Genomic DNA, 70,291 nt, shown 5'->3' on the forward strand with positions numbered 1-70,291 from the left:
CTTTAAATTTAAAGTGAAGTAATTTATATAAAGTCAAAATCATAGGGATTACTTGCGCAATCTCCCGAGCCAGAGGTGCATGATAAAGTGCTTCACTATAACTATTAGAGGGGAAAATCGGAGTACTCGGAGAGAAATCTCTCCAAGCAAGGACGAGAATCAACCATTAACTAAGCCCTCTTATGACACTGAGAACTAGAATCGAGCTCGGGCCATATTCAAACCAAATTTCCGGAATAACTACCTACATGATAATGACGACGAGGTGTGCTCCTTTTTCATCTTTTTTCATGTTCAGCTAAGCCTGGTCACGTTTCGGCTCGTTCGATGGATACCCAACGGCTATGCCATGCTGATGAGCCCGAAACAGTTGTCTACACAGGACTACACACTCAGAGCAAGAGGGGAAGTCGTAATCTTCCAAGGGACCAACCGTTTTCTCTTCTTACCATTTTCTGTTTGGTTGTTTGTTTGTTTGTTTTTCGCGGAGGGTAAGGGCCGGGATGCTGATGCTTCTGAGCAACTGAATTCTTTTTTCAACTTTAACTTAGTTTTCGGAATAAGTTTTATTTTTTAAGTCCTGAAAGAACCATTTGCATTTAAACACAGGAACCAAAGAAAACAAGGCCTTAGCAGGAGCATTGTTGAAATTTTTCCTTTGACTCAATGTGCGTGAGTTTTTCCACCTTCTAGTTCCAATGCCCACCCGTACCCCCCCTCCCCCCCCCCCCCACAACTCCCAACGGGCGCCTCCACTTATTTGAGCCCTAAAAACCGTGACAATGTGTAATCTGAACCTTGCAATTATTTGACATCTTACCTGCTCGGGAAAGCAGCAATTTTGATTCACTGTCCTCTCCACAATCGTCGCTAACTATCCTTTCTTAACAAAACGCGAGATACCCTTGGAAGTCCTTTAAACACCGCGCGATAGACTGTCACGCATTCCACAGTTGCTGGAGCCGCACAGGCACCAAGTCGAATATTTACACACCGTTCCCGACAAGGCCATTAACAGTGCCCGTTTGCAAGCTTCCCAGAGGACAAACGTTATTAGGACAGGCCAACAAAACTACTTCAAAATCCGGCCACGAACGACGTTCTGGAACGTTTTGTAGAGGGAGAAATCTTGGTCAACTATAAAAGTAACTTTTGTACTTGACGGAAGGTAATTGCAAGACTCCAGTATAAACTTACAGCCTTTGGAGGAAACAAGTCTACCGGTTTGCTAACTTTACATATAGGAGCAAGTTTGTCATACATAGTAATAGAAGCAAGGGATTCACTGATTTTCTTAAGGATTGCCAAAAGACCGGTGAGGTTGACATTGTTTTGTTTCTAACTACAAATTAATTAAAGCTTGTTAACCGTGACAGTTGCTTTCCCACGGTACTTTGACATTGCTGAAAGTTTGTCTTTACTTTGTTTACGAAATCATTTGATGTACATTATGCCTCATCACTGGAATATAAAATAAATGTGCGTTAATCAACTGAATACTAAATCGGGCCTGGATTTGTAGCTATTTGCATTTGTCTTGGAATTTGATCGTCCTGTTTGTTTGTTTTGTTTTGTTTTTTTGGCGTGTGGAGTGTTCCCTTCAGAGCTTAAAAAATCTGAGATAAGAATGAACGAAGGAGGACGACAACATGCATGATATTGAGGATCTTCTTTTTAGTTTTAATGGTAAAATAATAGCGGAACGAAATAGCAATCTTGCGTCGTGTACACGTGCGTGGTACTGTAGATATCTGCCTGGCGCGGCGTTGAATTACATATTTCACAGCATGAACTTCACGTCTCCTGTTTTCCACAAGTGTTAACATAATAATATTTTCAATCAAAAGGGATTGTAGCTTTGAGTACAAGACTGTTTTGATGCATCCAGGATTACGAAACAGATTTCCATCGGTAGATTTTACAATGTGCGGTTCTGTTCGGAATCGGGATGCTTCTTGTTCGCTTCGTGAAAGGTCGAAATTCTAGAAAAGTACACTTCACGTTTCCGTCTCTCGACAGGACACTTTTGTCGGGCCGCCTTAGCAATTTTTGTACAGCAAACTATAAAGAATGGGCTTTAAGACCATGCTAGTTTCAACTTCAAATTACATGTACCAGTGGGCTTTCGTTGCTATTAAAGTTTACTAAAATTACCTTATGCGCTAGAGCGCTGTAACTAAGGTAATTGTAACAGCCGAAAACATGCAGTTTTCAACCGCTTACTCAAAATAATTTAGTGATTCAGGGAGATCAAGAGTTCTTTTATGAGTTAACCAAAGGACATCGATAGATGTTATTGCGTTGATCTGAACGAGCGAAAAGAAAATGCATAATTTTATTGTAGTTTCGACGCCACCGGAAGGCCAAAATGGCGTTTTTCGAACTTTCTTAGATTTTGAGAAAGCTAAAGCGCTTCAGGTCCTTTGAATAGTATTTTCGAAAATAACTCACTATAGAGGTTATTTGGGCAAAATATGAAGAAATTGAAAATTTCACGACTGACGCCGGATTCTCGATATTTACAGACAGTGGCTCTTAAAGCCCTTTTACACTCAAAGGTGCCCGATTCGGCGATGTTAGAAGACTTGCTCGACAAAATGAAGAGAGAGATTAAAGCTATTCAACAAAGTCTTGTTCAAAAATAAATTATTGTCGAAGAAAGAGCTACAAATAGTCGTTCTGAACTGCTATAAAAAGTCTTCTTAATGGATAAAAGACTGCGATAAATAAAAGCAAAGGACACTTCATTGTGGACGTTTCACCTCTTTCAACATGTCAAACTGAAACAACAAACAACAAGTTCAAACAGTTTGGCAATTCGATTTCTTTCACTACTTTCAGCCTTTTTCTTCAAATCGTTCTGCAGGTAAATGCACTAACGCTTAATAATTCACAAACAGAACTAGTTATTGAAATGTTAATATGATTTCTTCCAAGGGAATTAGTTCTACGAAGACTACAATGCATCATGGATTGTTGCTTGTTGTTGATTGTTGCGAGTCCGTGTACAATGGAGATCTCACGGTCACTTGGCGGAAAAGAGTTGCAGAAACATTAATAGCATAAGCCAGATACTCGACCAGTGCACAATCCGAGGTGAAAACTGGCCGTAATATTGATCAGAACGAAAGAGCAACCAGCGCTCGCCTCGCATGCAGACCCCACAGAGACTGCACGTACCGCCCTGGCGTCGTGTAATGACGGCCCACAATGACTGCTAGTAAAGCTCGGGAGCCAACTAGTTACATCGGCGGCAGTATCCCGCAAGACGAGATTCCTTAACAGATACAACTTGATGACGTCCAAGCGGAATCCAGAAACGAAAGTGTTGAAGAAAATATTAAGGTGGCGAGAACCATGCTAAGATGACTTGAAGAAGGCAAGTTCACAATAGAGGAAGTTTGTTCTACAGAAGTTGTCCAAAGAATTCCAGAAAAGCTTAAACACGTGCAAAGTTCAATGAAGAATCAACGGAATCAAAGATTTAAGAATCAAATTGGACCCTGCACTTCCAATCGGTTTATGACATGCTTCCTTATTTTGCGGCTGCAAGTCACGGACTTTATGCTAAATCGGCCTATATCTACCTACAAACTTGGATGAATGAGCTTCAAAACGCTCACCCTAAAATTTACATGAACTTTCAGAATGGACTTCATTGCGCACGGAGAAGTGATTGCTTTTGGGCGGGGCTTTCAACCGATTTGTTGATTGAACAGGTTCTAATGCGCAGCGTTAAGACGAGCAGTGGTCAGGTTTAACTCAAGGTAAGGATTGTCAGAGACGCAGCGGCTTGTTTGGTTAATGTCAATGTCTTTTTGTGCAGAAGTCAACGACGCCATGCAGACCCTTAGTGGTGTTAGGTATTTACCTTGTTTATAGTATTATATTTGTATTTATGTTACCACATTCAGTGCAAATCAGACTGATTTTCTCACTTTTCTAACTACAGGCATCAAACTAGCGAACCACATAGGGACGCCACAGAAGCAAGAAAGCAGCGCGATTATAATGACACCCTTGATCTAGTTGATTACCTTTCCCAGAAAAATACACTTTCCCAGGATCATGCGCTGCGCTGCATCACGCAGGTGTCCTTGCTGATGAGGAAGTCAATGCCAATAAGTGAAAGGAAGTGGGAGACAAGGTGGTAAGTTCTATGGTTGGCAAAAATGCGCATGACTACTCATTTAGTAAGAAAGACCAAGCAGTTACCCTTGCGTGCAACCTTAAAAGTGAAGGCAACATCCAGGTGGATCCACAGTTGCTGTTTCAGAGGTTGAGTTTTGTAGCAACTGGAGGACAGAATGACAATCCCCAATCGTTCTTCAAGTTTGGGATGTACAGTTATCCACCAGCATTATTTGATTCCTCGCACCTTCCACGTAAGGCTAATAAGCCCGATTCCAACAAAGAATGAGAAAACAACCAGGCCTACAGGGAAGGTTCACTAAGTTCTTGATGGCGGCGTTCTCCTCCATCGCATTCCCTGGCCACGGGGCCTTACCTACACAGAAATTCTCTTGCTCTATGTACATGTGATCCAAAGGTACAACCAGGCTACGGTATTTTTTGATAAATAGGACTGTGGCATCAAAGAAGATCCGGTGTCTCTGGTCCATCAGTGAACTTTGATAGCGACATAGTTTTGAAGCTGAAGAAGGACGTGTTTCTAAGTAATACCGCCAAAAAGCAACAGCTTATAAAACTACTTGGCGAGAAACTGCAACTTTCGGGATGTAATATTATCCACGCCAAAGGAGACGCAGACCTGATGATAGTCCAAATGGCCGTTCAGTCCGCCAAGTCAATCACAACAGTCCTTGTCGGAGATGACGCCGTCCTTCTAGTTTTGCTCTGTCGTCATTTTGATACAAGCGATTGTGATCTGTTTTTCATTCCTCAGCCAAAGGTCAACGACGCGAAAGATTTGGGACATCAAGAAAACCCAGACTGCACTGGGACCAGAAACTTGTGCTAATATTTTTTTTGTTCACGCAGTTCTAGGATGTGATACAACGTCAGGAATACATGGGATTGGGAAAGATTTAGCTCTTAAGAAGGTTATGAAGGATGTAAAACTTAAGGTGCAGGCTAAGGTTTTTAATAATTAAGATGCCTCAAAGAGTGATATTATTGCATCTGAAGAAAAAAACCCTTGTTTGTCTCTACAACGGCCGGTCTGAAGAAAGTCTATATTCGTTACGATATTCGAGATTCTGCCAGAATATCACAACAGGGACTTCGTTTGTACAGCTCGAATGTCTCCCTTCGACTTCTGCAGCCGCTGTCTACCCCAAACTCAGGGTTTACTACCAGGTACAGCGGTGGAGAGGTTTTGCGCTCCGGCCACAAGAATTGGATTTGATAGTAGTAGATCGAAGTCTCCTACCCATAAGAACTGACCTACCCGCAGCTCAGGTGTCTTTGTTAGAGATTATTAAGTGCAACTGTAAATCTGACTGTGGCTCCCAGAGATGTTCATGCAGAAAACATGGACTGGATTACTCGACTGCATGCGGTACTTATAGAGGACAGAGTTGCACGAATTCCGCCTCACCAGACTTCAGCGAAAACGATGAATGAAAATCACATCAATACCCTCCTGAATATGCGACAAACGGGTAGATTACCCCCCCCCCCCCCATTCCCATTCCAATCGGAATCCCCCAAAACATACAGTTTGATCAGTTAAACTAAATAATTACGTAGAGGTTACCAGATAAGCCAAGAAAATGATAAACATTAGGGGATTTTTTTTTTGACCTGTTGAATTATGGACCGAACCCTGTGCTTGTTATGCCGAACATCACTGGATGCTCGAAATGTTACACCCTCTTTATCAAATTCACCAAACGTGCTATGCAAGTAATACAAAAAACACATTTGTGTTAGCTAGTAACAGTATTTTAGCCTTTCTTGCAATTAAAGTTAAATTATTAATAAAGAATGTCTTTCCGAGACGTGGGTACCCTGTGGTACATGCTCGAAATATTATAATGCTTAATCTAAGCATGTTCCACCACACGAATTTTGGGGGACTTTTAGTATGTTAGTAAGTTGACCACTATCTATCATTTGGAAGTGAGAAAAATTCTGTTGCAATTAGTTTGACTTCAAACCACAAGATGACTGGACTAAAAGGCGGAAAGGGTCAATTAAACGATTCAAACTAAACCTTCGATAGGTGAAATGGCCTAAGTAGTATAAGAACCAAAGACGCAAAACAAACAGAGGTACGAATGATTGAATGGCGCTCCTCCATCAGGTATACCCCATTGTCGTATAAACCGAGGGAGCGGGAAGGAAGTACTGTGATACTTGTTTCAAAGATGAGCGAGTGTACATAATTTGTTTTACTACTTATAACTATTAAGCAATAAAAGGCTACCATTTTACGCTTGAAAACCGTGATTGATCTCCCACAACCGACAAACAAAGTGGAGCCGCAAGGCCATGACAAAACACAGCCACAACCTAAACAGACTTCAACCGGTCTTCTTTTATTTGTTGCATAGCTCTACAACAGGCTAAGAAGTTAAAGAAAACGTAAAGAAAGGCGGAAAAGATCAAAGACACATAGAGGCACAACAAATTACAACGCGAACTAATGTCCTGGCACGGCATTGCAAAAATTACAAGATAAAGCTTACTTGTACACCGCCCAAACAATGATTGATAAGCCTATCATTAAATAAGTCTCAACAAGAAAGGCTGTACGAAATATCACGCATTTAAACGATTCAAACTAAACCTTCAATAGATGAAATGGCCTAAGTGGTATAAGAATCAAAGACGCAAAACAAACAGAACGAAAGGTAAGAAGGCGGTCCGTGGCGATATTGAGACGTTTTCAGTGTACAAGAATGACAGGCCTGCACGATTCCCTGTGTGTGTTTTAGCCTTTTTTTATAATTTGGCTCTCACGAGTATATCTTTGATTGATCACCCTTTTTTGTAAGATATTGGGCGAGTCTTTGTTGATTTCTTTGAGCAATGGTTGTTGCTCTATTAAGTGCCAGTCTTTCAAGAGGATTTGTTTTAAATTTGGCACTGCTGGGTGGTATTGTGTAAGGAAAGGCAAGATTCGTTTCGTTTGTTCTGAGAAGTCTCAGAGCCTGGCCTTTAAAGTGCCTAAGAAGCGAAAATTGTTTTTGTGTAGTTATAAAATTTGCACTTTGAAATACTTTGAAATATGATTCCGAAGTTTTAGAGCGCTGGGGAAAAAATTGCGGATCTTACGAACGCTAAAAGTTGGGCTATTTTGCTCTCAAAAATAGTCAGAGGACTGCGTCGAGTTCCAAGTTGTGACGTCACGTTGGTGCCAAAAGTTTGTTTACTCTCATTCTGTTCTTGCCGCCAGAAAGGATTGTAGAAAGAGTAAAACATGGCTAGCGATTCTGTGAACGATCGATTCTGGCAACTCTCTTTGTTAAGGACGCCAGCAACGCAATATCCGCCTCGCTATCGCTTACCTTTCTTCTCTTCCGCCATGATGAATTGCAATTCTTGGCACCAAAGTGACGTCAGCGGTTATTGTCACCTGGTATTTTGGCCGCGCGATTCGAATACCATTTTTGAGGGCAAAATAGCCTAACCTTGAGCGCTCACAATATCGGCAATTTTTACCTCAGCAATCTCAAACTTTGAAATCGCATGTTTGAAAGGGTAAATTTTATAACTACCTAAAGACAATTTTCGCTTCATAGGCACTTTAATGAAGCCTTTTTTGACCCCTGGTGGATGGCACGAAGAGAAGTGCGTATATTGAAATGTTTCAATGGGTTTGAAGTGCGTACGCACATCAAGAACTGAAGTGCTTCTGAATCTTTCACCTTTATAAATGTTTGAATCCAGAAATGTCGTTTCTGTTTCTGAAATTTCAGCCGTAAATTTAATTGTCGGGTGGTGTTTGTTTGCTTGCTCAATGAACTGCAGCATCTCCTCTCTGTTTGGTGAGTGCGTACGATTTTTATTCACTCGTCGTGAAGAATCGCAAACTCACTCGTACCATGAGGTAATTTGTTTATTATATATGTACTGGGATATTACAAAATAATGTCAACAACTATCAATTGCGCGGTGAAATCAACACAAAGACCACAACGAGTTGCGAATGATTTTAGTCGAGCAAACTGAACGTACAAAAATTCCTATCAACATTAAAGTTATTCAATGACTCTGAAGAAAGGGGGCACAAAGTCTACTTTTAAACGATTCTTTAACTTTAAATGACAATGAAAATTTTCAGCTTTAAATATCGCCGTTCAAAACCGTAACTATATAAAATTTGAAAAAGTTGACTGTTTTGTAAATCTAATTACCGTAATGCATTCTAATCAGAGTCAGAATCCAGTACTTTAAGCCTTTTGTACCTCTTTGGAGAAGACTTCATCTCAACTTCTTAGATTGCCAACTTCGGGGATTGATTGAGGCTGTTAATAGAAATACTGAATTGACCTCCATGAATAACAGCGCCCGTGAAAAGCGACATCGCTTGTTGGTGATGATCTGCCGCCAAGCTAGCTGAAGGAATTTCAGTCGAGCATTCTCCAACTTGAGATGAATTAGTTTTCTCTAAGCTTTGCACATTCCCGAACATCAGTTCACTTAAAGTACGAGACATTTTCTACTTGCTGTTTTTCAGAAACTACAGAATAATTTGTCACACTTTGAAGATTTATATGTCCCGACAGTTGAATAATATCTGTCGCTGGGATGTCGCTGTTTGTTAAAGTTTGGATCATTGTTTTGCGACCGCTATGGTTCTTTACATTTGGCCCCAGCCCGGCTTTTTCTGCCATTTTTTTTCATTAACGAATTCAGCTTGTTCACGCCAACGGCTGACTTTTTAAACCATGGTTTGGAAGAGTCTTGTTTTTTACAGTTACTTACTGCTAGATAAAATGGCGCGTTGTTGTCGTTCATTTCCGACGGCCTTTTCTCCGCGTAGAATTTGTAAACAGTGACGGGATCTCTTTCACTTCCCTGAACCGAAAACATTTTCGGTTTTATTTGCCTGACATCTCTGGGATTTTTTCCGGTTCGAGTCTTAGTTTGTCTCTCAGTATACTCTAAAAATTCCTCGTCATTTGTAGTGTGGTGCAGTTGCACATCGCCCCAACACATGTCTCTGTGTTCCTTACAACCACGGAGACCGAAAATGTGCTGTTGAACAAAACTGTATTCAGTAGAGCCTCAGGAGTTGACTTTCCTAACAATCCTTTGTCATACAGCAGTTTTATGTCGTCTTCTGTGAGGGGAACTGAAGCGTTTGGTTTATCGCCTTTGCCTCTCTTCTTGAGATCTCTTTGTTTTCTCATAATACTGTAGCCGTAATTCTTCTTCTTTAAATACCGTTCAAAACTGGCCATCATAGCACGCAAGGAAGTGGGTTCGTAATCTTCGTTGTTTTCTTTCTTTCTTACTGCTATGATAAATTCGCTGATGAATGAGCTCAGTTCGTGTGGGGGAATTTCTTCTACAGGCCTTTACTCGTCTTTTAGCCTCAAAAATTCCTTAAGCAAAGTAACATTCTGTTCACTTTTCTTCCTGGTGTTTTCGTTTTCTTGTCCTTCAATAAATTCCTCTACCAAAGTTATATCTGCAAACCTTGAATAGCTCCAAGAAGGCGCCATGGTTTTCCTTTACCCTAGTGACGCCGTCAGTGAAAGGCGGGAAAACCAATACGATTTTTGTCACTAGTGAAAACTTTCGTCTGCGGCTTGTGATTGGTCATACGGTATTTTTTACTTGTGAGAAAAATCGTACAATTGATCAGATTGCGTGTACTCTACAACGCATCACTTTTATTTAACAATTCACTTTGCAGTAAATCTCAGTACATATATAATAAATATTGTTTCCAAATGAGCGGTTTTAATGCGCTTTGGTTTAAAATCTCCGTTTCAACCTTAACCACGAAGATATTGGCAAAGGAGGTTCGTTGTCGTACGGTGAGTATGCAGAGCATAGGGCGAGTAAAGGCTCGTTACGTCCATTGAAACAAGTATGGCGTATTTGGCCTTCTTTTATTTTATCTTGCGTGTTGATGACTACAACTGTAGTTCCTTTGTCTGCCTTTTTTAAATTTTTTTGCGGTGGCAGATTCGGCTTTTAGGCTTTACTAATTTGTTTCTCAGTAACCTTAAAACAGGCGTAAATTCAAAACATCAATAGAAAGGGCCAATCTACATCCGATCTTAAATTTATTAGCTTTTGCGGAAATGATTTTTTAATGTATATTTCGGGAAAGAATACACGGGATTCGGGATAGCGGTGAAAAAAGTGCGTGATTCGGGATTCTCGTTAAAAAGGAGCGGGAATGTAGGATCAGGACCCCCCTTCCAGACCCTGTAGGTAGGAGTGAGCTGTTTAGTGTTGCAAGCTGTTTTAATTCTGAAATGTGAACCCCAGTCCATTTAGAAACTTTAAGAGCCATTCAATTAAACTCCAGAAAAAAAGACCTCGCCAAAAATAAGCCCCCCAAAAGCATCTTTCGACGAAAATAAGTGGCGAAAAACTAGCTCTAACTTCAGGTTAAAACAAGGTCACCCCAAACTTGAACGCCGAAAATTTAATGCTGTTTGTTTTCGGATGGGCAAGTACGTCGTTCAAGGTTACAGTAATATCTGGTTCAGTTTTGTTGGATTATGCCTTTACAATATTGTGAGGAATTCCTAAGGATTTGAGACTTTTAATGGGAGAGCTTTGTGAAGAATATTGCTTGGACAAGCGTCGCCAAAAATGCATTTGTTTCACTATAGAGTTTTACTTTGCGCTATGGCACTGTGAAGAATTCTTGGGGTATTTGGAGACGGACGCGCTGAGCGCTACACCACCGCGCAAAAAGATCCTTTTTACGCCCGAAACTTGATACTTTATTTAAACCCTGCTTAAAACCACAATTACATTATTCCAGTGAAATGTTACTGTCGGTAACTATTACAAAAGAAATACAATTATTCTGTTAATACCGAAAAATTAAAGCCGTTATTCCATTTTTCCGCTGTAGAAAGTTCCGTTAACCTTCGTTTTCCCTTCCGGTTCCCGAATTAAATTTTTTAAACAGTTTTAAAACTATGTGCTTTTCTAATTAATTTCTTGTTCCAGACTTCTTGATCTGGTAGCAGCGGTTTCCAGTGATGGAATACAGCTCAGATGAAGCGTTTCTCTGACTCACATGCGTAGTCAACCTGTTGGTGAGAGAAGGCAACCTTTGAACAAAATGGCTGTTTCACTTTTGTTGATGAAGAGGGAAAAGAGGAGTAAAAGAGGGGGGTACTACAGTTACTCGTAGAGGGCTCCTGAGTAAGTTGGTTGGAGGGGAGGGTGAAATTCTAAACTGTGATCATTGAAATGAAAGCTAGTGAGCATGCGCGAGAAACTGGCCAGTGGTACTGTTGATAGTTCTGTGCAGAGTCGGTTTTGCGTTCGAATCAGTGGCAGAGATCACTTCGTGTGGGCATTCAGACAGTTGCAAACTGTTAGTTTTTTTTCTTTTTTCCCTTGAGGGCTGCTTTGAGTCTGTAGACAAAGCAGTGAATTGTGACCATCACAAAATAAAGATATTGCCGGAGCAATAACGCTTGAGTTAGTCCATGGACTTTCCTCGATACGTTTATGTCATGTTCCAAGGGGGAGGGGGGAGTCTCTTACCTCCAAATACTTGTATGTACCAAAACAAGGATCACCAAATTTGGCGTTGTTAGCAACCAAAGTGCAACTTGATTTTCCTTGACAATCCGCCTCCACTTTAGCAAGCGATCCTTGAGCACGGCAGCCTGTGACATCATGTTTACTTCCCGGACAGACCTGCCCTCTAGTCAAGCGACCGTAGTTGGCAAACAGAATATTGAGCATCTTTTTGGATGGACAAGAGATGACTTGTGATTTTCCCTCGCAAACACAAACCAAGGTTACAGGAACGCAGCTGTATGTGACCTTTTGAAGGCGGAAAAAAAAACAAGATATTAGCTACGTACTGCCTTTAATTCTATTTAAACTTTGTATCAAAATAAATTTTAACATAACACTTGAGCGTTTCTTTGGTCAAGAACGAGGTGGTCACCCGGTCAGAGCTTGTTGAAGTTGAAATTCGTGGTTTGTTACCACCGGCTAATAGAGTTATCACAGAAGAGAGATATCACAGGAATTACTTGTCAATGTTGTTACCTTTAAGGACTCATGGTTTTCGTTTGAGGCTAAGCTAGTCTAGGGTTTACGTGAAGTTTGATTCGAGCTTAAATAACCAATCAGTAAAGACTCTTCAAAAAGATTTTTGTTCCTAGTCCTGACTTAGACTTTTCTTCACCGCTAGCTTAAAATAAGCTTTCAGAACATTCTTAATAAGCGAGATGAAAACCTCGGTTAATTAACGTCGATCGGCTTTCTTGCAACCGGGCCCAGGCTAGAAAACTGCTTCCTCGGTATCAGGAACGCTGAAAACAGCGTTTCGGTGGGTACAATTTTAAACATGATATGGGGGACCATACCCCCAGCTCGTTCCCTCGACAATCGCTTCACGCCTCAAGGTGAACACTCCTCGACAGGCGATTTTCAGGATAGGCCAGTACTCTCCAACAATGCCAAAAACACTGAGGACTCAAACTGAATTTGTATTTGTATTGGTATTTTTTATTTATTCCACATGATCATATTACATCAGGTTACAGTACGTAAGAAAGCAGTGAAGAAGGGCATAATATAGTTAACTAATTGTATGCCCTTTAAAAATACGTTACTATATTTGTTAAGATAGAAGAAAAAAAGAGAAGAAAAAGGAAAACTAATTATAAATAGAGGAGAAGAAAGACAGAAAACGTTTTACAAGGTCGTGTGGCAGTGATTAATACTGAGCAAAATAATACTGGAAGAGCTCGTTTAAATAGTTGTTTTGTTGGCTTTTGACGAATAGATATAGGAATATCATTCCAGTAATAGCATCCAATAATTGCTGGGCAAAAATTCCTAATATTATTCTGAAAGGATTTGGATTCAGATGTTGTAGGGAAGCAATTCGAGATGCGTAATTACTGAAACTGAATTTAGGTCACGTTTACAAAACAAGGGGCGTTTCAATGGAATGAAATCACCCTAAAAAGAAGTGAGACTAGATCATGCTAAACTCACCTCCAAGTACTTGAATGTACCAACACACGGGTCTCCAAACTTTGAGTTTGAGGCCTGAACTGTGCAAGATTGCTTTCCTTGGCATGCGTCCCCCACTACGGTCATTGAAGAATCAGCATAACACGACAGGTCGGCTGAAGGATTAGTGCGCCCACACTCTTCACTTTCATGGCGCCCGTATAAAGCAGAGTAGATTCTGATCTCTTTTCCAGCTTTGCAGTTGATGGTCAGAGCCTCGTGTTCACAAACTCGACGGAAAAAACCCTCTATAGACAAAAATCAGTTTGGTTAATTTGTTAACTACAAAGGGTGGTTTGTTTTTAATAAGGAAGAAAAATTCTGTGTTGGAACTTCAGGGCATTCAAATTTCAGTGCTAAAGAGCAGAAAACTTTCTCCTAACGGCCTTGTAGACAATAGATTCCTTTATCATACCATAATGGTCATATAATCTATACATAATTACTTTACGTTACAATGGTCAAAATCAGTGTACATTTCACATTTGAAGTGCCAAAAAATGCCACAACTATAATGGAAAGCGGTGATTCAAGGCGGCGCCTATTTTCCCTCGGTGCGCGCGGCTCAGTAGCAAACTTAACCCCGTGGAAACTGAACTCGGTTAATGAATGGCGCCTGCACCTCTTGCCATTATCTGTGAGTAAGTGGGTGACTGTTCAGTAGACTGGGAATGGCACCGAGACGGGCAAGGAATAATAACGTAAACATGATAACAAAAACACTTTACCTGCACTGCCAAACAACCCGGGAATGAGAAACACAACCAACAAACGCAACATCTTCCTTGGAGGCTTGACTGTTTTTAACGACGTAAAATCGCTGTAAGATTTTTATGGCAAAGGAATCATCAGCTATAGGCAATGTCTAGTCTTCGTTTGATCTTAAAAAATATACTTTTGTTTTCTCGGGAAAAAACATTATCCGAGTAAAATGCAACTAAAACGCTCGAACAATTAATGCCGAAAACTTTACCATTCACACTAAAATGAACTGAAAATGCTAGTATACTTATGTGTGAAAGTCTGTTCCCTCTGGAGCCAGTGCGATTTCGAAACGCGCTAGAATATAAAATTGGACAATAAGCGAGTGGGTGTAGAAATAAATCAAATATTTTCATGGTCAGAAACATGTGATAACCAATTAAATTAATAAAAGCTGTATTTTTTATTAAAACATTATGAAGAAGGTTTTCCACCTTTAAATACTTCTGGCTACAATGTTATAGCAAGAGACTTCTCCTTTCTCCATTGACCGATGAAAATATAAAATACGTATAGAAGCTAACCCTTTTTTTACGCTTTTCTTCTTCTTTGTGGAAGGTTTTGTTCGCTTTTAACGTTGTCTTGGAAAGGAATTGACTGCTACGCACGCTAGCTCTAACCAAACAGACAAATAACCAAAAGTAATCAAAGCTTATAGGAGTGAGTTTAACGTCTTTTAAAAATTGCGCAAATTCAGCTGATGATAATCTGAAATTAGAAAACGAATAGGCAATATACGGCCCTCACTGGGTCGCACTAGTAATAAGTTAGTTTTCGTGGCCATCATCAGACAGACCAAAGCTGGCAAGATTCCTATCTTCTCGGGAATTGAAAGAAACTGGTAGGAACAGCGAGAAAACCCGAACAGTTTAGGAAAGTAAACATCTCTGCTGGTAAACCCCATGCACAGAAGATAACGGAAAACTAGCTGAAAACATAAACTGTTTTGAAAGGGCAATTGGTAAGATAACTGGCAATAATGAGAAAACAAGCTTTGACGATTAGTTTTTTTAAAACCATCCAAAGAACGTGTACTTTATAGAGCCCCGAAAGTAAGCAACTCGGTCAACAAAATTGTATTAAAACCTAAATAGCTAAGCTAAAACCTTAACACCTCAAAATTTAGAAAAAAACTCACTATGACGAAGGACAAAGTCTTGATCTGTAGTAACTGCTCCTTGATCTCGGGTTTTTAATCTCCGTATCCTCTGCAGTCCTCTTCTATAAGATAGCTCAAAGCAAAGAAGTTATCCACTTTATGTCTCTCAGTATCCATGGCATCAACCTTTACTTCGTTCTTTGGTATTTCTGTTTTAATTTTTTGTTTTCCCTTGACACTGAACATTGCTTGAGGCCAGCCGTGCTAAGCCACACAGGAAGTTTCTGATACACAATCCAAACAATATCGAACACCATCCAAGAGGTATTCCTTGCAGGAGATATCAACGAAAACGTTTTCTTTTTGACACAAAATTTACCTAACCAACCTACAAACGCCGTGAAATTGTTTGTTTTCGTTTCCTAAAAAAACGCTGCAATATTCCTCACACATTTGTCTCTTTCGGTTTTCTTATTTTGAATTTGTTAATACATATATTTTTTATTGAATCGCTTATATTTATGCTGTTGCCCCGTACTTACCAAATGAATCAGGACTTTTAAGTAGGAAAACAAAACCTGTCGGCTTCCAAAGTGGGAAATATATGTCTGCACTATCCAGGAGGTATTGCGGGAGGTATTAACGATCTGAAAACTGTCCTTTTTGACAGAAAATTTAATAAGCCACCTTACAGCACGCCGTTGTTGCTTGTTTCCTTTCCAAAACCACCTTTGTCTCGCTCGGTTTTCTTACCAGAAATCAGGTTCATTTTCGAGCACGTTTTAGTCATTCCGGTTACACATCCGAGAATTTCTCCGCCAATGGGTCAGGTGATGTATCGATGGGACTTTAATTTGTTATATAGCATCTTGTTAATTGTTTTATCTTTGAAGTTGTATTTATTTAGGGTTTTAACTAAGCAGCACATCTTGTAAAGTCGACTTGTTTTCTTCCCCTAACCACCTGTGCCATACAAGCCTTTGGCTTCGGCATCTCTTTGTAGTCTCTAGTCTGTGCTATGTTAAAGAGTTATTATTAAAAATTTGAAGAGCTGCATGATGGAAAATTAATTTTTCTCTTGTGAATTTATCAAGACTGTATCGTATCTAGGTGGGTTTCAACATGCGCTAATAGATTAACAAAGTGTACATAGTATTTATATTATGTTTTAAAATGGAAACAAGTGGTACTGAAGGCGTACAAAGTTTTTTTCATGTTCAAATATAAAAAGTTACGGTGTTAGAAGTCTCTACTCAAGAACCTTACTCAGTAGAGAATTTCGACTAATATTGTATATATACGCGTGTGTTGGGGAGCAGGGATAGCGCAGTGGTAAGAGCACTCGCCTCCCACCAATGTGGCCCGGATTCGATTCCCGTACTCGGCGTCATATATGGGTTGAGTTTGTTGTTGGTTCTCGTCTTTGCTCCGAGAGGTTTTTCTCCGGGTACTCCGGTTTTCCCCTCTCTTTAAAAGCCAACACTTCCAAATTCCAATTCAATCTGGAAAGTGTCCCCAATTAGTGGTCCGCGCTAAATACATTGACACTTAAATAAGGTGATTTATTTTATTCATTTATTTTATACGTATACATTAATTTGGCTATTGGCTGGCTGGTTATCAGGTAAATTGTTTGTTAGTTTGTTTTCGGGGTTTTGACAAATTTTCGCTATGCCAGGAAACAGTGGATGAAAAGCTGTTATACTCTGATATTAAACGCCCATTTTTTGTCGTTAATTATTTTATTGTTATTATCGTTGAGCATCATCATCACCGATCATCATGCCGAAAAATCTTCAGTGGACTCCTCCGCGCGGCCGGGCGCCAGTTTCAGATTCTTGGTCATAAATAAACACTTTGCCAAGATGTTCTTTGTTTCCAATGTAGCCAGATCTTTTCACCCATGAAGTTTGAGGTAAAGGGGTCTCCTCATGATTACGCGTCTTTCTCAAAGCCGTTTAATTGAATCCACCTCTCGCAACCTCGTCACTCATCCAGCCGACTTGGGGGAAGTTTACGCGTTTATTTCATTTTCCTGCGTGCAAAGCGCGCGGCATATGTGTCAACAGCCTCAACCACCTCAAACTCTATATACCTCGTTTATCTGCGTTTCCATATATGCCTTACAGACCGCCAAAAAATTGGAATTTTTCTCATAAAAACAGCAGGACTCACTACTGCAGGTAGGAACAAAAGTAGAAAGGTTAAATGTTCAAGTAGAGTGATACACGAAGTATTAAAAAAATCTGCGTCGCTAAATTTTAAAATCTTAACCACACAATAGAACACCAGAGGTGTGACTATAGAAATGGCAAACGTTGTAGTCTGGAGTAAATTTCTGTAGATTTGCGATTCTCTTCTCGCTTTATCTTTCCTGTTATTGGTCGGGCAAGATAGGTGTTCGTCTCTTTTAGCTGCGTCCACTTTTCGAGCCTGGCGTTTTAAAGCGTGAAATCCAGCCATAGGTAAAGCCAGTAATCCCAGGCTGAGCAAAGAAAGAAATATAAAGTAGAATTTGTTGTGGGGGACGCCGGTGAGGAGAATACACGAGCACAAAAAGCACGTTCCTGTAATAACAGCGAAAGTTTGTTTTGCTCGCGTCATCGTTACATGTTTGCGATTCGACACCGGGAAAATGAACGCTGTAGAGCGCTCGATAGACAACGCAAAGGCAAGCATGATTCCGTTGCTTGCAAGGAAGCAATTGAAGAAATCTTCGAAGAGCTTAACCACAACCGAAGATTCTTTTAAAACATGTTAGCTCTTTAAAATTCGGTGGATCCCTATGAGCGGTAGGCTGATTAGCGCTCCCAGAAGATTGTTTATTCCAATGGCGGTGTTGAAGATGTTGGTAGGCTTGTTGAACTGCCTGAATGGGTCTCTTTTCACAACATAAAAAATAAAACCCTGTTCGACTGAAGCGATAACGGCGAGAAACAAGTATATGCTTCCAAATGCAATGTTAAGATGATCTTTGTTCGAGCAAGCTCCTGTCGCCATTCTTTGATTCGACTCAGTAATTGAAATGTACGATCGTCTCTCTCTCTCTCTCTCTCTCTCTCTCTCTCTCTCTCTCTCTCTCTCTCTCTCTCTCTCTCTCTCTCTCTCTCTCTCTCTCTCTCTCTCTCTCTCTCTCTCTCTCTCTCTCTCTCTCTCTCAAAAATGGTCAGAGGACTGCGTCGAGTTTTATGCTGAATTTCAAGTTGTGAAGTCACGTTGGTGCCAAAAGTTTGTTTACTCTCATTCTGTTCTTGCCGCCAGAAAGGATTGTAGAAAGAGTAAAACATGGCTAGCGATTCTGTGAACGATCGATTCTGGCAACTCTCTTTGTTACGGACGCCAGCAACGCAATATCCGCCTCGCTGTCGCTTATCTTTCTTCTCTTCCGCCATGATGAATTGCAATTCTTGGCACCAAAGTGACGTCATGTTATTGTCACCTGGCATTTTGGCGGCGCGATTCGAATACTATTTTTGAGGACAAAATAGCCTAACTTTGAGCGCTCACAATATCGGCAATTTTTACCCCAGCAATCTCAAACTTTGAAATCGTATGTTTGAAAGGGTAAATTTTATAACTACCTAAAGACAATTTTCGCTTCATAGGCACTTTAATGAAGCCTTTTTTGACCCCTTGTGGGTGGAACGAAGAGAAGTGCGTATATTGAAATGTTTCAGTAGGTTTGAAGTGCGTACGCACATCAAGAACTGAATTGATTCGGAATCTTTCACCTTTATAAATGTTTGTATCCAGAAATGTCGTTTCTGTTTCTGAAATTTCAGCCGTAAATTTAATTGTCGGGTGGTGTTTGTTTGCTTGTTCAATGAACTGCAGCATCTCCTCTCTGTTTAGAGTCCAGAGGGAAAATATGTCGTCTATATAGAGATTACTTCATGGTTGGTGAGTGCGTACGATTTTTATTCACTCGTTATGAAGAATCGCAAACTCACTCGTACCATGAGGTAATTTGTTTATTATATATGTACTGGGATATTACAAAATAATGTTAACAACTGTCAATTGCGCGGTAAAATCAACACAATTACAAAGACCACAACGAGTTGCGAATGATTTTATTCGAGCAAACTGAACGTACAAAAATTCCTATCAACATTAAAGTTATTCAATGACTCTGAAAAAAAGATGGAACAAAGTCTACTTTTAAACGATTCTTTAACTTTAAATGACAATGAAAATTTTCAGCTTTAAATATCGCCGTTCAAAACCGTAACTATATAAAATTTGAAACAGTTGACTGTTTTGTAAATCTAATTACCGTAATGCATTCTAATCAGAGTCAGAATCCAGTACTTTAAGCCTTTTGTACCTCTTTGGAGAAGACTTCATCTCAACTTCTTAGATTGCCAACTTCGGGGATTGATTGAGGCTGTTAATAGAAATACTGAATTGACCTCCATGAATAACAGCGCCCGTGAAAAGCGACATCGCTTGTTGGTGATGATCTGCCGCTAAGCTATAGCTGAAGGAATTTCAGTCGAGCATTCTCCAACTTGAGCTGAATTAGTTTTCTCTAAGCTTTGCACATTCCCGGACATCAGTTCACTTAAAGTACGAGACATTTTTACTTGCTGTTTTTCAGAAACTACAGAATAATTTGTCACACTTTGAAGATTTTTATGTCCCGACAGTTGAATAATATCTGTCGCTGGGATGTCGTTGTTTGTTAAAGTTTGGACATTTGTTTTGCGACCGCTATGGTTCTTTACATTTGGCCCCAGCCCGGCTTTTTCTGCCATTTTTTTCATTAACGAATTCAGCTTGTTCACGCCAACGGCTGACTTTTTAAACCATGGTTTGGAAGAATCTAGTCTTTTACAGTTATTTACTGCTAGATAAAATGGCGCGTTGTTGTCGTTCATTTCCGGTGGCTTTTTCTCCGCGTAGAATTTGTAATCAGTGACGGGATCTCTTTCGAAAACATTTTCTGTTTTATTTGCCTGACATCTCTGGGATTTTCTCCGGTTGGAGTCTTATAGTTTGTCTCTCAGTATACTCTAAAAATTCCTCGCCATTTGTAGTTTGGCGCATTTACACATCGCCCCAACACATGTCTCTGGGTTCCTTACAACCACGGAGACCGAAAAAGACTGTGTTGTTGAACCAAACTGTATTCAGTAGAGCCTCAGGAGTTGACTTTCCTAACAATCCTTTGTCATACAGCAGTTTTTTTGTCGCCTTTTGTGAGGGGAACTGAAGCGTTTGGTTTATCGCCTTTGCCTTTCTTCTTGAGATCTCTTTGTTTTGATTTTAATGCCGTTCGTGCTTTTTCAAACTCGACGTCTCTCATAGCGCTGTGGCCGTAATTCTTCTTCTCTAAATACCGTTCAAAACTGGCCATCATAGCACGCAAGGAAGTGGGTTCGTCATCTTCGTTGTTTTCTTTCTTACTGTTATGATAAATTCGCTGATGAATGAACTCAGTTCGTGTGGAGGAATTTCTTCTACAGGCCTTGACTCGTCTTTAAGCCTCAAAAATTCCTCAAGCAAAGCAACATTCTGTTCAGTTTTCTTCTTGGTGTTTTCGTTTTCTTGTCCTTCAATAAATTCCTCTACTGAAGTGATATCTACAAACCTTGAATAGCTCGAAGAACACGCCATGGTTTTCCTTTTGCCAAGTGACGCCGTCAGTGAAAGGCGAGAAAACCGATACGATTTTTGTCACTAGTGAAAACTTTCGTCTGCGGCTTGTGATTGGTCATACGGTATTTTTCACTTGTGAGAAAAATCATACAACCAATCAGATTGCGTGTACTCTGCAACGCATCATTTTTATTTAACAATTCATTTTGCAGTAAATCTCAGTACATATATAACAAATATCGTTTCCAAATGAGGGGTTTTAATGCGCTTTGGTTTAAAATCTCTGTTTCAACCTTAACCACGAAGATATTGGCAAAGGAGGTTCGTTGTCGTACGGTGACTATGTAGAGCATACGGCGAGTAAAGGCTCGTTACGTCCATTGAAACAAGTATAGCGTATTTGACCTTCTTTTATTTTATCTTGCGTGTTGATGACTACAACTGTAGTTCCTTTGTCTGCCTTTTTAAAATTTTTTGCGGTGGCAGATTCGGTTTTTAGGCTTTGCTAATTTATTTCTCAGTAACCTTAAAACAGGCGTAAATTCAAAATATCAATAGAAAGGGCCAATCTACATCCGATCTTAAATTTATTAGCTTTTGCAGAAATGATTTTTTAATGTATTTTTTGGGAAAGAATAAACGGGATTCGGGATAGCGGTGAAAAAAAGTGCGTGATTCGGGATTCTCGTTAAAAAGGAGCGGGAATGCGGGATCAGGACCCCCCTTCCAGACCCTGTAGGTAGGAGTGAGCTGTTTAGTGTTACAAGCTGTTTTAATTCTGAAATGTGAACGCCAGTCCATTTAGAAACTTTAAGAGCCATTCAATTAAACTCCAGAAAAAAAAGACCTCGGCCAAAAATAAGCCCCCCAAAAGCATCTTTCGACGAAAATACGTGACGAAAAACTAGCTTTAACTTCAGGTTAAAAAAAAAGGTCACCCCAAACTTGAACTCCGAAAATTTAATCCTGTTTGTTTTCGGATGGGCAAGTACGTCGTTTAAAGTTACAGTAATATCTGGTTCAGTTTTGTTGGATTATGCCTTTACAATATTGTGAGGAATTCCTAAGGATTTGAGACTTTTAATGGGAGAGCTTTGTGAAGAATGTTGCTTGGACAAGCGTCGCCAAAAATGCATTTGTGTCACTATAGAGTTTTACTTTGCGCTATGGCACGGTGAAGGGTTCTTGTGGTATTTGGAGACGGACACGCTAAGCGCTACACTACCGCGCTTCTACAATAGGCCTTATCACGGTTTTCGACGCCATTTTGACGGGTAGGCAAACAGGCTTGAAATAACAGTGTTTGTATGGAAATCCGATGTCAAATAATTTTCTTAAAAAATCGCTTCTGAAAAATTCATGAATTAGAAACTTTTGGCACTAGGAAAAGGATTTTAAGGACAAAATTGGAGGGATCACGGTAGCTGTGACAGAAAGCGTCCAGTCGTGTTTTGAACTTTCCATACATTTGTCTGTGTAGCGAAGCAGCCGTGAGCTGCTACTAAAAATAGTTCGCGGGAAAAAAATACAGGGAAATGTATGGAAAGTTCAAAACACGACTGGACGCTTTCTGTCACAGCTACATCCCTCCAATTTTGTCCTTAAAATCCTTTTCCTAGTGCCAAAAGTTTCCAATTCATGAATTTTTCAGAAGCGATGTTTTATGAAAATTATTTGACATCGGATTTTCATAGAAACACTACTGTTATTTCAAGCCTCAGTGTTTGCCTACCCGTCAAAATGGCGTCGAAAACCGTGATAAGGCCTATTTAATGGTTATGCAGCAAATAGATCCTTTTTATGCCTAAAACTTGATACTTTATTTAAACCCTGCTTAAAACCACAATTACATTATTCCAGTGAAATGTTACTGTCGGTAACTTTTACAAAGGAAATATGATTATTCTGTTATTCCCGAAAAACTACAGCCGTTATTTTATTCTTCCGCTGCAGAAACTTCAGTTAACCTTCGTTTTCCCTTCTGGTCCCCGAATTAACATTTGTAACAGTTTTAAAACTATGTGCTTTTCTAATTAATTTCTTGTTCCACACTTCTTGATCTGGTAGCAGCAGTTTCCAGTGATGGAATACAGCTCAGATGAAGCGTTTCTCTGACTCACATGCGTAGTCAACCTGTTGGTGAGAGAAGGCAACCTCTGAACAAAATGGCTGTTTCACTTTTGTTGATGAAGAGGGAAAAGAGGAGTAAGGGAGGGGGAGTACTACAGTTACTTGTAGAGGGTTCCTGAGTAAGTTGGGGCGAGGGGAGGGTGAAATTCTAAACTGTGATCATTGAAATGAAAGCTAGTGAGCATGCGCGAGAAAATAGCCAGTGGTACTGTTGATAGTTCTGTGCAGAGTCGGTTTTGCGTTCGAATCAGTGGTAGAGATCACTTCGTGTGGGCATTCAGACAGTTGCAAACTGTTAGTTTTTTTCTTTTTTCCCTTGAGGGCTGCTTTGAGTCTGTAGACAAAGCAGTGAATTGTGACCATCACAAAATAAAGATATTGCCGGAGCAATAACGCTTCGAGTTAGTCCATGGACTTTGCTCGATACGTTTATGTCATGTTCCAAGGGGGAGGGGGGAGTCTCTTACCTGCAAATACTTGTATGTACCAAAACAAGGATCACCAAATTTGGCGTTGTTAGCAACCAAAGTGCAACTTGATTTTCCTTGACAATCCGCCTCCACTTTAGCAAGCGATCCTTGAGCACGGCAGCCTGTGACATCATCTTTACTTCCCGGACAGACCTGGCCTCCAGTCAAGCGACCGTAGTTGGCAAACAGAATATTGAGCATCTTTTTGGATGGACAAGAGATGTGTTGTGATTTTCCCTCGCAAACACAAACCAAGGTTACAGGAACGCAGCTGTATGTGACCTTTTGAAGGCGGAAAAAAAACAAGATATTAGCTACGTACTGCCTTTAATTCTATTTAAACTTTGCATCAAAATAAATTTTAACATTTCTTTGGTCAAGAACGAGGTGGTCACCCGGTCAGAGCTTGTTGAAGTTGAAATTCGTGGTTTGTTACCACCGGCTAATAGAGTTATCACAGAAGAGAGATATCGCAGGAATTACTTGTCAATGTTGTTACCTTTAAGGACCCATGGTTTTCGTTTGAGGCTAAGCTAGTCTAGGGTTTACGCGAAGTTTGATTCGAGCTTAAATAACCAATCAGTAAAGACTCTTCAAAAAGATTTTTGTTCCTAGTCCTGACTTAGACTTTTCTTCACCGCTAGCTTAAAATAAGCTTTCAGAACATTCTTAATAAGCGAGATGAAAACCTCGGTTAATTAACGTCGATCGGCTTTCTTGCAACCGGGCCCAGGCTAGAAAACTGCTTCCTCGGTATCAGGAACGCTGAAAACAGCGTTTCGGTGGGTACAATTTTAAACATGATATGGGGGACCATACCCCCAGCTCGTTCCCTCGACAATCGCTTCACGCCTCAAGGTGAACACTCCTCGACAGGTGATTTTCAGGATAGGCCAGTACTCTCCAACAATGCCAAAAAACACTGAGGACTCAAACTGAATTTGTATTTGTATTTGTATTTTTTATTTATTCCACATGATCATATTACATCAGGTTACAGTACGTAAGAAAGCAGTGAAGAAGGGCATAATATAGTTAACTAATTGTATGCCCTTTAAAAATACGTCACTATATTTGTTAAGATAGAAGAAAAAAAGAGAAGAAAAAGGAAAACTAATTATAAATAGAGGAGAAGAAAGACAGAAAACGTTTTACAAGGTCGTGTGACAGTGATTAATACTGAGCAAAATAATACTGGAAGAGAGCTCGTTTAAATAGTTGTTTTGTTGGCTTTTGACGAATAGATATAGGAATATCATTCCAGTAATAGCATCCAATAATTGCTGGGCAAAAATTCCTAATATTATTCTGAAAGGATTAGGATTCAGATGTTGTAGGGAAGCAATTCGAGATGCGTAATTACTGAAACTGAATTTAGGTCACGTTTACAAAACAAGGGGCGTTTCAATGGAATGAAATCACCCTGAAAAGAAGTGAGACTAGATCATGCTAAACTCACCTCCAAGTACTTGAATGTACCAACACACGGGTCTCCAAACTTTGAGTTTGAGGCCTGAACTGTGCAGGATTGCTTTCCTTGGCATGCGTCCCCCACTACGGTCAATGAAGAATCAGCATAACACGACAGGTCGGCTGAAGGATTAGTGCGCCCACACTCTTGACTTTCATGGCGCCCGTATAAAGCAGAGTAGATTCTGATCTCTTTTCCAGCTTTGCAGTTGATGGTCAGAGCCTCGTGTTCACAAACTCGACGGAAAAAACCCTCTATAGACAAAAATCAGTTTGGTTAATTTGTTAACTACTAAGGGTGGTTTGTTTTTAATAAGGAAGAAAAATTCTGTGTTGGAACTTCAGGGCATTCAAATTTCAGTCCTGAAGAGCAGAAAACTTTCTCCTAACGGCGTTGTAGACAATAGATTCCTTTATCATACCATAATGGTCATATAATCTATACATAATTATACAATGTACTGAATGCTACGCGCGCTGTGATTGGTCGTTGCCCATGATCTATTAGAGTACAGACACACGGATGACGTGATGGAAAAATTGTTCTCTTCGTTTTGTCCAAAATGGCGCGCGGTTTTGAAAATGTTTGCGAGATTATTTCGAATTGAGCAATGAAGGCCTCGAGAAAAGTTTAGTAGGAGCTGTTTACAAACAAGAAAAAAAAGAAACCAAGGCGATTTCAAGTGTTCTTGTATATTTGATAATGCCTAAACTGGAACAAATCTTCAAAACAGCTGTTAGCGCTACGAAAAGGCTCAAAGTTTTGAAAATATTTACTCGATTATTCTGCTTTGAGCAAGTGAAGGCCTCGGTAAAAGTTTAGGGGAAGCTGTTTACAAGTACGACAAAGAAGAAAAGAAGAAGCCGACACGGAAAGTAGCGTTGGTGACTTTGAAAATTCCTCAACTGGCACAAATGGAACAGTCAAGCGCTACGAGGCAAGTTTGTCGTGTTTCCTTTCTGTTCATTGTATAAAACAAATAGATTCCAAGTTGCCGTGCGTCTGTTCAGTAATAGATCACAGAAGACGTCAAAATGTGGTAAGAACATAGTGACACACTCGCCTTCGGCTCGTGTGCCACTTTTTTGTTCTTACCACATTTTGACGTCATCTGTGATCTATTACTGAACAGACGCACGGCAACTTGGAATCTATTTGTTAATTACTTTACGTTACAATGGTCAAAATCAGTGTACATTTCACATTTGAAGTGCCAAAAAATGCCACAACTATAATGGAAAGCGGTGATTCAAGGCGGCGCCTATTTTCCCTCGGTGCGCGCGGCTCAGTAGCAAACTTAACCCCGTGGAAACTGAACTCGGTTAATGAATGGCGCCTGCACCTCTTGCCATTATCTGTGAGTAAGTGGGTGACTGTTCAGTAGACTGGGAATGGCGCCGAAACGGGCAAGGAATAATAACGTAAACATGATAACAAAAACACTTTACCTGCACTGCCAAACAACCCGGGAATGAGAAACACAACCAACAAACGCAACATCTTCCTTGGAGGCTTGACTGTTTTTAACGACGTAAAATCGCTGTAAGATTTTTATGGCAAAGAAATCATCAGTTTTAGACAATGTCTAGTCTTCGTTTGATCTTAAAAAATATACTTTTGTTTTCTCGGGAAAAAACATTATCCGAGTAAAATGCAACTAAAACGCTCGAACAATTAATGCCGAAAACTTTACCATTCACACTAAAATGAACTGAAAATGCTAGTATACTTATGTGTGAAAGTATGTTCCCTCTGGAGCCAGTGCGATTTCGAAACGCGCTAGAATATAAAATTGGACAATAAGCGTGTGGGTGTAGAAATAAATCAAATATTTTCATGGTCAGAAACATGTGATAACCAATTAAATTAATAAAAGCTGTATTTTTTATTAAAACATTATGAAGAAGGTTTTCCACCTTTAAATACTTCTGGCTACAATGTTATAGCGAGAGACTTCTCCTTTCTCCATTGACCGATGAAAATATAAAATACGTATAGAGGCTAACCCTTTTTTTACGCTTTTCTTCTTCTTTGTGGAAGATTTCGTTCGCTTTTAACGTTGTCTTGGAAAGGAATTGACTGCTACGCACGCTAGCTCTAACCAAACAGACAAATAACCAAAAGTAATCAAAGCTTATAGGAGTGAGTTTAACGTCTTTTAAAAATTGCGCAAATTCAGCTGATGATAATCTGAAATTAGAAAACGAATAGGCAAAATACGGCCCTCACTGGGTCGCACTAGTAATAAGTTAGTTTTCGTGGCCATCATCAGACAGACCAAAGCTGGCAAGATTCCTATCTTCTCGGGAATTGAAAGAGACTGGTAGGAACAGCGAGTAAACCCGAACAGTTTAGGAAAGTAAACATCTCTGCTGGTAAACCCCATGCACAGAAGATAACGGAAAACTAGCTGAAAACAAAAACTGTTTTGAAAGGACAATTGGTAAGATAACTGACAATAATGAGAAAACAAGCTTTGACGATTAGTTTTCTTAAAACCATCCAAAGAACGTGTACTTTATAGAGCCCCGAAAGTAAGCAGCTCGGTCAACAAAATTGTATTAAAACCTAAATAGCTAAGCTAAAACCTTAACACCTCAAAATTTAGAAAAAACTCACTTTGACGAAGGACAAAGTCTTGATCTGTAGTAACTGCTCCTTGATCTCGCGTTTTTAATCTGCGTATCCTCTGCAGTCCTCTGCAATAAGATAGCTCAAAGCAAAGAAGTTATCCACTTTATGTCTCTCAGTATCCATGGCATCAACCTTTACTTCGTTCTTTGGTATTTCTGTTTTAATTTTTCGTTTTCCCTTGACACCGAACATTGCTTGAGGCCAGCCGTGCTAAGCCACACAGGAAGTTTCTGATACACAATCCAAACAATATCGAACACCATCCAAGAGGTATTCCTTGCAGGAGATATCAACGAAAACGTTTTCTTTTTGACACAAAATTTACCTAACCAACCTACAAACGCCGTAAAATTGTTTGTTTTCGTTTCCTTAAAAAAACGCTGCAATATTCCTCACACATTTGTCTCTTTCGGTTTTCCTATTTTGAATTTGTTAATACATATATTTTTTATTGAATCGCTTATATTTATGCTGTTGCCCCGTACTTACCAAATGAATCAGGACTTTTAAGTAGGAAAACAAAACCTGTCGGCTTCCAAAGTGGGAAATATATGTCTGCACTATCCAGGAGGTATTGCGGGAGGTATTAACGATCTGAAAACTGTCCTTTTTGACAGAAAATTTAATAAGCCACCTTACAGCACGCCGTTGTTGCTTGTTTCCTTTCCAAAACCACCTTTGTCTCGCTCGGTTTTCTTACCAGAAATCAGGTTCATTTTCGAGCACGTTTTAGTCATTCCGGTTACACATCCGAGAATTTCTCCGCCAATGGGTCAGGTGATGTATCGATGGGACTTTAATTTGTTATATAGCATCTTGTTAATTGTTTTATCTTTGAAGTTTTATTTATATAGGGTTTTAACTAAGCAGCACATCTTGTAAAGTCGACTTGTTTTCTTCCCCTAACCACCTGTGCCATACAAGCCTTTGGCTTCGGCATCTCTTTGTAGTCTCTAGTCTGTGCTATGTTAAAGAGTTATTATTAAAAATTTGAAGAGCTGCATGATGGAAAATTAATTTTTCTCCTGCGAATTTATCAAGACTGTATCGTATCTAGGTGGGTTTCAACATGCGCTAATAGATTAACAAAGTGTACATAGTATTTATATTATGTTTTAAAATGGAAACAAGTGATACTGAAGGCGAACAAAGTTTTTTTCATGTTCAAATATAAAAAGTTACGGTATTAGAAGTCTCTACTCAAGAACCTTACTCATCAGAGAATTTTGACTAATAATGCATATATACGTGTGCATTGGGGAGCAGGGATGGCGCAGTGGTGAGAGCACTCGCCTTCCACCAATGTGGCCCGGATTCGATTCCCGGACTCGGCGTCATATGTGGGTTGAGTTTGTTGTTGGTTCTCGTCTTTGCTCCGAGAGGTTTTTCTCCGGGTACTCCGGTTTTCCCCTCTCTTTAAAAGCCAACACTTCCAAATTCCAATTCTGGAAAGTGTCCCCAATTAGTGGTCCGCGCTAAATACATTGACACTTAAATAAGGTGATTTATTTTATTCATTTATTTTATACGTATACATTAATTTGGCTATTGGCTGGCTGGTTATCAGGTAAATTGTTTGTTAGTTTGTTTTCGGGGTTTTGACAAATTTTGGCTATACCAGGAAACAGTGGATGAAAAGCTGTTATACTCTGATATTAAATGCCCATTTTTTGTCGTTAACTATTTTATTGTTATTATTGTTGAACATCATCATCATTGATCATCATGCCGAAAAATCCTCAGTGGACTCCTCCGCGCGGCCGGGCGCCAGTTTCAGATTCTTGGTCATAAATAAACACTTTGCCAAGATGTTCTTTGTTTCCAATGTAGCCAGATCTTTTCACCCATGATGTTTGAGGTAAAGGGGTCTCCTTATAATTACGCGTCTTTCTCAAAGCCGTCCGTTTTAGCAATTGAATCCACCTGTCGCAACCTCGTCACTCATTCAGCCGACTTGGGGCAAGTTTACGCGTTTATTTCATTTTCCTGCGTGCAAAGCGCGTGGCATATATATCAACAGTCTCAACCACCTCACACTCTATAACCTCGTTTATCTGCGTTTCCATATATGCCTTACAGACCGCCAAAAAATTGGAATTTTTCTCATAAAAACAGCAGGACTCACTACTGCAGGTAGGAACAAAAGTACAAAGGTTAAATGTTCAAGTAGAGTGATACACAAAGTATTAAAAAAATCTGCGTCGCTAAATTTTAAAATCTTAACCACACAATAGAACACCAGAGGTGTGACTATAGAAATGGCAAACGTTGTAGTCCGGAGTAAATTTCTGTAGATTTGCGATTCTCTTCTCGCTTTATCTTTCCTGTTATTGGTCGGGCAAGATAGGCGTTCGTCTCTTTTAGCTGCGTCCACTTTTCGAGCCTGGCGTTTTAAAGCGTGAAATCCAGCCATAGGTGAAGCCAGTAATCCCAGGCTCGGTAACAGAATGAGCAAAGAAAGAAATATAAAGTAGAATTTGTTGTGGGGGACGCCGGTGAAGAGAATACACGAGCACAAAAAGCACGTTCCTGCAATAACAGCGCAAGTTCGTTTTGCTCGCGTCATCGTTACATGTTTGCGATTCAACACCGGGAAAATGAACGCTGTAGCGCGCTCGATAGACAACGCAAAGGCAAGCATGATTCCGTTGCTTGCAAGGAAGCAAACGAAGAAATCTTCGAAGAGGTTAACCACAACCGAAGATTCTTTTAAAACATGTTGGCTCTTTAAAATTCGGTGGATCCCTATGAGCGGTAGGCCGATTAGCGCTCCCAGAAGATTGTTTATTCCAATGGCGGTGTTGAAGATGTTAGTAGGCTTGTTGAACTGCCTGAATGGGTCTCTTTTCACAACATAAAAAATAAAACCCTGTTCGACTGAAGCGATAACGGCGAGCAACAAATATATGCTGCCAAATACAATGTTGAGATGATCTTTGTTCGAGCAACCCCCTGTCGCCATTCTTTGATTCGACTCTGTAATTAAAATGTACGATCGTCTCTCTCTCTTGATAATTCATTAAACGACCTAGAATTCGCTCACGCATAGCAAACTGTCGCTTTTTCCTTAAATTGTAAAGGGATAAAATACTACTAGTGACATTAATGACTTTACGAATGCAAATTTCAAGCAGATGCATTTGAAAAGTCAGGCTTTGTATTGGTTGAGATAGCGGAACTACAATTTCAATTTAGGCTTTTTATAAATAGAACTTGCATTTCCGAAGTGTTCACAAGCTATCAAGCCATTCTTTTTGATTAATGTACACAATTCTCTTTATCTCAAAAGAGACACGAAAATACAATTAAAGTGGGATGAGAAATTAGTATACGCATGTAAATACTATTAGGTGTATGTTAATACTTATGGCATTAAAAGAAATAAAAATAAAAAAGGGTGAGAAAATGGCGAGAGAGATGCTAATAGCCATAGAGGAATTGAATGATATATAAGGTATTTGAATCTGGACTCACTTGATGATTAAAAATTATTGTTGGGTGCGCTCTCATTTTTAATGGTTAAATAAAATTAATCAACGAAGTCAATTTCTTATGGCTTAGATAGGAAAGCAATATTTTCTCGAGACAAAAAAATGCTTTCTAAAAAGAGCTCCTCTTTATATCACCATTTATGGTAATTTAGTCAACGTGGTTATTTGTCCCGTGTAAACACATTTCGGAGTGGAGGAAGAAGCTAAATTACATTTCAGATATGAACGCTTTTTCCTTACTCTAAGAAATCTTAGGAGTTTCTGGGGTCTTTGGGTCTTCATTTAGAAAATTACGAGTTTCAGCAGAAACACATTAGTGAGAATAATTAAAAACAGTGCGAAATGCTAGTGGGGACGAATGCACTTTGCTCTGTTTCTCTCACTCAACGGATATCCTTGATGTGAGGATCGTATAGTTGATATTTCTTTTTTTACAGTAAACATTAGGTTGTCCTTTTATGGCGTGATGACCTCATCACGAGACCGGTTGAAAAGCATGTACACAAGAAAAACGTAGTTGATACGATTTGTGAGACGATTTCGATGAGTTAGGATACGATTTACGAGTTAGACAGTTGTATGCGAGAATGCGATAGAGGTGAAACGATTTATACCAGTAAGTTATCGACGATTAAAACGTTAAACAAAACACTACAAGATTCTATATCCGTTTATTACAGTTGAAAACACGAGGCATGCAATGGCCCGTTCCTCTCATCTGTTTGTCAGTTAAAGAAGACGTTACACCTTTACTGCTAAGTGTCACGAGCCAAGAATAATGCTTATTGAAATGACATAATCTACCACCCTGAAGCTATTCAATGTCATCTAGAAAGTGGAGGAAACTAATTAATTATAGGGCTCCACCTTTTGCTACTGCGAATACGTTCTGTGCATCTCATGGTGGTCTCTGAGAAACTCTTGTTTCTTACTTTGCGACGCGCCTTGCCGTGGCCACCCAACAAACTTTTTTTTACAAGATAGCCAATCAGGATCTCTTCCTCCTTGTTCATAAACTACAAAACGACATGTTTTCAATAATTAGTTGTTGCGTCACTTGCCTGTTGGACTTTGCAAGGAGGCGTGACCGTTAATCAAATTCGCGTATCCTAATTGGCTAACTTGTAAAAAGAAAGTTTGTTGGGTGGCCACGGTAAGGCGCGTCGCACTTTAACGATCGACGGTGCTTGCCAATACAAAAGTACTTTTGTGCAGTTTATGACTATGCGCTAAAAGTAGATCTTGGCAAGGGCTATTGGAATCCAAAACAAAAAATTAAGGATTACCACGCATTTTTCAGAAATAATTAAGTTTTTTTTCCATAATTTGCCAAACAGTTTGTATTTTTAATATTTTTACAATTATTATTGCGTAATTAACTCTGAAACACGCCCGGTTACCGACAATTTTCTTTCTGGATCCCAAAAGCCCCTGCCAAAATCTCCTTTCCCGCATAGTCAAAAAGTGAGCAAAAATACTTCTGTATTAGAAGGCACCGAAAATGCCTTCAATGAAAAAGGCACGGGCCGTTGAGAGCAAGGACAAGTGCAAAGTGCAAAGAGTGCAGCCTGTACTGCTCTGCAGAGTAGCTTTCAGTATGATCTCCACATCAGTCCATAGACTTGCGCTGGACCTAATTTTGAGTCCATGAATTTAATTCGAAGATTCTTTTGCAAAAATATCAAAAAATGCTACCTATTACAGGACTTACATGCACGGCTTAAACGTCCATCTAACAGTCGAACTTCCAAAGAAGGTTTATTAAAATTATCATTATCATTATAATTTAATTGTTATCTATCTTTTCTTCATTTGTTACTTGAGGTTACTTCATTCATAGTAATGCCTCCCTTAAAATACCCCCATTTTGAGCAGCCAGGAAATTCTGTCCATTAAAATGATTTAACGGCGCTGCATACAACCAAATGGATTCTCTTCTTGATTGTCCAGTGCGTTTCACGGCAGATTGCAGGTGTAAATATTGTTCACATATTCGTGGGAGTTAAACTGCAGGCTAAATATTTGAATTATCACACTTCAAATACACGATTCATTGTCCTTTGACAACACTTTCCTCAAACACAAAACAAACTTCGCGTAGTAAACCACCTTTTTAATCATTTAGGCTAACAAAGGAGAGGGCAGGAGATTCAACATAGTTCCAAATTGCCCTTCGCGTTTTAGCGGCGGCAATGTGGTAATGATAGATTGCAGGTGTAAATATTAATAGCCGGCTGTACACATCTGTAGTGAGAAACCTGTAGGTCTCTATATTGAATTGGCACACTTAATGGAATACTTAATGATCCTGTAAATATACCAACCATTCAATTCAACACTCTCTAAGCGATTGACAAACTTTCGTGTGCCACGCGGAGGCCATTTGCGTTCACGGCTTTCAACTCCTCTTTTAGCCATTTCGACTAAACATGGGGATCAGACGAGATTCTTCATTTGCAAAAATAAAAACAGTTTCGTCATTGTTTGAAATTTTCCAGCGTAGTTATGCGGTAATGACAGATTGCGGGTGTAGGTATTATCATGATGACCGGGCTTCATTCATCTGATAACGAAAAACCATTAGACCTGCAAATATACCAGCCGTTGTTCCAATTCATCACTCTCTAATCTATAAACAAACTATTCTAGCTGGTACGCGTGGCAAAAGAAGCGCGTTTGTACTTCAAGAAAGCCACTGTTACAGGTTAAAAACGGAGAGGTAAATCGAAAGCTGGCTACAAGATTCGCCAATTTTCAGAAGTTTGACCACCGTTCAAAATTGTCCAGCACGTTTTACGGGATGAAATGTGGTAATGACAGATAGCGGGTGTAAGTATTGTAAGCCGGCTTAACACATCTAAAGATAAACTATTCAACTGTACGTGTATCCATACCAGTGCTCTATTTATCCGCCTCTTTTGCGATAAACGCTCTCTAAACATTCAACAAACAACGCGTGGTACACTAGGTTACTTGCACTTTCCAAATACGACGCCATCTTTCTACCGAGAGGGTTTTACCATTAAATTGAAGAGTTAACCGTGAACAAATAAATCTACGCCTATTCAACCTTGTCCAGGTTACGGTACAACTGGACAAAATCACATAATGTAATGAGTTTAATTTTTTGCAACGATTTAGTTACCGGTTTGTTGCGTGGCCTGAAAAGGATAGTGCAACAAAGCCACGTGCGTCACCTTCCAGAAAAGGAAGGCGTATCCTGGCCGCCTTCCATTTAGCCAAAATTTTCGGTTCAAAATTCCGGAAATTTTCTGTGTCAAATGGAAAGGTTATTTTTCATTCATTCCAAACTTGCAATCTCATCGGAAGATCGAAAAACTCATGTAATGACGCAAAAAGACAACAAACTGGAAATGGAAATTTTGTGCAAATAGAACGGCAATTTCCGTTCTTACTGGTAGGAACGGGAATAGGGAAGTACCTCCTAAGGTCGTTTGTTTGTTCTTGAAAATTTCCGTTTGATCCCCGCATTCCACTTTCCTTTCAACCGGCTGAAACGAGTTGGTTAAATGGAAAGCGCCTCTACAAAACACACACACACAACAAAACGCTCGTTTCTGGTCTAAAGATGTTTTGGATCAATTAAAAATCGAGCATGGTACGTTTCCAAGCTCATATCGCACCTTAAAGGGGACGTATAATGGGGTTTTTGGTATCTTTTGTTAAAAATGATGAAATAAGACTTTCAATCAGCTGCCAAATAATTCTAGAATGATGTGAGGAAAGAAATCAACTCAATTCTTGAAAGGAACAACTCGTGATTTGTTCAAGCGCATTTTGGAAACAAAAATGCGAGAACTTGAAAAACATTAGCCTTACATTTTTCAAGTTTCAGTCCATACCGACCTACTCTGTCTCTGGCCAGATGCAATAATCGACAGTTTTATTGCACTGGGGTGATAATTTATAACAAACTTGACAATTATTTCGTTGTTTCTGCTGACAGACAAACATTTTTGGGTTTTGAAACGACAGCAAATTTGCGTGATACTTCCCCTTTAATTAGGCCTGTACTCTAATTTCGGCCTAGTTGGTTAGGACTGGACTAAATTCGGCGAGCAAGGCTAGTTCAGGTTTATAGATTTGGGTTAGTTGTTACTGATAGACAATTGAAAGCCGGAATGTAGTGAGAAAGTGGCGTCGATCTGTCCGCTGGGTGGATTCGAAAACCTGTGTTTGATTCTCGGGTGCATAATAAAATTTCGGCTGTCATTCTTATGCTGTTTGGAGCAGGGATGGCACAGTGGTGAGAGCACACGTCTCCCACCAATGTGGCCCGGGTTCGATTCCTGGACTCGGCGTTATACGGTTGGTTGGGTTTGTCGTTGGTTCTCGTCCTTGCTCCGAGAAGTTTTTCTCTGGTTACTCCGGTTTTCCCCTCTCCTCAAAAACCAACATTTTCAAATTTCAATTCGATCTGGTTTATTTTCAAGCACTTTACCATGAACCTTTGGCTTGAGAGAGCGCGCAAGTACTTCCCGTCTTATTGGCATTAAATAAATTACTTTACTTTACTTTTTAAGAAACCTTATTAATGCACAGTAAATTTAAAAGACCTGGATGGAGCCGTTTCGGTAAATTAATTACAGTCAGTCTAATTCTGGGACAAGTTTACCTTGGAGCCAAAATTGGATCCAAAACAGTTCTACTTATGCTAAGTAGGCTGTAACGGTTTTTGTCCGACCGGTACTTTAAGCAAAGTGGCTCCATTAATAAAGATTCAATCAGGCCTTGGGGTGATGGATACATTTGCTCTTTGTGACAGGAAAATGGTTACAGTTGCAGAACACTTGAGGTGATTCAAATGAAATCCATTGCGCATTTCAACTGCGCATAATTTCTTGCGTCATTTGCGCGCTGACGAGCACGCGTACATGGAGAACACTGCAGTTTTACTTTGAGGACATATCCGCCCGGAAAAAAGTAGTGTTCAGGCGTTTTGGAATTTTAATTGCCTTTGAGAAAGCCAGGAAGGTGTCCGCGTTCGCGAGGAGTCCTTTGGTGGTGTTTTGGCTGCATGTGGTTGTGCAAGTTTTGCCCTTAACCTTCGTCGTTCCTGTTGAAATTTTGCTTTGATTGCGTCCGTTTTTCGATCAGATTCGAGAAACAACTTGCACGATTCAATATTCATGGCTGACTAGAATGAAAGAATTAAAAAAACAGGATTAGTAGTGTATCTACCGTCTGTTAGTTAATATGCACTACGATCTGTTAAAGGTGCTATGCTCAGTATTTTCCTTTCCCCGCATCCAAATATGTAATTTTAAGCTTTTTGTTGCATATCACGTGGGATTTTGGATATCAGTGGAGAATTCCTTTTAGAACAGAAAGGATTCACTGGGTTTAAAATCTGTTCATTCAAATCCATGTTTATGTAAGAATTTGTGATCTTTTCTATAACGGTTTTGAAATTAATCTCAGTTACCAGTGGGATGTCTTGTAGCACACGGCTGGAAGGTCTCCACTGGCGCCGTTTCCAATACCGATCTTTTTTAACGCGGACATCTTCTCAGCTGAAAAAGGTCCATGTTTACTCCGTACATTTACACTTCCGATGGTGTTGTGCCACAGATGGATAAAGTAGGAAGTAGCAAGGTTTAGCGTATTTTTTATCCAATAAGTAAATTAGCTGCAATTGCCACAGCTTGATATTTTAGTAGAGCGATTGATAACTATTAAAAATCGTTTAAATTAATGCGGCCATTGCAATTAAACCAAAATGATTTAGTGACACAATTTATTTTCCAGACAATTTAAACTTCTTTCGGCCAGGAAACCCGAAGATCGAAAATCTACTTCTCGATTTGCTGCGGAGTACAAGCACCTTACTTCACCACAAGTTTGTCTGGTGCCAACATTTGAACAATGAAAACTTCTGGTGGTGCATTCAAGAAACAAACGCGAAGAATATAACAAAAGAAACGCGATCTTGCTAATAAGCACGAGTAAAATCAATAAAAGGAGTAACTTTTTAGAGGAACGTGCATGACTGGTCATTAAGCTTAACACATGCATACTGTAAAAGACGAACCCCGATTTGGGTGCCTGGATAACTTTCTTTCTAGTACACCTGTTTGAGTCGTACAAGAGAGATCCTGGCTTCACGACTTCAGAGTTCGTTCGTCGTTTTATCGCCTGATACTAGAGACAGCAAACACTTTAAGTTCATCTGATAATTCGCTCGACGCTCTAGCTGTCCAGGTTCGTTGGACGGAAAAGTAATGTTGATAAAAATTCAGTCTTTAATACGAGCAAAATGGAGTATTGCTGTTCGTGGTGAATTATCCACTAGTTCGCCTGTCATTTTTTCTTGAATATTCCTTGTGACTGCGCTTTTTGTTTTCAAAAAACAAGCTAAGCAGTTCTAGAAATCTCTTTTTGTTTTTTGAACCTAGAAACTTCTATTCCTTTGAGCCCATTTAACCACAAAACCGTACAGCATAAATAGAGCTAATCTTCATCAAGGCAGCTGGAATTCAACACAGAAGATTTCGCTCATTGACTGCTGTTATTGTCTTGGCCAACTAGAGTTTCTCAGCTATCATTTCCCGCAAAAGTTAGCCTGAAAACGATGGATTTCTACACTAAAGTATCTCTTCAAGCTAGTGTGGTTTTGCACGTGCCAATTCAAGGTGATAATGTCCGTAGTACCAGCGGCCCTCCACAACCTGCAAGATTTTTGCCTGCCAACAAACAGCAAACAAAAGAAAGGGTTGAAAATAAAAACAGATCTGTTTATAGGACATCTTTAGTCCTCTGTAAGGAAGAATGTGACACTGGAATACTAAATAATATTGTTTAACCCTTTCGATTCACTCCCATGATCTGAATGTTAATTCTCCTGACTTACTGCCATACATTCTTTTTAAAGTTGGTTCACAGAATTTGGTGTTACATCAAACAATATCATGTAGTTGATGATTTTCTCTACTCTCATCACCTGTCTAGTTGACAGTGTATTGGTAATATAAGGAGAAATGATATATCGATCACTTCTGGGAGTGAAAGGGTTAAGGCACGTGTCCTTTGAATGAGTAGGCGGCATTTTCTTACGACAGACATCAAGTGAATTGCTTAATAACATGTTACATCTGTTGTGACAAAAACACAGATTGTTTGGATAACACGTATTAATGGCTTGTGGCTATTGTAGAGGGCCATTGTGTTATTCCACCTAGGAATATAATGTAATGATTTTTTTTTCTTGAAACAAAACATGTTGGATGGTAAATAGCTTTGAAAAAAGCCGTTTCTCGTTCTTTCACTAGGCACCGTCCACGCGTATCACGGTTTTCGATAGTGTTTCTTTGAAAACGAAGAATTTGTATTCGATTAGGCCTTCCTTCCCGACGTATTCAAACGAGAACGCTCCGAAGACGGGGATTTTCGAAAACGCTATCTAAAGTGGTGATCTTTTTAAAAAAAAACGGAGATCTACATCGTGCGCGTTTAGGCGTGAACGGCAACAACGGACGTTTCCGAAAACGACGACGTAACAATATCGTCGCATAGAACTCACGAGAAAGAAGTGTTTTGGATCGTTTTCAAATGCTTGCATGTGGAAAGCGAAACCGGCAAATGAAAACAGATACGTGCGAACAATAAGCATGTGTTTTCAAAAACTTTCGTTTGCAAATGATAAAGGGGAAACACAAGAATGCGGTACGGGGCCAAATACAGAGATCCTTGGCATGACGATTGTGTTCAGAAAAGAAGACTAAGTTCAGTTTGTTTTATATTATCTTCTAGACAATTTTAACTCAATTAATGTGTCGGTGGAAATAAAGACACGTTCTGACATTATTGAGATTCAGAATTACGTTTTCGGCTGACGTCAGAAATGACCACGTGACCATGTTTATGCTTCATTTGCCACTCGCTGTTTTCAGTTTCTGAGCAAAATTGTATAGTTTTCCGATAGCTTCATGCTAAGGAAACACTACTCAATTATTTTACACTAGGTTAGAATTGTCTCTCACTATTCTCAGCTATGTACTCATTTTCCGGCTCTGCCGGTTGGTGAAATTTGTTTGATGAAATTATTTTTTCTGTGTATGCCTTATTGCTCAATTGTTTTTTATTGAAATGGTGTCTTTTGCCAAAGAATGTTGACGGATTAAAAATTCATCAAGAAGGGTGATATCTTTTTGAAAGATCCTAATGTTATCATTTTAGTTTGCTTTTAAATTTATCATTTACTTTTTTGTTTCTTACAAGCTTTAATGTTTAGGCTTTATTGTCTTAGTGCATCGTCCTGGTGGTTCAGCAGTGAAATACTGTAATTTATCTTTCGTCTTTTAACGTATTCATTGCACGTTTGTTGGTCCAAAGTACAAGGCCCGATAAATAATTTATACTTTCCAAGATCACGGAAGCAGGTACCACAAGCACTTTGTCGATGAAACTCCATTATTTCAAGAAAATTTAATGACAAGTGTATAACACTCGCATCTCACCAAATTCAATGTTCTTTGTGTAGTTGAATTTCTCCTTTGCACAAATTGTCAGAGAAATTAAGAATGTAACATAGATCCCGAAATTGTACGGGTAAAAGAAGTTTAAGGTTGCTATGGTTAAATTCTGTGCTTTCGTTTGGCCATTTTTCAGAATTAGAAGAACTAAAGCGAATGATGTTGAGTTATCCTATTATTAAAGATGTGCGAATTGAAACATCAATAACTTCCTTAGACATAATATGCAAGTTATATTTTGCACTAAGGTGCGTCTAATTTGACTGATTCAAATCCCAGAAAAATGGCAAATATCGGAGCAGAACTGCCCACAAAACCACGCAAAAAACAAGTGATAAGCTCCACCAAACAAAGAAACGTTGTTTCGTATAAATTATTGCACAAGCTGATACATTGTTTCATTAATGTCTCTACGTTTGCGCACACACAAAACAGTTGTTGCCGAAAGGTTTTGTCTCTGTAGAAAAGTTTACCCGTTTGCGAGCACATGAAATTATTTTCAGTTGGTTAAAAACTGTTTCACCAGCAAATGTTCGCTTATATATACTTGTGGGGATCGTCTCTCTATTTTGAGAGCTGACTGACAAAAGCCAAGCACAGCGCAGGTTCCATTCTTATCTGTAACTTTTGATGATACTAAAATTGGAAGCATGAATTAGACATAAATTCCCGATTTTTGGCATTTATTGTGATCGTTGTGTTCACTCTTATATAATCAGGAACTTGCCTGCCATTCCACGTTCAGTTTGTAATAGAATTCGTCATTCTGAAGGGCTGAAGTTACAAATTCTTTAAAATGGCCACGGCACCTTGTGAGGATCGATGCTGCGCTATATAATCATATGTTCAATGCGGCATCTCTTTTGCCTACTGACCTGTTTGCCGGCCAGTTGTGATAAATGGGAAGCACTGTTATTAGCGTTCTCCTGTTTGAACTGAGCAAGATAGACTGCTTTTTGTCGAAACAACTCGAGATCGATAACCATTGCTCAGTTCAAATGATAGAGATGCTACTGCAGCCGAAAGGATATGTTTATTAAAGGCGAATGTCAGGTATTTTTGTTGTTTATTGTAAAGAAGAGAGTGATATATGGAAGAAAAGACGAAACAACGAAAATCGTTTCATATATGGTAAAATATTCAACGAGACATTTACCGAAAATAACTAAAAAGTTCAGTTACTCTAGTGAAAATTTCCTTTTAATGCGTGCCAGACGAATTAAAATCCAGAAAGTTCAAACTCTTTAAAACTCCCAAGCGTTTGGCCTGCTTGAAACTCTCATGTTTTCTTGGGGAACAACGTAAACCCGTGCGCTGTCGTCGAATTTTCAACCTGCTAAATGTCTGATGTTCCTTGAGATTACTCGCACGCAAGTAACTTGCGAATCCGCTCTATGGAGTCATTGAAAGCCTCTCTTTCTAAGAGTAAACAAATTAAAGTTCTGACTTTTAAGCTTGCTAGGGCAAACGTGGAGTAGTAGAGTCTTCTTCGACAGCTGGCCAGAGTCCAAATTAACTTTTGTCTCTGTTTGGCCTGAAGCTCTCATGCCGCCTTTTTCAAAGATTTTCAATCTACTTGAATTTTATCATATGACGGCCATTCCTTCGAATTCCTTCAAAATGGCGGTGCGTTTAATTTTCAGGATCTGCCATTTTTAAGAATGTTAAGATTGCCATTTGCCATTTGCAAACTGACAGGTGGGGCTAAACAGTTCTAACAATGGAAGGCGCACTCAGTAACTCGCGCGCAATGTCTAAAAATTAAGAGTTTAAAAAAAAGGCGTCTTAGCCGACTTTACCCATCCACAAGACTACCGCCATCTTGAAATCTCGTTTGGCGCAGCTGAATTAATATTATGAATCCTTTCCAAAATGCTACCAGAATGACATTTTTGCCTTGGATATTTTAATTTTAATTTTAACTGTGTAGTTCCCTTTTTTTGTTTTAAATTTCCCTTTTTTGTAACAGTTCATGCAACATTAACAATGTTACGATTTCTGTTGAACTGCTGCTCCGTTGTGTATCGTGTCATGTATAGACCATTTAACATGGATTCAGATAACTTGGGAAGACGCCATTCTGAAGGCTACCACTTTGAACAAACACTGCCATCTAAGTTTTCTTCGGATCAATTTTTTTTTGTTTCTGAGAAAAAAGCAAGCTCGAGACATGTCAATTGATCCTTTTCTTCTGTAGCAATTTTTCTTTTCGCCGTCCGCTGAAGAGCATCAGCATAATTAAGTGTTTTTTTGAAAACGTAGGTGAAATTTCCTGGAGATGAATTCTTGGAGACCATACCCGAGTTTAGAAAAAGAATAAAAAATTCGTCGTCGTATGTTTACGTCGTTCATAAAACGTCCCATCAGGAAATTTCACGTCCTAAGTACGGTTGTGCAGCGATGGCAAGGAAATGTACCAAAAAGTGCGCAACGAACTTGGGCAATTCTGCGTCTGGCTTTACATCTCGTAGTTCGTTTAAAAATGCGGCCACAAAACGGATGGTGCGTCTAGACGAAATTTCTTCGATGGTGCTTCGCTAAAGACGGACTGACGCCGATATTTCGCTCTGACACAAAATCTGTCTTGTGTCCGTCCAGACGGACTAAAGATATTTGCCTACGTTCGTCTGTCTCAGATGCGTTATTGACAGTCTCTAGAGTAAAAAACGGCCGAGTTTTGGCTTATAGAGCATGGGATTTTTACCCTTTCTGTTGCTTCACATATTTATTGACTCCTAAGAGTTCCGTGATTGAAACATCCAGTCGAAAATATCAGGGCTTTTAACGTTTTGACTTTCCAGCTATATTGATAGATTTTCCAACACTAAAGGGCTTTCAAGGTAAAAATAAAAACAACCTGACTACATGCCATTTGTGAAATCAAGATTAAAAAGACAAACGACAGTTTATTCATTTCACTAAGATTTCATCTACATACACAAACATTCGAAATGCAGGACATGTTGTTTGTCGCTAGAAATTAAACAACAGTAGTTCACTGCAATAAACTTGTGAAAAAAATAGATTAAGATCCTAAGACAACAAAAACTGTTCAAAAGCATTATAATGAACTTGCATTGTAAATATTTTTTTCTCGTCATAAGCTGGCAGATGTTTTGGTATCAAAATTAATAAAGAGAGGCTCTGATCGCTTTATTGTGGTACCATTGTTCTAAGAAATGTTATTGATTCTATTTACCCTAACTTGCCAATAACTTTGGTAAATAAGTATTCTTTTTCATTATCTTCAATATTTTAGTCTCTTTCCTGTTTTTGTTTGCAATAAAAACAAAATCAAGACGGAAGATCAGATCAATATTAAGATGAATCGTACCATTTAACGTAACTTCAACATCTTCTTAGTAAAGGTTAGTCACAAAAAAGTGCTCGTTATTGTTCTATGAAAGGGTACCAATCCTATTTACCGCTAACTTGTCAATAACATCGGTAAATAAGTCTTTTCTCATTATCTTCAACATTGTAGTGTTTTCCTGGTTTGTAATAAAGACAAAATCAACAAAGAAGTTCTTACCATTTAATATAACATTTTCCCGTGAAGACAAAGGTGGCTTTTTAATAACCTTACAAAGAAACTTTGCCGATAAATTTCGATCACGATACGCATCAGATCGACGAGTAAATATTCAACATAGAAGAAAAACTATCTTGAGACTGCCTCCGAGAAGTTCCAAAATGATTTGATACCAGTTCTTCTGTTTGGAAAACAATCAACAATCTCATTATTAACATAAAATATTTATCATATACAGAGAAGGTTAATAAACTTTAGCCTTTTGTTGAGTTTACACAGGAGAGCCATTTTCTGTATCTTAGATAATTGATTTCAAACATAAGGTATTTTCACTTCTTTTCTCCATCTTGCCTTTCTCTTTTACGCCCGAATCGGCCCTGCTTATGGTTTTTAAAATGGCGTAAGCTTTCAAGTTTTAATTTGAATGCAATCCCAAGCGTGCCCATTCAAAGGAAAGTTGTTGGGCCGTTCTGGTACCGTTTGCTTTTTGTTTTTTCAATATGTTTTCAAAATAAATCCTTGATCGATATCCGTTATCGGCTACGCTTGCTAATTAAGGACCTAAAATTCAAAGCCAAGACACGTGTATTGAGAAACAGTAATCTTAATTACATAGGCGGCTGTTTGATAACTTCAGAGTCTTCGCAGTTTAAACAATGCATTCTACTGGTGGTCAATTTTACTTGCGATTACCTCTCGTACGGACTGGACCGACACCAGTCAATAAGTGTTAAGCGTGGTCTTTACAGTCCATACGGGCGATTAGTAGCCTTTTATCTTAAGACAAATCTGAATGAATACTTATAGTTACCGCCAATGAGGGCACGTGGCATTTAAAGTTAAACAGACAAAAGGAGATTTCGGACAAACAAACTAGAAACCTTTGGCCAAAGCAATAATTAAAAGTTAACTGTATTTCTTCAGCCTGTAATTAGCAATGTCAGTATACTTCGATATAGAACGCCTGTGTGATATTTACTCATATTTATTGAGGGGTTTTAACAAATGCGTGCTGCCTGTGCGGTATAATGAAAAGCACTCTTTGACATGGAATTTGCGAGTTTTTAATTAACTGGCCTGTCACTGAGAGATATTTGTTCGTATTTACTGGGGATCATAAACGATGGTATGAACTGACTGTCCAGCATGACAAGGCACGTTTTGTAAATTATCAACAGAAACTGGATTTTGTTTGATGATAGCTGGCTTTGATATATGCCGAGGAATGATATTTAGAGTTAAAGACAAAAGTATTGAATGATGCATAGACGTTGCCAGGAATTAAATTAAATAGCCAGTTTAACCTGGGTAGTCTCTTGTGAGGTTGGTAACTTCGATATCAAACTCGCATGTGATATTTATTGGTATTTTGGGTTGGCCTATAAAAGAAAATCAGGGATAATGATGCGGGGTAGAGACAGAACATGCGAGAAAAAGAGTTTTCTTTTGTGTTGTCTAGCATTGTTTTATAAGCTCTCTCGTTTGTTTTCTGGGGGGTGGCCGATCTGGCGGATGGTGATTCTGGCACGTATCATATCATATGAATTAATTATTTCTGTGATACGTGAATAAGAGCGACATGTATTGTATTAAATATTTGGAAAGCGATCAACTTTACCAACAACTTGAGTGTTTGCGAAGGGTAAACATTCGGGCAAGCAGTCAAAGAGACTTTCAACTGCGTTTAAAGGAATGTAAAGAACATTCCCGAACTAAATCGGCAATTTCGTCGAAACAATGCCCTTTTTTCACCTTTACAACTTGAGCCACCTTTCTTCTACACCGGTTAATTCCACGCTTAAAGCTCCAATAGAAGGCCCAGAGCAATTCATTAAACATTTATCAAGGTTTATGTCACACATAACTCGCTGCGAAATCAGGGTGTGTTAGTCTTCGCGGTCGAGCACTGAGAGATATAGTTCTCTAAACCTAGAAAAAAACATGTCGTGGTCGCAGCTTCATGAGGTTTATTGGTACGATAACCCAGAAAAGACGATAGATTGCGCGGTTTGTAACGCGCCGTCTTCCGGACGCCACTACGGTGTCTTCACTTGTGAAGGTTGCAAGTGCTTTTTCAACCGAACCGTTCGTTACAAGTTGTCTTACACTTGTGAGTCTTCAGGGAACTGTCGAATAGATCGACAAAACAGGACGCAATGTCAACACTGTAGATTCCAGAAGTGCGTTAAAGTTGGAATGAGAAGAGATGGTAAGTTTAATTTGTTTTCTGTTTAGTCAGTATAGGAATTTATTTCTTCTTTAGTGAAAACCGAAGAGGAGTTATCCCCCTTTATAGAACGACCGTGCATTTTCTATGCCTTGCCAGTTATGACACAAGCGCGAACCTAAGGTACCACTGCGATATATTTCATTAACCCAGATATGTTGGTATTCTAGCTAACTTTGGGATACGTCTGATACAAAAACCACTAAATTGATAAGGAACGTAACCAGCATTGCAGGACGTTTCCTTTTCTTTTCAGAAAGACAACGCAGTATGCGCATTGACTAGTTAACATGACACCGAACAGATCTAATACGACCATTAGATATCAATACGATGTTTCTTCTCCATAATCTGGTGTATATTAACCCAGTTATAACACTGTTATAAAAGCGATTTAAAGGACAATTTTTTTCACGGTTTAAGAGTTTAGGAAGCTTTTCTCAGTTTAGGGCAACCATCTACTTACTTTTTCTTATTCTAAAGCTGGACAGCCTTCGCGTTTTCTCTACATCACCTTGTTGTGACCAGTGCGACTTATTTAAACGACCCCGCTTATTAAGATATCTGTACCATATTTTTCTGTCTATAACCTGTGGCGAACTAACTTTAAGAGCAGTTTGTCAAAAAAAGTCCAGTTTATCTGTGGGCCGGTTTTTATGCAGTTAGTTTGTGAATGTTCGTGATTCTCTCATCATAAGACAAATACGTGTTTACACAGCCGAGGGCAGATACGCATTAAGCTAAAAAATATCGTTATGATATTATTGTCTCTACAAAATTACGTATCACTACAATGAGAAACAGCAAATAGCGACCTTAGTTTTCAAGATAGGCTCCTTGAACAGAGGTTTTAGGTGTTCAGGTTTCAGCTGACGTTTAGCCGTTTAACTCCCTTCATACAAACGCCCGTTGTGTTTCAATTACTGCCCAGCCTCCATAACCGTAACCACTAGATCTAATATTTTTTTTCTCTTTTTAACCTCAGTTAGCGACCCAACTTCATAGAGACATTTGATGACTAAACTTTAACCGATTTCATACTTTTTCAGATGGTACACATGTTAATAGGAATTTATCTGCTCTCTCCAAAACGACACTTTTTTGATACTTATTTCAGTAACTGGCGATCAGGTTTTTCTCTGCATAATCTGTAAGGCTTCACCCAAATGAAATCGCAACTGAAAGTATTTCACGATGTAGGGATCTAAATATATTTCCTTATCAAAATAAAGGTGCGTTTTTTCATAAGGGTTTGGCATCATGGGATAATTACGACATTGTGCTACAGTGCGAAATTTTGCCGTCCATAACCTGTAAAACTAGTGACCAAGACTGAAAAATAACTGGTTTAACAGAACTGGAAAGTTCACCTTTAAGTCACTTTTTCTTACGCACTATCTTAGAAGCAGGGTAAAGCGAAATTGGCATTTTAACAAACACTCGAAATTCGCTTCAATCCGGTTTTTGTTTTTAAGATTCATAAACTTGCTGAAATGTTGAGGACCAATTCTTGATAAAATAATATGAAACCTTTGGAAAGTCCTGTTTAGTTAGAAAAAAAATTTCTTTTGCAATTTCAAAAAACAGTTTCAAGTTGTATTTTGTCCATTGAAGTTAATTACATCAATTATTTACGAATTCGTTTTCAAGGCTTATGTCGTAAATTTTTAACGAAGAATTTGCGCTTTTCTCTTTTCTTTTTTTTTTCTTTTTATACAAAGGAATTTCGCCAAACTTTTGGCTCGAGTTAGGACTTGAGATTAAAATTAAAAATCTGTTAAAAATACAACATTGGTCGGAAAATATCAAACGGATTATAAGCTTTGAGAAACATTAGAGAGATTAAGAATCGCGTTTGCGAAAAAAGGCAAAGGCGAGATTCACGTTTATGTTTTCTTGAAAAAATAAGCACATTGATGAGAATAGCGCAAAACAGCTCTGGCCTTTCATTTTAACGCAAAGTTACTCAATTTTAATGAGAAACTGAATACAGCGAGCGACAAATGAAGGACAATTATGGTCACGTGGTCATTTCTGCCATTTGGCGTAAACGTAATTCTAAATGATAATAATAATAATAATAATAATAATAATAATAAATATTATTCTTTAAACAGGGTGCGTTCTCACAAAGGTGGTTTTTAGAACGGCCCTCTATAAAATAAATAAATAAATAGAGAAGAATAAATTAAAATAAATACAATGTACAGGCATTACTATTACAATTATATAGGATAAAAGGATTAAATAGCTACTTTATTATACATAAAATTATAATTTAAAGAGATAAAAATTGGATATTAACAAATTACTATGATAAAAGCTGCAGTTTCTTTTTAAACAATAAAATCGATTCTGGATTGACATTGTTAACACTTTTGATGCCTGGTAAGTTAGTTTTTGTTTTCCCCAGTTTGTTTTGGGAGCTGGAAGATGCAGTTTGTTACACTGGCCCTAAATCTCTCTATTGATATTGCGATTATTGCTACTCATGTATTTAGTTATAGGAAAGCCTTTCGCTGGAGGATACAATGTCTAAAAAGCCTTTGTATTTATTTCAGCAATCAGAAGAGGAAGGCCAACCAAGTACTCATACTTGTCAAGATCCTCCAAGTCGTTCACCTCGCAGTTCGACTTAATAACGCTCCTGACCCATTTAGAAAGGGGCGCGAGAGCGACCATAACAGCTGCTCCAAGTTCCCCTACCATGGAGTCCAGTCCAAGATATAAGATCTGGTCATTGTTCACTGCGGCTCTGGAGTGGGCCAAACATGTCCCGATGTTTGCTAATCTTGATATCTGTGAACAGTACGCCATGTTGCGTTGTTGTTGGAGCGATTTGTTTATTTTAATCGCTGCCCAGTACGATTTGCAAATCGATTCCGTGGCGCTGGCCTACGAGATTGAGACATGCACGAGTATGTGTAATGAGCGCAAACTCCGATTGAAGCAGACGCTTGCCAATTTTCACGAGTGTATGCTGCGACTGCGTGGTCTGGAGGAAGCTGAGTACGCATGTCTGAAAGTGATGGTTTTATTTTCCTCAGGTGAGTTTACATTAGCGATGTTTTATACCCTAGTGTGTCGATGAACTTTTATTGTCAAAAATACCCAAATTGAAACGTAAAAATCTGCCCAATAGTAAATATCCCCGACAACAAGCCCTCTTCAAAAATAAGTCGCTAAAAGCCCCTTTGAACAAATATAAGATCAGGATGTATATAAGAAAAAAATATATAACTACTGTTAGCTGTCGTTTCGTACTCAAGAAAATTAAGGCATGGGTCTCTAGTTATTTACTCAAAAAGCAAGGGGGTGGTCTATTTTCTGAAGATTAAGCCGTAACGTTGTGAGACTTTGGTAGCATAATATGCTTACAAATGTCAACATATTGACATACACAACTTGTGTAAATTAGGTCACGTGACCTTTTACGGATACAAAATTCAAGAAAACTTTTGAGCAAAAATGGCACCACTTTTTATTACCTCCTGGGGGCTGCCTGTAGTTTTAAAATTTTACCTATGTTAGGCACTTCATTTCTGTGCCCGGCCCTTTATAAATATTCCCTCAATTTTGAAAATAAACGGCTAATTTATCTTTGGAGGGACTGGGCACTAGTAAAAATGCCGTTTATTTTCAAAATTAAAGGAATATTCAAAAAGCCCGAGCATTGAAAACGAAGTGCCTAACAGTGGGAAAGTTTTAAAACTAGCGGCAGCCTCCAGGAGGCAATAAAAAGTGGTGCCATTTTTGCTCAAATGTTTTCATAAATTTTCCGGCAACAACAGGTCACGTGACCTAATTTGCATAAGTTGTGTATGTCAAATATGTTGGCATTTGTAAGCATATTATGCTGCCAAAGTCTTACGACCTTACGGCTAAATCTTCAGAAGATTGACCACCCCTTTGCTTTTTTGAGTAAGTAACTAGAGACCCATGCCTTAATTTTCTTGAGTATACCAGAACGCGGGTGGTGCGTGAAGGCATGGAGTGCTAAAAGGAGCTTTTTTTCTTTGCCTTCTTCTCTGCAAAAGCATTCGCCTCTCGTGCTCCCTTGGCAAAGGCCGGGCAACGCCTGTTACGCAGACTAACGAAGTTTTTTCCAGTGCTTATTTCCACAAAACCAGTAGGTCTATAAGCGAGTTTCAGACATAACTAAAAGATAGAGAGAGAGGAGGTGGGGGGGATGGCTTAACAAGTCTCTTCCTTTAAAAAAGGGGGATGATTTAAGGGGGGGGGGGGGGGGCTTACGGCTACTACGGGAAACTAACTCTATTTTCTTTTCCTTCTCCAGACAGTGCCGAAGCTCGTTGTCTCCCAGACGCAGAAACAAGCCAAGAAGTTGTTCTCTCCGCCATGGAACGTTACTGCAAGAACCGTTTCCCCGACGAAACGTTCCGCTTCGGAAAAATACTCCTGAAACTGATGGGACTCAGAGCAGTGAACGCAGACGATCTGGAGTTCTTGTTCTTTTCTAAAATGCTCCACCATTCTTCAATCGCGGGCGTGATTAGGAACCAACTAGTCAGCGATTTGCCTTCGCCTGGACATACCTCACCTTATAGGGAGACGAGCTTTAAGAGCACCTGCCAGTAAACAAATAAACAACAACAAGCACCGTAAAACTCTTGCAATAATAAGCCGCCAGAGGGTGTGTGTATGTGTGGGGTACTCTGCAGAATTTTTGGTAGCGGGGTGGGGAGGGGGTGTGCAGCTCAGTTCTTCAAATCCTGACCCTATTTCAGACCACAATATGTAATTTTTCGGTACCTTTTTCAGACCTGGGTCCCGTTTCTCGAAAGTTCCGGTAGCTTGCCGGGCCCGATATAAGTAATTTTGGTGACAAATGTTTCTTAACAGAAGTCAATTTTTGTTAGCTTTGAATACTAAATTTTAAAATCTTATTATTCTATGAAAACATTGGCGAAGTACCATGTCTGTAATCACTGTGTAATCGGCGAAAAAACATTTAAAAATATACTTAACGGGCCCGGTAAGTAACCGGGACTTTCGAGAAACGGGCCCCTAGCCTCTAAAATTCATACTGATTTTCAGACCTGGTTTTTAAAATCCACACCACTTTCACACTTTCCGACCAAAATGGTTAAAATGTACACCCTGTTTTAGACCAAAACGGCTTAAAAATAATACCCTTTGGCGCTGCACAAAATGTACAGAGAAAACGCTGATACACAGTTTACGGTATACAAGTAATTGTTCTGTTTTAAGCTGTGGTGTGGAAAATTCTAGGTGATTTTTGTCTGCAAATACGGATTCCTTTGCAATGATCTGTTTTAGAGCTTTTTTGGTATACAAATAACCGATTGAACGAGAATACAAACCTTTGGAACGATTTATCGTTCCAGAAAACAGTAAGATATAAACAAGCATGTAGAAACATTAAAAGTAAATGGAGACACGAATAGCAATAATCAGTGTATTATTATGTGAAGAGAACCTCAGCTGTAACAAGCGCACAACGAAGAAACAAAATAAATTGTAAATATTGGATATGATAATGCATTTTAATTGAACCACTAAAACATTGATATGGCTAGAATTTGTAAATTTTATATTAGAAACAAATTTCTTTTGTGTTGCATTCATAAAAGTGATTTTTAGAGTTAAATTTCTGATGTACTGTAAACCACTGATACTGTAATAAAAAGTTAACTTAATCTTAAAACTGGCTGTATCGTTTACTTCCGCAATTCTTACTAAACAGAGGTTGATAAGTGTGTAGCTTCCCCTCGTAAAACGAGGAATAAACTTGGGGTTATTTTTTAAGTGAAAGTTGTCATCAAAGTTGAAACCATAAAATTCTCGCCCCTTAATTGAACACACAAGACGTTCTTGGGACCTCGATCATTCAATTCGGTTAAGATCGACCAATCATTCCAATCTATAGAACAAATAATCTATAAAAGAGCAAGGCTGATTTCACGGTCAGGGAAGTATATTTTTCCAATATTTAGAAAGGCACGGCCTTTCTTCTTCAGGGTTTGGTTGAGACTGACTCTGCGGCAAGAGACGTAACAATTTTAAACAGTTACAATAGATACCTAAAAAAACATAGGCTACAGTTACATAAACAAAATCTTTACAATTTGAAGTTTGAAAATACAGCTGGCCAATAGACATAAAAAAATAGCTAACGTTACAACGTGGAAAACGAAAAAAAATACGTGACAAATAGAAATTTGAGAAAGCAGCATAACTTAGGAGGACGAATGACGGGATAAATGTTCATGTCTCATCTCTCCTGTTAAGACCAGCCCGGCTATTTTTAGCTTAGTTGTGCTACAATTTTTTTGCTGATTGGATCTTTCACTACAGGATCCGGCACTTTATGCTGTCACGGTGGTCTTTGCAAATACAGTTAATTGCTGGTTTTTACTGAATTACAATCTATGCAGCTAACTGACTTCACAACAAAACTGACATGACCCCGTGATCGAGTAAGCAAACCTCGTGTTGGGGATTACCCAGTTAAAATTGCACAGAATTTTGTTCTCGTGCGTTCTTCGCTGTTTTTGTTTGTCTTAAAATGTGTATTATTCAAGGCATCACATCAAAAAGAAGTCTACATGGATGAATAAGGGAAGCCAAGACCTAGAATCAAGGAATGGAAATTTGTCTGTCATCTGAGCGCTCTACTCTTCCCAAGGCCTCGTCGGCCAAGAGACTCGGAGAGCCCTGGGGACGACCTTTTGGCGCATACAGTGCAGGCTAATATTCTTTTTATTGGGCAAGATTTATTAAGACTTCGGTAACTAACTTTAACTCGTTTCGTCGATTTCAAATTTCCATTGCTTTTATCCTAGTTCTTTTATGGCCAGATCTGAAGGCCGGGATCTTACTTAAAACACCCTTGAAAATACATTTTGTACGAGGAAACCTTAACCTTGCTGGGGAGAGGTGAGTACTACCTATTTATAGGTTTTGTCGGTGTGTTCCATTGCAAAGTTGTTGTTGTTGTTGTTGTTGTTGTTGTTGTTGTTGTTGTTGTCGTTGTTATTGTTGCCTTCCCAACCGTTTTGGTATAAAAACAGACGATAAAGTTACGATTTTTTTGGTCTGAGATTGGCTATGAAACATATTTGTCTTTTATGTCAGAAACTGTTCATAGATTTAAGACTGGGTTAACTTTCCAAAATTCTAGTCAGTCTATTTGAAGACCCCCTCCCCTCCCCTCCCCTCCCCTTGTATAAACGCAGTACTAATTAACCGACAGAGATGCCAACAAAACAATTTGAAAATATACAGTTTATGTCAACAAAAAAGGAAGCGAAAAATGTCGGATTTTGTAATCACAATGGCCATATACTTATATATAGCAGGAATCTTTACATCCTGTATGCCATCATTTTGTCTACTTGGTGTTCTGCGTTTTAAGGATATAAATTATCAAGGAATCCTTTCTTAATTTCAAAACACCAATCTTCTTTCTGTATAGCAAAATAATGGGCACTTTTAATTTAGTGTCAGCTGTCGTCTTGTATTTATAAAACCATGACAAGCTATGGACAGATGGCCTAAAATCGTTCAAAGTAGCTCATTGTTCGCAAGAGTCATTTCCGTATGAAAAACGTAAAAAATTAATTGCCACCAAGTACCATCTTTCTAGTTACAGAATATCGACAATCCCACATGCAGGCTTTTCCTTTGTTTTAAATTGTTTCTTCCTTTTTAATCTCACTAAACCGAAGCAATTATCATTTCGTAACTTTCTGTAAAATGTGAATTGATTTTTGGTGTATAGCCGACCCCACTGTTTACTCAAACCTGACAGCCTCGAGATAGGAGTTCGTTATATAAAAGAAAAACTGAAAGTAAGCTGCTAAAACAAAAATACTTAGCTTATTGACTTTTGATGTTTTTTTCATCTTTTTCTCCGTCGACCGTTTGCCGAAACTGAATTAATTTTTGCAGTGGTTCTGTTTTAACGTCCAATGCTGACTCCGTTGATTTTCTCCGAGGGATGGAAAATCAGAGCACTGAAATTCTCGTCATTTCTGGGATAAGCTTCCTCACCATTGCTGTAATTGCGTCGATGGGAAACAGCTTTATCCTTTACGTCGTCAAAAGGGATCCTTTAAAATGTTTCAACAAACCAACTAATGTGTTTAATATTTCGCTGACAATGGCGCATCTTTTGGGAGGAGTAATCGTAATACCACTTACTGGCGTTTTAAATATTATTCGCGCACAACATCCTGACGCTTTACTCCCTTCAGCTGTATTGAAACTAGAAGCCGTGTTGCTGAATTTTAACATTGGAACAGCAACGGTTTTATTATTCGCCATTTCAACAGAGCGTTCTACAGCTGTCGTTGTGCCTCGCTTAAACAAGAAATGGTTGACAGTGAAGAGAGCCAAGAACATAAGCTATATTGCCACAGCTTCGTGTTTCGTTTGGTGTCTTCTTCTGTTTCTTCCCAACTCAAAGACGTTTTTTTACATTGTTTACCTTCATGTTTTTATCCTTCTCCCTGTGTGCGGGATTCTCGCCTCGTGTGCTGTCAGATTGCGAAGTTTTAAAAAGCAGGCTAGAGTCTCCGTCATTGACGATGGACTTCCAATAGCTCAGTTGTTTGTCCGCGAGACAAGGAAGAGAAATTCTCAGTTGGTTTACAAGCTTCTCGTAACAGTTTTCAGCATTCTGTTGCCTCTATTGATTGCTTTGTTGCTATTTTACACGGTAAAGATTATCGAGACAACGTGTGAAGAGTGCTTACAACGAAAATGGTTCTCGATTTTCAGCAATGCATCTTTGGTTTTTCTGTTCCTAAGCTCCGCTTTAAATCCTCTGGTCTTGTATTCGAGAATTCCGGAATATTCTCGATCCATAAAACACATTTTTAGGAAGTAATTGGTGGAGACGATCTCTAAGTCATTTTATTGAAACATGTAAGTGTTTTGAAGTCGAGTTGTTGAATGCAAACATCGCTTCTCTTGCTAGCTTGCATAATAAAATGATAGCATTAAATAATGAAGGGTTGCATGAAAATTAAAAAATCTTAGTTGTGCAAGATCTTGCGAATTTCATGCTGGTTTATTTTTCTCTTTAATTAAGGGCTAATGAGAATAAAAAAAATTCGCCAATAATTAAAAATTACCGTGATTTTCATTGCAACTTGCTAATCGATACTTTCACCCATTTTGTATGCTGTTAAATTGCCGCAATAAGCCATTTTCGGAGCGTCATTACAACAAATTCTAGCCACACTTACAAAATAAATACTCTGCGGCACTACTCATAATTTTCCTTCATACTCGAAGCAACTATTTGAAAAATAAAAAAATTGAAATTTGAAATTTTTAAAATTGTGCTGTGCGTTTCTGAGTATTTTTCATCTCTTATTGTTTGACCGTTAGTTTGACATTTAAATCTTCTTAATTCCTACAAGGACAGTTTTCACCTCGCCTCACCCAAAACAGAGCAGCAAATGGCGAAGAAAAAATTCGCACTCGATCCTAAGTGATCCACACAGGACCAATCTCGTTCCCGGACTTTTGGTCGGCGCTGGCCCTAGTACATTAAAGACTTGATATATTATATGCTTGAAATAGCTATTCGGTACAATATTTGTCCTCATACATAACGTACCTACCCCTAGACTGTTCCGCTGGACAAGGGTAGCAAAGTACTCTTGGGACGAGATTGGCCTAAGGTTTGTCATTTTCCAAACCCAAACATTGGGCAATTTTTTTATGCGCACACACTGTATATTTTTTTCAGTTTATATTTCCAACCTGTTTGTTTTTTTTGTCTTTTTTTTTTCCTGTTATCTCAAGTATTTACTGAACCAGTCCTACAAAAGATCCGGCATCTGTCAACGTAGCGTCTTGTCTTTTTTCAAACATCAGGCTTAGCGTGTCCTTTTCATTGATTTGAAAATCAGTCAAGAAAATGTATTGTTTGGTTTTTTTCTTTTTTTTTTTGTTCATTTGTTTGGATCATGATCTGTTATGATAGACAGTAAAATATTGTTTTTAATACGAAATATATATTATATTTTGTATCCATCAAATATTTTCGCTCGCGCGCTATTGGACTAAACGCCTCACGTGACCGAATATACCCCAGCTAAAACTGGGGAATATCCGATGTTAGCATACCTCAGTGACCGACTATCGCGTAACGCGCAATCTGATTGGCTACACAGCTGCCGTCTATCGATCGATAGACGGCAGTTTGTCAGAGCGCGCGCGATTTAGCATGCATCATTGCACAAATATATCAAAATTTATGAAATAAAAAGATTTTTTGGCTTCATAGATCGATCACTGAGGTATGCTAAAACAATTAGACGGCTCGCTCTCGGTTTTGATTGCCTTTGATTGCGCGTTACGCGATAGTCGGTCACTGAGGTATGCTAATTAACAATTAGACGGCTCGCTCTCGGTTTCTATCGCCTTTGATAGTTGGCTCGGGGCTTCGCCCCTCGCCAACTATCAGCCGATAGAAACCTCGAGCTCGCCGTCTAATTGTTAATTAGTATATACCACACAAGTGAATAGTGCCTTTCGCGCGCGCTGATTGGCTGGCTCGCAGGTGATTAGCCAGGTACTATTTTCCTCCGAGCAAAAGAAGAGAAACAAGATGGCTTTCCGTTTCGCCACGGTCATTAAAGAGGAATTTATTTAGATAAACGAGGCAGCTATTCTTGGTTTTCACATGACGTCATAAAAACTGAAATTCATAACTAAACACAATTTTGGGTTTTTATCTTCATCACATATAAGAAAATCTAAATTTCCATCGGCTAGCTTGTTTTCAGCAGGATAGCATTCTTTGTTTTGAAAATAGAGCAGTTTGAATTTTAGATTTTTGCGCAGTGCGTGACAGAAGGATTGCTGCTCTAAACATGTCACGTACATGAAAACATCGATTCGCCTCGTGTTTTTTTTAGGTCTGATCAGCTAACATGTAATAGAAGCGTTAATGTCAATGTGTGAAAGTTCAGCAGAGAGAAGAAAGGCTTTGAAATAGCCAAGGTAAACTCCAGGTGTTTTTGCTGGTTTCCGGCCGCCATGTTGGTGCCCATCAGACGGGGCACCAAAATGGCGTCCCATACTAAACTCTGTAATTTTCCGTGGTACATTTTCTCGAATAACTCGATTAGGAGATATCGCCCAGCCCTGTAGCTTTCACACGTTGTTTATGTATCACTCTTCTACAACATATCAATTTCTTGACTTTATCTATTGAATGGTTGAGGATTTTATTTTTTCACTTGCGTGACGATGTGTGAGGTGAAAACCACCTATACAATACAACAAAATACAAAAATAGCAGCAAAGTTTAGTTTGACGGAATTAAATGGAAAGTTATTTAATCTTTCCAACCTCATATTCTAAGGCGAGAAATGAAACTACAATGCCTTTACGAAAACTGCCGAGCACTATAATTACAATGTAGACAATGAAACATCTAATGTTTAAGAGCATGATTTCGAAATCAAGACGAATATTCACACAACAATTAAAGAAATGACGCCTTAGCAACTAAACAAGTGTCTCAAAAAGCTTTAATTGTTCGCAAGAAAGCGAGACGGAACTTTCTACAACAAGAAATCGCTTACCGCGCGGTGCGCGAGATTTAAAATTTCCCACCATCTGTCGGTATACTGTCAAAAATAAAGGAATTTTGGCCCGCTAGTTATTCAGCTTGTGTGGTATATACTAAAACAATTATTCACCTCAGTGTCGGTGAAAGTGGTAGATATTTACCTCGCCGCTTCGCGGCTCGGTAAATGTCCACCACTATTCACCTCCACTTCGGTGAATAATTGTTAAACTGATTCCCCAAGTGATGTTCCCCAAATTCAAAAACTTCAAGGCGCGTCAAGTTTACAATTAAAATTTAATGTCAAGATGGGGGAACGGTTTGCTTTTGTGACAGAAGGAGAGAGATAAACCTGCTGGTCGATAAAGCAGTATTAGAAAACAACATACGCTCTTAACGTTTTTGACGGTAACCTGTTGTTTAAACGAAATGTTCAAATACTCAAGCTCGTTGCCTCCTTTTCCGAAAAATATTTGAAGGATAAGAACCACAATAGCCTCCATTTGGCTTTAAAAATATGCTCAGATATTTGACTGATATTTGACTGATATTTTGGCTGATTAGATCTTTTACTGATCCTGCGTATACCTGCAGCATTTTCGTTGTACGGTTCCTTGCTTATTGTTTGCTTTCAGATATTTGCCCTGGGACATTATCTGCTCCTCGAAGCTCACAGTTTTCCTCGAGCCTCGCCCTCGGAAAACTGTTCGCTTCTCGGAACAGATAATGTCCGCGGACAAATATCTGAGCATGTTTTCGCGCCAAATGGAGGCTATTGTTTATATATAAATCTATCGCTCGCAATTTTTCACCGAATGTTTGCACAAACAACCGTGAAAAAGCGGAAAATTGCATCATCAATATCCTTGCTAGTGAAGATATGGAAAATACGCCACTAGGATCCCGGATGTAGTTTCGTATGAATTTTACGCGTGGTGCGTTTTCCAGTCAAACACTCCATAAAATAAAAAGCACAAAAGTCCATGACGAGATGATAAAATGCGCTTCACAATACAGTGGGGACTGATTCACTGCAGTTTGGCTAATTATTCAGATCGTGTTCAAATTAAGAAGCAAAATCTAAAACAAGGGTATTCCAGTATCCATTGAGCTTGAAACAACCAGTGAACGGCCTCGAAAGCAAAGCGAAGAGAACTGGCGAGAGAAGTTGTCAGAGCGGAAACTGGGAACGAGTGTTCTGTTCGGACCAAACTTTGCCCATTTTAAAACTTATTTATTTGTTTATTTATTTATTTATTTTTAATATTTTTAAAACAACAAAGTTCCATTGGCAAAACAAGTTCTTTGCCTTCGACCAAATTAAATATATTGCGACGAAAATTCTACAGTAGAATATAAATAGTAGAATAAGAACCATAAGAATATGCTGATCGATATGAACAAGTTTTCTTTGCCACAAAAATTCGGAAGAAAACTGATAGTGTTCACTATTTCATCAATGCAATTTTTGGTACAAATACCGTGCAAAAGGATTCTTGCTTTGATATGATTTCTTCTTATAATTAAAATTTCCGCACCAACATCGTGGCCGGCCTCGTTAGCGCAGTAGGCAGCGCGTCAGTCTCATAATCCAAAGTAGAAATCTGAAGGTCGTGAGTTCGATCCTCACACGGGGCACGGATTTTTTTTTTTCTTTTATTCCTTTCTCTTATGCTTTCGTTTTAATTTATTTTACATTGATTTTTGCAAAAAAATAAAAAAAAAATAAAAAACTCTAACCATTTTGTTAATTCCACCCGTGCAATTACCCCTTTCATACTGCTTTTTTGATTGCGCCTTTCGGCCATTTTGAAAAAAAGAGATCCGAGATGCGAAGGTAAATGACTTCACTAACAGTTGATTTCTAAAATGTTCAAACTTGTGGACGAAAGATATTTCGCCGATCAATTTTTATAACAACTCTGGAACTTGTATTAATTCAGGCTTGGGAACTAAAAATAAACACTGAAATAAAGGAAGTGCAAATTAAGCGACTTTTGTCATGATCTTTAAACGACTGAAACTATGAGTTCGTAAATAATGTGTGGCATCCTGAAATCCTTAAATTCCTCAAACGTGATTATTTCCCGTTTACATCAATCACAGAGTCCTCTTTTTCCCTGGTAGATCGTGTCGGTAGTTCTTCTTGCACGGAAAAACTGGAATTAGAAAAACAAAAATGGAATACTGGATTAATGGATAACGGATTTGTTTGTAATGGGCTGGAATGGACTAATGGCCCCGAAATTTCAACAATAACGAAGATTCAGTGGTCAGTTTGCAATTCTTCCCTTACAAGATTCCTCAAAAGCGGCTTCAGCGATTTGACAATTTGAGGGACGCAGTATAGTAATCAATCCAATCCATTTATTTTTACTATGTACTAACTCGCGCCAGTCGGTCCAATTTTTTTTAGCCCTCTCCATTTATATTCTGTCTAATCTATTTATATTCTCTCCATTGAAGCGGGAGAACTAGCCCCCCCCCCCCCCCTCCCACGTGATGAAAATCGATCCCAAATGTTTCCATTGGTAAGACATTTTTGACAGAGCATATACCTCAGGGTTTTTTACCGAAATCATTTGAAAATCGCCGATCTTCAACCAAGCATTCAGCGCGGTGGTTTATAGGTAGTTTATAAATATTGAACACTTTTTGGCTCAACACCACTGGTTTTTGCTTATGATTAAAAAAATTATACCCACACTCCACAAGAGAGAACGGAACTAATGAATTTTTCTTTATTACTTCATACGAGAAGAAATCGCTGGGCGAGAAATCGCTGCGCGACTCCTGGTTCGCATTGTAAGCTTCCCTGCTAGCAGAGGTTTCTCTCCTTCTCGCCGTCAGAGACCTCTGTTAGCAGGGAAATTGTAGACAGGAGCAGCTTTTACATGCGAGTTTTCTTTTTTGTCGCTCTCAGGACGGTCGATGTGAAGATTTGCCAAAATTTTCAATGACAGCTGTCTTTGCTAAAAGCTGGCTTGTCATGCAAAAACAATATTTAGATTTTCAATGTAAAGTACGTGATCAACATAAAGCCAGCCAATTTCTCAAGTTTACAAATAAAAGAAATACTTCTAACAAATTATGATACAATGCTGAGAAACGTGATACAACTTTGTTCAAATTAATGTCAAAAATAATTCGCGTTTGCTAACTCTTTCGCTTTGTGTTTTTTTGTTTTAACGCACTCTCTGATTGACTAACAAAACTCTTGCCACTTCCTCAACAACGATGACGGCATAGACTTTCTAAAAGTCCTTGAATTTTGTTTTTCTTTGTCGCTCACTTGGTCGCTGCGCGACCTCGTTAAAGCTCGCTCGCTTCGCTCGCTACGAAGAACTTTTTTTATATGACTTATGAGGTCGACTTGTAGCAAGTCTCGACAAGTCTGATGACGGCAGAAACCCAAACCAATCATGACTTCCCTTCTATTTTTGTTAGATTCTTCCGCGTTGTGTCAGCAGGCCACTAGCAAAGAGATAACTTCGGTTTTGGTTTTTTAAAGACACTAAGATGAAAATCTCAGTAATTTAAAATTTTTCCTCAGTAAAGCATAAATCAACCTGCAACCGTGGCTACGGACATCACCAGCGAGAATTTGGGGATCTACGCTGTAGGTGTCCTCCCATTTGCTTTATTCAAACACCGCTGATTCAATAGGACTCAATAAGTTAGTAGCTACAAATAGGATTGAACAATACAATAGTGTTGAACTTACGCCAATAGTTAAATTAATCATTTTCCCAGTACAGAAAACGCATCTAAAGCGACAAGTTCGTCCTAGTGACAGCCACCTTGACTTTTATTGCAACGCTACTGGCTTGTTTTCGTCCCACACAAAACTTCCCAAAGCTGTTTTAATTTATCTGAACCTAGCCTGTGTCGCTGGAACAAGCAGCGAAGTTTCGTCGCCAAGACTTTAAAAGGGAGCTTCAGCATCGACCAAGGCGACGGCAACGAAAACGTCACCATATGAAAACGAATTCGCGTTTTTTTTTAAACGTCGTCGGGATTATTCCAACTCAATTTAAATGACAAATGTAGGTGAACTGATTTCCCGGAGTTGAATCCTTGGTGACCGCACCAAATTTAGAAAGAGAAAGAAAACGTTTGTCATCGTGTGTTTACGTCCTCGATAAAACGTCTCATCAGGAAATTTCACGTCCTGAAGTTGTACAGTGACGGCAAAGAGATGTACCAAAATGCAGAGTTGCAGAGTTGTTATTGCTTTTTTTGACGTTTTCGTTGCCGTCGCCGTCGTCGTTGCTGAAGCTCCCTATAAGTGGCGGTTCCTTTGCCAAAACTTTATATTCAAGCGCGAATGTAAAAAGTATAAATAACATAGAGAATATAAATTATAAAGAGTTGTCCACGCCGCGTATTAAAGCGAACATTGTTCTCATTGCGGTCATGGAAGATGAAAGTGCAGTCTCGGACGGGCTTCAATGGAGATTTGCTCACCTGCAGAAGATTTGCATTTAAAGGGACACTCTAGACCCCAAAACAACGTACACAAAGCTTACAATCTAAATCAAAGATATTTACCAAAAATGGGAGTACGATCTCCCTTTTTTTCCTATAAGTACGAAAAGTCCCCATTAATTCTTTTAGCCCCAACATTAACAAGGGTGTAATTTCTCCTTGCGTGGATATCCGCATTTCTTGATCAAACCTTAAAGGTATGGGGATAAAGTAAATGAACACAAAACTTAGAATGTCTTGATGTTTAAAAATATTCTTCTCAAGAATATTTGGGAAACGATGAGAAGAACATCAGTATATTGATATTGGGACATCTCTGACCACATGTAGTTTTTTATTGCCCAGACAGGCGCTCTCGCTCTAGTCAGTCTAGTGACGCTCTAGAGTAGCAGAAAGCTATTTTCAATACGGTATTAATAATAGCTTTCTGCTACACTATACAGCATCACGTACGTACTTGCAGATTGTTTTCGCAAGAACTGAGTATTTTGCTAAAAGATGCGGTAATAAAAAAATAGCTTTCTGCTACACTATACAACATCACGCACGTACTTGCAGATTGTTTTCGCAAGAACTGAGTACTTTGCTAAAAGATACGGTATTAAAAAAAAATAGCTTTCTGCTACACTAAACAACATCACGTACGTACTTGCAGATTGTTTTCGCAAGAACTAAGTGCTTTGCTAAAAGGATACGGTACTATTTAACAATTAGATTATGAGCTCGAGATTTCTATCGCGTGATAGCTGATGAGGGCGCAGCCCGAATCAGCTATCATGCATAGAAATCGAGAGCGAATAATCTAATTGTTTTAGTATAAATCTACTAGTCGTTCAAAACTAAACAAGTAAATTAATTATATCCTCATCGCAGACACTTCGAAAACGCAACGAAGCGGCCGCCATTTTGTTGAAAACCGCTACTCACTATCTATCACAGAATAGATAGCGAGTAGCGTAGCCAATCAGAGAACGGCATTCGTGATAGAACAGTAGTAGATTTATACTAATAAAAAATAGCTTTCTGCTACACTAGATTGATTTCGCAACAACTAAGTACTTTGCTAAAAGAACAATAACGTGATCAGCGGGTGAGGAACGGTGTAAGTGAAGTCAAAGCAAAAGGTTATTTTGAAAGCAAAGTGCTAGCCAGGTCCCCAACTTCTTTAATTATTGAACATTGCATGCCTAATCGAGTTCCTTTCCTAAAAACAAGACAAAATAAATACAGATGAACAGACGCTTTTTAAATTGAAATGCACTTTTTATGCTCCATCAGTCATAATGCTTTTATTGTGATGAGCGTTGCCACTAATAGCCAACCTTTCAATCTTGGTTTTACATATTCTTTTCCCAGCGACGAGTTCAAAGTAAACGGAACGTGCTTGTCTAGCATCGAGCTAGTGTGGATTTCGTCACGTGAACATTCGTAATATTTTAACGATATTTTTTGGCATTTTAATTCTTTTACAGTGATAAAGAATCTCAAAAGCTGCGAAACTTTATTATATTCAAGCTTTAATGATTCTGGCCCAAAAAATTTAGTTGAAATTTAAGTACGATACATGTATCGATTTCCTGAATCTACGATTACGATCCGGCTTGTTTCCAAGAATTATCTTCACAGTTGCAAGAAAAATCAATCCATAAATTTAAACACTTACTGGCGCAAAGCTTTTAAATTTTGCCTCAGCGGAATTCGGTTTCTCATAGACTAGCCGACAGTTTTGGAAAGAATGCATTACCTTATTGAAACTGGAGTTTAACTATAACCGATATTTTTATATTTTTATGCAATGCACTGCAGTTTGCAGGTGTTGGCAATGAGTTGTGGTGGACAATCGCCTCTGCTGGATATGATGCGAGTCAAGAATACACGTAATTAATTTTTTTCCTGAGAACGATGAACACAAACTATGCCAAATGTTGGCCTTTGTTATTCGGGGAGTGAAGCATGTTGAGCGCAGATGGGGTCGACAGTTCTTCAGTTAAGTTCTAAAGTGCATATGACACGATGAAATGACGGTTTCGTTTAGTAATATCTGTAAAAACGACTTGACTGGATATTTCTCAAGAGTTTTTCATTTAGCTAGGGAAACTCAATATCCAACAAGTTGGTTTGAAAATTCAATAAAAAAGAAACCCATTCGTGAATTTTCGGCAGCGAATTAAAAAAAGCGCTTCAAGCGATCTCGCTGAATGAACTAAAATGTTCTCAAGCTGGCATGCGTTTTTGTGCTAAATGCACTTTCAATACAAGTCGGCTGTGTACGTTTTTATAGCTAATAAGTTGTTTTGTTTAGCTTGCAAATATATAAGTTTGAAAAGGTGTGAGCGGCATACTGAGCGATTTTAATCATTTATGCACTCACTATTCAAAAATATCACGTCACTTTCAACTATAAGTTTGAATTATAAAGAGTTGCCCACCCGCTTTAGCGAGCATTATTCGCATTGCGGTCATGGAGGATGAAAGTGAAGTCTCGGACGGGCTTCGAATCGGGATTTGCTCAACTGTGGGAGCTCTATATTTAATCGCATCAATTCTTACACTTACAATCAACGGCCTTTTGCTGTATGTGATATTCAAAGATCCACTCAACTGCTTCAGAAGACCATTTGCAGTTATTATCACCGGATTGGCGACCACCGATTTTATGGTCGGTGCAATTGGGGATACCACATCCGCCAAGAACGAATTTTACTGCCTTAAAAAAGAGGTCGGGCAAACCAGTTTTGACTATGTTATGGATTACTTCATTGATAATTCAGCCACTGTATTGGTCCTTGCTTTGTCAATCGACAGGCTTCTCGCTGTAGCCTTCCCAATCTTCTATCGCTACTCGGTCAAAACTTTTCACTCCGCCATTGCGGTGATAGCAATATGGCTGTACTGCCTCGTGTTCAGTTTAATCCAGCTAGCAGACATTTCCGAGGATATTTACGACACCGTTGACGTTCATTTGCATGTGACATTTGCATTGACGGCAACTGCAATAATCTACTGTTTGATCTTCTTTATTATTCGGAAAAGAAGAAAGACTTTCCCTGGCGAAGAGTCTTCGAGCCAGAAAGAGGAGCAAGATTTGAAAAATCTGAAACGCGAAAGGGAATTTGCGTTTACTGCTTTTCTCATACTTGTAGCTTTAGTACTGACCCAGATACCTTATCTCGTAATGACCAAAATCGAGACGAGCTGTGAAAGTTGCCATGAGACATCATGGTACTTTGTTTGCCACAAATTCTCCGATTTTCTTTTGTGTGGTAGCGCCATTGCCAATCCCTTCCTGTACGGTTGGCGAGTGAAGCAGTTTCGGAGTTCGTTCAAAGCTGTTTTTTGCACATCGCGTGTCGATCCAGCAGAACTTGAAATTTCTCAAACAAACACTGTGCCCAGCAACGAAACAAAATAATAAGTGGGACGCGGGGTTTTTTTTTATTATTTTCTTGCAAATGAGTGACGTTTTGTTTTTGCTATTGTTGTTCGCTTGTACCTGAATCATGAGATGTAAAAGTTGTGCCAAACGTTTGTTACAGACCGGTATCGTTTAGTTCGATGCTAGTAGCCATGTGATTAAATTTTAAAAGGATTAGCATGTCAATTACTCACGAAAAAACTGTAATAGATAATGAAAATATTGTGCATCGGCTGCCGGTTTGTATGTAAGCTTTGAAGCCGGCGATTTCATAACTACTTTTAATCATGTCGCAACTTTGCACGGCAACTTAATTTGCTCGGCAACTGAGCATTTGAAAATGCAATACTGGGCACTCCCTCAATTTTTAGACTAACGACTTAATGGCACATAAATAAATGATATAGAAAGCAATTACGTTAGCGGCTCATTTCTAGTAAGACTGTTTTGTTTTGTCATAGCCGATTTAAACTAAACTTTTCCCTCTTTTCCTCGTATGTATTAAACGCATCCAGCTCAGTTTTAACAAATAGTTCCAAACATCTCCGCAGTTCATTTGTCACATATCAAATTCAGCTCTACAGTTGAACATATTGCTATTGCTATTGTTAAGTCTGCTGGATCTTAAGTAGCCTACAAATAGACCTGCCTAATTACCGGCCGGCTATCTCGGCACGCAAGAACGCCCCTGAGGAAATTGAAACAAACAGGAAGGCGAAAGGGGCGGGCTACTGCTCGATTAGTTCACTCGGCTCAGAACTTTAGTAAAATTATCACAGTGGTGTTTACAGTTAATATGCTTGCTTCTTTTAACTTGTTCTAAATCAACTGTGAATAATTAGTGTGAATAAATACTGGCAATTAATGACACTGAATAAACATGGAATATACTTCTCGAGTGAATTATATTTTTCTGTTGGCGATTCATTTAGTAAAGTCACTTTCTCTTTGCCACGGGAAACAATTTCGATTGGAAAGTTAATTCTACTGACGCCGTCAATTTTGTCGTGAAATAGGAAAATACTCACTTTTTATGTAACATTTCGTCTTGGAGTTCTATTTTAAACCAACAGGTCTCATGTACAGTGCATGCAATCTCGTTTATTCGAATCACCTCGATTTTCCGAAACTGCCGAAGTTCTTCCAACCAAAAGTTGTTCCCCTGGATTTGCTTTGTTCAGATTTTCACCCCTTATTTTAATTTTAGAACTCCCAGTTTTTCGAACCAAATTCAGTTTCCCTCGGTGGTTCGAAAAATCGGTATTCCGCACTGTAGTTTTTCCACACATATTTAATCGGTAGCTAGCTTTTCATGATAAACGGAAAACCTGGAATTGTTTTAAAAAATTTTACTTCTCAATCCTTCTCAAGGTGAAACATAAAAATACGTTTGAAAAAAATTCGGTTTCATTTAATTTCTGAACTCGAATAAAATCACTCTGTCACTGTATACTGGCGCAGCTGATAAGCCTGACGTCACTAGCAACTTTGCAGTAAAACTGAAAAGTAGCTCCTCTGTGACCTGTCTGAGTGGGCCAGGTCTTGTGTGTTTAGCCTCGCTACTTTTTAAGATAATTCATTCATTAATTTAGATTTTTTTCTCTCCAGTTGCAACAAAAAAAAAAAAGATTTTCGTCAGCCATTTCGTGACATTATTAAATTCTAATCCTTGTTCGTGTAAATATTTAAACTCATTCATTACTTTGTCCAACATTTCTCTCCTCGGTTCAGTTAATTAAGCCTTCAACCATCCCATGTGGTTCTCGCTTTGGGATGCAAATATGTGGTTAAAATCCTAGAGTGTGAGACAATTCAAAGGAAAATGATTGCGCAGCACTCTCCTACCGTCCTATATCCGTCCATATCACGATTTTTTTCAAATTTTTATATCGACAGGATGACGAAAATATATCAACACCACTTAAAAGAGCACCATTGAATAAATAAAATGGCTGTGTTTGACCCAGTTTGAGAGTCACATTTACTAAACTAGCGAAGATATAAGCAAACAGTTTCCCGCGGCGGGACATCATATCATCATATATCCTTTTCGTGCCTCGTGGCACATAGGGCCTTCACAGAGCTTCTCCACTCCTCTCTATTGGTTGCTGCGGTCCGCACCTCCTCCCACGATCTCCAACCTGCTTCTTGCCTTTCTTTCTCTACTGTCCGTCTCCAGGTGGTTTTTGGTCTTCCCCTTATCAGTGGCTTGATCAGCCCGGAGGCGTCCTGCTGGCTTTGGCTCCCGTGCGTCATTAACTCTCGCCGATGAGGTACTGCCACAGTTCCCCTTTGAAATAGTGAATTCACTCTGCTTCTGGTTTCTGTAATAATTGTTTTTTTACAGAAGAGGGTTATCAGCCCTCTGCCCAACCCCCAACCTGGAGGGCCAGTGGGATCACTCTTTGTCTGGCCCCTACCCTTTGACCTGTTTGGCATGGGTGTCCCTGCCAGGAGTACAAGACTCCAGCCAACATAGCTCTAGGGGTCACTGGAGCACGCAAGCCGCCTCACCACGACAAGGTGGCGATCCCAATCAAGGCGGGAGGCGCGGCGGGACAAATACTTGTAAAATTTTCCAACTTTAATACAGAAGCTGAATCTTCTCTATTTTAGTAGGTGTGACCTTTTGTTGGAGACTGAAGCTAATTGTGTTTTGTGTGAGATTTGATTATTTTAGCATTTGAGTAATTGTTGTTATCGTGAAATAAGATCGTTTGTGGTGTGATTCGAAGGAACCAATCATTAGTAGCCTTTTGATAGACGCCGGAAATCGCTACGTGATCCAGGACGCTTTGTACTGTACAAATAGTAGTGTCAAATTGTTACTTTTTAGAACGCATGTGAGTTTAGAAACGGTGACTAACTGTGAGATCAAATTAGTTGAATAAATCTTTTAAAAACCAAACGTGAGTGGTGGAGAACACTGTTTATCTTGGAGGCGAACATTCTCCACACTTTAAACTTATCCGTTTTACTAATTTAAGGGTGTTCGTTCCGGCAGTATCAATAGACTGTCGTTATGTCTTTCCAATATCAAATTTTGAAAGACCGTGATAACTCAAAGATCCATTATTATGGTACACAAGCGACAAGCATTTCCGATAATTTTAATATACGTAGATAACCAGTAGGAGTTCTGAGTGATAATAAACACGGCAAGGGTTGAAGCGACCAGTAAACTTTGGAAATTCTTTTGATATCTTTTCCCAGAAATTTTCAGTTCCAGACCCCATTATAGGCTCCAGAACTCGTTCAAGCCTGACCGCGCGAGCCCTGTAAGTCAAAATGGCGGCCTAGCCACAGCTGTAGCTACAGAGAGAAAGCTAGCTTCGTCTCCGAAACATATAGCTTCATTTTCAACAATTAATCGTGTGTAATAACGGGCCGTTTCGGCCGAAGGTAGGATCATGCTGCCGCGGTTGTGTACAGGAGACTTCAGATAAGGCACAAAAAATATAACAAAAACTAAACGGCCCGCACGAAATAAAAATGGCAGTCAATACAGTTTTGCGACTTCAATTCTTCTTCTTTTTCCTATTTTTTTCTTGAATGTAATTTGTCGTTTCGTGTTCTTTACAAACTATTTGGGATTTGAGATTCTTCTTATAGCTTGCGAGGCTGTTGTAATAATATTTTATCGATTTCGAATTAGATATTGGTAAATATCGAAACACGTTGTATAAATGATAGTAAGTATTTGGGAAACAATGAGAAGAACATCAGTATATTGATATTGGGACATCTTTGACCACATGTATTTTTTATTGCCCAGACAGGTGCTCTCGCTCTAATCAGTCTAGTGACGCTCTAGTGTAGCAGAAAGCTATTTTCAATACGGTATTAATAATAGCTTTCTGCTACACTATACAACAACACGCACGTACTTGTAGATTGTTTTCGCAAGAACTGAGTACTTTGCTAAAAGATATATACGGTATTAAAAAATAGCTTTCTGCTACACTTAACAACATCACGCACGTACTTGCAGATTGTTTTCGCAAGAACTGAGTACTTTGCTAAAAGGATACGGTACTATTAAAAAATAGCTTTCTGCTGCACTAGATTGATTTCGCAACAACTAAGTACTTTGCTAAAAGAATAATAACGTGATCTCTGATGAACGGTGTAAGTGAAGTCAAAGCAAAAGGTAATTTTGAAAGCAAAGTGCTAGCCAAGTCCCTAACTTCTTTAATTATTGAACATTGCATGCCTAATCGAGTTCCTTTCCTAAAAACAAGACAAAATAAATACAGATGAACAGACGCTTTTTAAATTGAAATGCACTTTTTATGCTCCATCAGTCATAATGCTTTTATTGTGATGAGCTTTGCCACTAATAGCCAACCTTTCAATCTTGGTTTTAAATATTCTTTTCCCAGCGACGAGTTCAAAGTAAACGGAACGTGCTTGTCTAGCGATCGAGCTAGTGTGGATTTCGTCACGTGAACATTCGTAATATTTTAACAATATTTTTTTGACATTTTAAGTCTTTTACAGTAATAAAAAATCTCAGAAGCTGTGAAACTTTATTTTATTCAAACGTTAACGCTTTTGGCCCAAAAAAATTGAGTTGAAATTTAAGTACGGTACATGTACCGATTTCCTGAATCTACGATTACGATCCGACTTGTTTCCAAGAATTATCTTCACAGTTGCAAGAAAAATCAATCCATAAATTTAAACACTTACTGGCGCAAAGCTTTTAAATTTTGCCTCAGCGGAATTCGGTTTCTCATAGACTAGCCGACAGTTCTGGAAAGAATGCATTACCTTATTGAAACTGATTTAACTATAACCGATATTTTTATATTTTTGTGCAATGCACTGCAGTTTGCAGGTGTTGGCAATGATTAATTGTGGTGGACAAATTATAACTCCTCTTCGTGGCACGCTGTTTTCTAACTTAACAATTAAAATCTCCTCTGCTGGATATGATGCGAGTCAAGGATACACGTAATTAATTTTTTCCTGAGAACGATGAACACAAACTATGCCATATGTTGGCCTTTGTTATTCGGGGAGTGAAACATGTTGAGCGCAGATGGGGTCGACAGTTCTTCAGTTCATTTCTGAAGTGCATATGACACGATGAAATGACGGTTTCTTTTAGTAATATCTGTAAAAACGACTTGACTGGATATTTCTCAAGAGTTTTTCATTTAGCTAGGGAAACTCAATATCCAACAAGTTCATTTGAAAACTCGAACAAAAAAGAAAACCATTAGTGAATTTTCGGCAGCGAATTAAAAAAAGCGCTTCAAGCGATTTCACTGAATGAACTAAAATGCTTTCAATCTGGCATGCATTTTTATATTAAATGCACTTGCAATACAACTGCCTGTGAACGTTTTAGCTAATAAGTTGTTTTAATTGTTTAGCTTGCAAATATGTTAGTTTGAAAAGGTGTGAGCGGCATACTGAGCGATTTTAATCATTTATGCACTTACTATTCAAAAATATCACGTCACTTTCAACTATAAGTTTGAATTATAAAGAGTTGCCCACCCGCTTTAGCGAGCATTATTCGCATTGCGGTCATGGAGGATGAAAGTGAAGTCTCGGACGGGTTTCGAATCGGGATTTGTTCAACTGTGGGAGCTCTATATTTAATCGCATCAATTCTTACACTTACAATCAACGGCCTTTTGCTGTATGTGATATTCAAAGACCCACTCAACTGCTTCAGAAGACCATTTGCAGTTATTATCACCGGATTAGCGACCACCGATTTTATGGTCGGCGCAATTGGGAA

General features: G+C 38.9%; 7 protein-coding genes, 1 non-coding gene and 2 pseudogenes across 8 annotated transcripts in view; 5 read left to right on the forward strand and 5 right to left on the reverse strand.

Moving 5' to 3' along the window:
- Nucleotides 1-8,047: 8,047 nt before the first annotated feature.
- Nucleotides 8,048-9,638, reverse strand: LOC146475466 (uncharacterized protein KIAA1958-like; annotated as a pseudogene).
- Nucleotides 9,639-10,856: 1,218 nt separating this feature from the next.
- On the reverse strand, nt 10,857-15,209 carry LOC146475467 (rhamnose-binding lectin-like). The gene is made up of 5 exons (XM_085115862.1): nt 15,050-15,209; nt 13,878-13,969; nt 13,132-13,397; nt 11,659-11,943; nt 10,857-11,195 (listed from the first exon to the last, which is right to left on the reverse strand). Exons 2-5 carry the CDS (start codon nt 13,927-13,929, stop codon nt 11,157-11,159), a joined length of 642 nt encoding a protein of 213 aa, XP_084971988.1. The 5' UTR covers nt 13,930-13,969; nt 15,050-15,209; the 3' UTR covers nt 10,857-11,156.
- A 4,088-nt stretch (nt 15,210-19,297) lies between these two features.
- Nucleotides 19,298-20,629, reverse strand: LOC146475468 (uncharacterized protein KIAA1958-like; annotated as a pseudogene).
- Nucleotides 20,630-22,406: 1,777 nt separating this feature from the next.
- LOC146475469 (rhamnose-binding lectin-like) lies at nt 22,407-27,454 on the reverse strand. The gene is made up of 5 exons (XM_085115560.1): nt 27,302-27,454; nt 26,131-26,222; nt 24,671-24,936; nt 23,209-23,493; nt 22,407-22,744 (listed from the first exon to the last, which is right to left on the reverse strand). The coding sequence occupies exons 2-5, from the start codon at nt 26,180-26,182 to the stop codon at nt 22,706-22,708; spliced, it is 642 nt and encodes a 213-aa protein (XP_084971686.1). The 5' UTR covers nt 26,183-26,222; nt 27,302-27,454; the 3' UTR covers nt 22,407-22,705.
- A 1,470-nt stretch (nt 27,455-28,924) lies between these two features.
- Nucleotides 28,925-30,321, reverse strand: LOC146475470 (uncharacterized). Its single transcript, XM_085115562.1, has one exon. It carries the CDS (start codon nt 30,276-30,278, stop codon nt 29,367-29,369), a length of 912 nt encoding a protein of 303 aa, XP_084971688.1. The 5' UTR covers nt 30,279-30,321; the 3' UTR covers nt 28,925-29,366.
- A 14,386-nt stretch (nt 30,322-44,707) lies between these two features.
- On the forward strand, nt 44,708-49,700 carry LOC146475471 (nuclear receptor subfamily 2 group F member 5-like). The gene is made up of 3 exons (XM_085115561.1): nt 44,708-45,040; nt 47,620-48,105; nt 49,356-49,700. Exons 1-3 carry the CDS (start codon nt 44,773-44,775, stop codon nt 49,655-49,657), a joined length of 1,056 nt encoding a protein of 351 aa, XP_084971687.1. The 5' UTR covers nt 44,708-44,772; the 3' UTR covers nt 49,658-49,700.
- Nucleotides 49,701-52,523: 2,823 nt separating this feature from the next.
- On the forward strand, nt 52,524-54,171 carry LOC146475472 (uncharacterized). The gene has a single exon (XM_085115563.1). It carries the CDS (start codon nt 53,043-53,045, stop codon nt 53,931-53,933), a length of 891 nt encoding a protein of 296 aa, XP_084971689.1. The 5' UTR covers nt 52,524-53,042; the 3' UTR covers nt 53,934-54,171.
- A 4,014-nt stretch (nt 54,172-58,185) lies between these two features.
- On the forward strand, nt 58,186-58,271 carry Trnam-cau (transfer RNA methionine (anticodon CAU)). The gene is given in 2 exon segments: nt 58,186-58,222; nt 58,236-58,271. It is a non-coding gene; the product is annotated as a tRNA-Met (tRNA).
- Nucleotides 58,272-63,265: 4,994 nt separating this feature from the next.
- LOC146475474 (adenosine receptor A1-like) lies at nt 63,266-65,370 on the forward strand. Its single transcript, XM_085115564.1, has one exon. It carries the CDS (start codon nt 63,583-63,585, stop codon nt 64,531-64,533), a length of 951 nt encoding a protein of 316 aa, XP_084971690.1. The 5' UTR covers nt 63,266-63,582; the 3' UTR covers nt 64,534-65,370.
- A 3,609-nt stretch (nt 65,371-68,979) lies between these two features.
- The window catches only part of LOC146475475 (adenosine receptor A1-like), a 2,884-nt gene continuing 1,572 nt past the window's right edge, over nt 68,980-70,291 (forward strand). The window contains exon 1 of the mRNA XM_085115565.1: nt 68,980-70,291. This exon is cut by the window's right edge and continues 1,572 nt beyond it. Coding sequence (XP_084971691.1) covers nt 70,077-70,291 — 215 coding nt within the window. The 5' untranslated portion in view covers nt 68,980-70,076.

Source organism: Pavona decussata, unplaced genomic scaffold (genome assembly GCF_977016875.1).
Source record: "Pavona decussata unplaced genomic scaffold, jaPavDecu1.1 SCAFFOLD_84, whole genome shotgun sequence".
Lineage (NCBI taxonomy): Eukaryota > Metazoa > Cnidaria > Anthozoa > Scleractinia > Agariciidae > Pavona > Pavona decussata.

What these genes read in the sequence shown, in the direction of transcription:
- LOC146475467 (XM_085115862.1), bottom strand. Translation starts at nt 13,929, where the DNA reads ATGTTGCGTTTGTTGGTTGTGTTTCTCATTCCCGGGTTGTTTGGCAGT. An exon ending in CGGGTTGTTTGGCAGTGCAG is followed by an intron (nt 13,398 to 13,877) that starts GTAAAGTGTTTT and finishes TTTTGTCTATAG; the next exon opens with AGGGTTTTTTCCGTCGAGTT. An exon ending in GTACATTCAAGTACTTGGAG is followed by an intron (nt 11,944 to 13,131) that starts GTGAGTTTAGCA and finishes CGCCTTCAAAAG; the next exon opens with GTCACATACAGCTGCGTTCC.
- LOC146475469 (XM_085115560.1), bottom strand. Translation starts at nt 26,182, where the DNA reads ATGTTGCGTTTGTTGGTTGTGTTTCTCATTCCCGGGTTGTTTGGCAGT. An exon ending in CGGGTTGTTTGGCAGTGCAG is followed by an intron (nt 24,937 to 26,130) that starts GTAAAGTGTTTT and finishes TTTTGTCTATAG; the next exon opens with AGGGTTTTTTCCGTCGAGTT. An exon ending in GTACATACAAGTATTTGCAG is followed by an intron (nt 22,745 to 23,208) that starts GTAAGAGACTCC and finishes TCTCACCAACAG; the next exon opens with GTTGACTACGCATGTGAGTC.
- LOC146475470 (XM_085115562.1), bottom strand. Translation starts at nt 30,278, where the DNA reads ATGGCGACAGGGGGTTGCTCGAACAAAGATCATCTCAACATTGTATTT.
- LOC146475471 (XM_085115561.1), top strand. Translation starts at nt 44,773, where the DNA reads ATGTCGTGGTCGCAGCTTCATGAGGTTTATTGGTACGATAACCCAGAA. An exon ending in AGTTGGAATGAGAAGAGATG is followed by an intron (nt 45,041 to 47,619) that starts GTAAGTTTAATT and finishes TATTTATTTCAG; the next exon opens with CAATCAGAAGAGGAAGGCCA. An exon ending in GATGGTTTTATTTTCCTCAG is followed by an intron (nt 48,106 to 49,355) that starts GTGAGTTTACAT and finishes TTCCTTCTCCAG; the next exon opens with ACAGTGCCGAAGCTCGTTGT.
- LOC146475472 (XM_085115563.1), top strand. Translation starts at nt 53,043, where the DNA reads ATGGAAAATCAGAGCACTGAAATTCTCGTCATTTCTGGGATAAGCTTC.
- LOC146475474 (XM_085115564.1), top strand. Translation starts at nt 63,583, where the DNA reads ATGGAGGATGAAAGTGAAGTCTCGGACGGGCTTCGAATCGGGATTTGC.